Genomic DNA, 70,096 nt, shown 5'->3' with positions numbered 1-70,096 from the left:
ACATTGTCGGCAAAGTTTACAGCTTTCAGTAATTCTTTTCACCGCGGAGGAGGTTCCGGGTGCAGCCCACAGCCGTTGAATTCTCGGTGCAAGTGCTTCAGGTCCTCCATGGCATTTTTCATGGAACCACCGAACAAGAGGTAGGAAATACCTTTTTGGGAGTAGGGGCTTGTTGTCCAACAGCCGTCGCCCACCTCGTCGTTCCGCTCCAAGTCGTCTCCAAAATTCCATTTCTTCCTCTGAAAGAGACTCGTACATCTCTTCTGCCTGTAAAGAACAAGAAGAAAACTTCTTCTGTCAAATTTCTCTGCTACACGCAAAGCTGCCGTAATAAGGTGAATTTGTTTGGCTGCAGCTTCCGCACCTTGATCAGCCAAGCTATTTCCTCGTGACAGTGCACCTCGGCAGTTCCTGTGAGCTTTTGTATGAATTACTGCTATTTGTGCAGGTAAGCTTCCTCTGGAGGAAGTGAACTTAAACTAAACAAGACAGTTTTTAGAGCTATAAGCATATGCATGGATTCCAGTAAAAATATTCTACAAAACTGAACAGTTGCAAGAAAGCGACTCAGATAATAATAATAATAATAATAAAAAAAATAGCAAAAACCTGCAGCGAGCGTTTGCCACGGTTCTTATGAAGGAGTGCAAATTTTCCTTCCGCCCCCCGTGTGAAAGATCACATCCGATCTACAGATCCAGACAGCACCTTACTAAAAACATATTTAAGCCTGGTCTTTATGACCACTTTATGTTCTTTTTTACTTTACGAGAACAAAGTGATCTGATAGAAGATAACGCTTTCTAAAGCTTTTTCTGTGCTGTTACTCTAGAGGCAGGCTCTAAATATCAATTCCTGTATCGAGGTAGCTGACATTTTGAGATATCATACATTTGTGCACATATACCTCTGCATTGCTAATTCTCAGCAGCCAGATGCCCTACTACTGCCTTTTAATTTCTTCTTTTCTCAACACCTGAGGCCCCCTGAAGAGTCTAGAGATCTCAAATAGAGATTTCCTGACTGGGGCTCCCTTTTGGGCCAACAGAGAGAGATGAAAGAGCAACTGAAATAGTTAGCGGAATTTTTAACAGAAGCTCGTGAGAAGTTTGTGATTTCTATCTAAACTGACAGTGAATTTGAGTCAGGTACCATTCACTCACTGCGGTGGTGGTCCAGCTCCGAGCTGCTTCAATGAAGAATCAGCAAACCTAGAGACCCGGGGACTCTTGTCAATTTTCTTTAATGGAATTTGGCACCCCAGATGGGACTCTAGGACACCGCTCCTCGCCCCGTACGTCCCGAGGCGAATGTTTTCCTTATGGCGCAGCTACCTGTCTGTCCTTGGAAACCGCTTCTGTGCAAAAAAAACAGGAATAAAACAACAAAAACGGAATAAAAATCCAGTTGAAACACCAGTTTCCACCATGTTTCATTCATTACGTTTCTACTGGCATCTAGGTGCTCAGCAGTTAACTCTACTGACCCCACAGGTAACTCAAAATCTAGTCGTGCTTCTAAAAGGCTATTGCCAACTCGCCCATAAAATCAGCGGGAGCAAACAGAAGACAAACGCTTGACCCTAAAGAACGTAGCGGGCAGCCCTTCATTTATCCGGGGTGAAAGTTCCTTCTCTGAGCGGAAAGGAAAACGTTCGTGACTACCGAGGCACCGCTTCGGGAACGAGGCGTGCTCTGTTAACCGCAGCTTTTCACCAGCTTTTCTGCGCTGGCGGCGAGTTTGCCTTTTCTCTGGCTTTGACGTGGAGTACCTGGAGGGTCCTTGACCTCGCTAACATCTCTCCCCGCTCCCCCGGCCCCGTACGTGCCATCACTCGAGCAGCGAGCGGAACCGACCGTGCAGGATTTTCTTCACGTGACGCAGAAGGCGACCCTGGGGGAAAAAAAAAGGCGGCAGAAAATGAACCCGTTTGTCACACCCAGCCAACGGCGAAGCAACGGGGGAGGATTCTGCCAGATGGGCCATGCAGGGCCAGGCCACACGCCCCGGGAGCTCCCACCGGACGGGTTCTCTCCCCTTTGCCAGGTACCGGGGAGCCGCTGCCGCCGCGTGCTGCCGCCTCGCCCGCGGCCCCTCGCAGCGGGGCTGCCCCGGCACAGCCAGGGACCCCCGCCTCGCTTCTGCCCTCGGGAAGGGGACCGCAAGAGACCCTCCGCGCAGATGGAGGCGCAGATTCGGTCCCCGAGGGAAGAGGCCGGGCTCCCCGCCGGCAGGAGGGCAACTCACCTCCCCGCTGCTCGCTCCAGATGGCGGACGCCCCCCCGTCTCGTTCTGGCTCCCGCTCCCTCCGGTTCCGGCTAATCCAAGCTCCGGCTCCGCACTGAAGCCCCGCTTCGCTTCGGCTCCTTCTCCTTCAGCCCGGCTGCGGCAAGGTCCGAAAGCAATCGCTGTCACATCGGCACTTTTCCTATAAAACCTCATAGCTGTACGTCATATAAATATGGATTAGTTTGCATTATGGTTTAGTTAATATCCGTTCTAAAGTGGCGCACAAAGAAGAGCGAGACTCAAAGAGGGCGCACAGGGTCTGAAAAGCACCCTGGCCCCCGGAGACCACCTCGGACGTTCAGCTCGGCCGGCCCGCTGCGTGCCGGCCTCCCGAACTTAGGGCTCCGACGGGACCGGACCCCCACCTCCGGGCAACGTCCACGCACCCTGCCCACCCGCCGCTTTCCCACGCGGCCCCTGATGCCCTCCCGCACAAACGGCCCATCTGCCTTCTGCGTTTGGCCCCCGAACCAGCTCACGGAGCGCCCGCTGCGGAGCCCAAAAACACAGCTGCCGAGCCTGCTCTCGAGCCCCAAAAACGCAGCGCTCGGCCTCTGCTGCCGACCCCAAAACCACACCACCGAGTCCCCTCTGTCAGCTCCCGAAAAACGCACCGCTCACGTCTGCTTCTGAGCCCCCCAAAGCGGCCGCAGGAGCCTGTCCTGGAGCCCCAGGAACACAACACCTGGCCTCCGTTATTGGGGCCCCCAAGCAGCTCACCCCGCCTGCTTTCTGACCCCCCCTGCAGCCCCCACGTGCGACGCCGAGGGCTGGGGGGGGCTGCAGCCACCCCGCAGCCCTGCGCCCCCAGGGACCCACGGGCAGTTTTGGGGAGCGCTCGGGAACCGCGCAGGGCCCGCCCCGTGCCCCTGCGGGGCGGCACCACCGCAGCCCGGCCGGCGCTTTATTAGCGCTCTCGCAGGCTTTACTGCTCCGCCATCTCCTGCACCGCCGCGCCCGCCCCCCGAACCCCCCGAGGCCCAAAAGCCCCCGCGGGGAGCCGGGCCCAGCCGCCCCGGGAGCGCAGACCCGCCCGCCCCCATGGACCCCCCCGGCGGCAGCAGCCGGGGCCCTTTCCCCCCACCACCACCCCGTGCGGGCACCGGGACCCGCCCGGCGCCGCCGGAGCCCCCCCGCGCCGCCGCCGCTGCCCGACCCGCGCCGGCAGCGGCAGAGCCTGCCCGGCCCCAACACCGGGCAGCTGAGAGCCGGACGGGGCTGCCCCTGCTCCCCCCCGCCCGGACACGGGCTCGGCCCCAAAACCCCCCCGGCGAGCCCGGTACAGCGTTGGGCCCGGGGCCGCTTCTGCCCCCCCCTGCCCCCCCCCCCGCCCCCCAGCCCCAGGAGCGCAGAGCTCGGACCCGCCCGCGAGAGCCCCGACCGGGGGATCCCCCCTCCGAGACCCGCCGTGCCCACGGCCCCTCACCTGCCCTGGCGCGGCGCCGACCGGAAGGAACCTCACGACCGCCCGCCCCCTCGCGCTGCTCTTGTGTGCCGGCGCCGCGCCGGGAGCCGCCGCCGCCGCCGCCGTGCCGCGCCGGGAGCCGCCGCCCGCGAAGGGTCACGGCCCCGCCCACATCGGGCCCTGCACCGCCCTCTCCTGGCCACGCCCCGCCGTCTCCCGGCTCCGGCCCTGCCCCCGCAGGGACCCGGGCCCGCCCCCTCAGGGGAACCCCCCCGAGCGCCCAGCGGGCAGGAGACCCCCCTGCACCCGCCGAAGGGGCTCGCTCGCCTCGCGGGTGCTCCTGGCCGTCCCCCGCCGCCGGGAATGGCCCCCGCAGCCCGCCGTGCTGCGGCAGCCGCGGCCCCGCTGCGCACCCGTGCGGTGCCGGCGCTGACGTTCCGCGCTGTGTGCGCCGAGCGCCGCCGGTACCGCGCGCGCGGGGCGACGGTTCCTTACCGGGAGGCGGCAGCGAGCGCGGCGGCATCGCCCCGCAGGGGCCGGGACCGCAGCACCGCATCGCCGTTACCGGCGGACGGCCGCAGCGCGGACGGCGGCACCCCGACCTGCAGTACGGCACTTCGCTCGCCAGAGGGCAGCAGTGACGCACGCGCCCGCCCGCCGCGCGCTGTGGCCAGCGGGTCCCCCCCGCACTCGCCCCCCCGGCCCACGCACCGGGCTCTCCGCACGCTGACTTGCACCGACTCGGCCCGGGGAGCCCGCGCCCGAAGCCCGCAGGCGGCCGTGCGCGCCTCCCGCAGCCCCACGGCGCCCCCGCACGTTCCCCGGACCGGAGCGGCCTCGTGCTCCATCCCTGTGTGTCACTGTCGTTTGTGGCTGCTCCCGCTCAGGCCTCCATGTGCGCACACGCAGCCCGAACACCTCCCAGCCCTCAGCAGCCTCAGTCGCTCAGAGCACATAGGCTTCTCCCCTCTCACAACTCACCCGCCCTCTCCCTTCCTGCTGTTACACCCCCTTGGCCCTTTCTTTACATTCCTTCTTGAAACAACGTGACTGAAATCAACAAAACGGGTCAAGCAGCTGCTCTTCAAGTTGGTGGCTCTGAGAGGGTTATCTTACAAATGAATCAAACGACTAAGGTCACTGGACAATTCTAGTTCTAGAGCACTTTTCCAAAGCTTTACCTGCGGTTCCCCACTAGGTTACGTGGTAACAAGCTTGTCTCTACAAACTCGGTCACACAGAGGCACTATGCCAGGCAAGGCACCCCAGAGACCCAGACAGAGACACAGAGCCCCTGCCCTGGCTGCTCCCAGAGCTGTGCCGGCAGAGCCATCAGCCCCATGGCGTGGGGTCACGCTCAGCACGGTGAGTAGCCAGGAGAGGCTTTACAGCTCACCGTACAGACTGAGCAACGTTACTGCCTAAGGATACGGGACCTGCTATGCAGGATGCAAGAGTGGGACTGGAGACCCAGGGTCGAGCTACAGGGCGGACTGAGTGTCTAAACCCAGCTATGGGAGGGACTCACCTTCTACCTATGCTATAGAATTCCCACTAACGGGCCCTCATCCTGATCAGCCAGACAGGGGAACAGGATGAGGCCACCAGTGCTATTTGCATTTTTACGAGTGCTGAACGTTGCTGCCCATGTTGGTCTGTGTGGCTGGCATATACACATTGCATTTGCGTGTTTGTGTGTGCCTGGGAACACATGCCAGACCCGCTACCAGCTGGACCCAGGGGCATGGAGCTGAAGCGCTTCAGCAGCTCCCTGACACCTGGCACAGGGAATTAACTAGGTGTTTGTGACTCCCTCCAGAAGGTTTGCCATTGCACCCCACCCCATGGCCTGGGGTAGAAAGGACTGCCAGGCCTTTAACCAGGAAAGACATTTGTGCTGCTCGCCACAGTCCTGGAGCCACAAAAGGCACTGACCTCACTGGGATGATAATGTTGCCCAGAGACTTTTTGCCCAATGTTGTGCTGGTGAAAGCAGGCAAGTGGAAACTTATGTGTGGTGTTTCCAAGCTAAATGAGCAGAGGAAATGTGAGGTGGTTGTGCTGGCTGAACCTCTTAAATGTGTGCATGTGGGTGTTTGCTGCAGTCCTAAGATGTCGGCATTGCTGGGAATCACAAATGGAGGCCTGGTCCCTGAGGGGCAGGTATGTGAACACAGTTAAGTTTCCACATCTGCAGATAAGCACTTGCTATTTCTGAACGGTCTTTGTCCATAGGGGGGTCCCTTACCCCGTTAGGGATAGCTGACCGTGCTTTGCTTTAACGCACTGCTCTGGGGCATAAGGGCAACCCTCGTGTTAAAGTGCTGAACACAACTTTGGTGGCTGCAACTGCCATAAATTAGTTATATCTTGTACCTTGCTCTTTTCAGTGTCTCTCAGTGTTTAGAAGAACAGTATCAGGAACAAAAGTAGAGCAGACACTTCATCTACCACCAACAGACAGCTCTTCTACAGCATCTTAAATGAGAGATACATTTATGCAGAAAATTTGTTAAAAATGTGCCTTCTTCCACCACTGAAGCCTAACTTATGCATGTGTGAGGGAGAGGTGTCTTTCCTACATATATATTTACCTTTTACCTTTTTTACTTTACAGTGAAGATCCTTTCTGACACTGTTTATTCCCCGTTCCTTCAAGTCACTGAGTTCTTTTACCACAAAGTGATAAGCCAGTGTGACAACTTAATCGGGTAGCTTTTCTCTGCTCGTTTTCTTTTCTTTATTGGTGTTGCTCTGGCTCCCTGAAGATCTTAAAAAACTATGCATTGAGTATTTTCAAAACAGGAACTATCACCCTATAGCTTGCTAGTTTCCCCTAGCATCACTGCTGCTGTCTGTTAGGAAAATGACTGATTTTACTGGCTGCTTCTACTAACCCCCTTGTATTTCACACGCAAATACATAAACCCCAGACCTGAGTGGAACAGAAACCCCTTCCACCAAAGCACTGCATTAATCACTAGCTTTCTTCTCCTGCAGTCACTCAGCCCACCAGTTCTGGGCAGCTAGACCACAGTCTTTTATGTGACCACCTTCTAGTAGGTGATGTGAACTTTCAGCCTGCTTTCACTATAACCACCTTACTGTTATGGTGATGCAGGGGCTAAGCAGAATACTAGTGTCTGCACATTGCTGGCTCTGTGCAGAACACAGCTGACCTGCTTATAAGAAGCAGGGTTGCCTTAATACCCTAACTTAGCCCTACAAAGACTCTTTTCCTCTTCTTTCATCTACCTTTGTTCCCACAGGCCTTCATTATGAAGGTTTCTATCGATTGCTGTTGACATATACTTGAATTCAAATATTTGTGCTATTCATAGTGAAATGCTCATTCAGCTAAATGCTTGGCTGTGTCAGGGCTCTCTTGATCAAACTGAATAAAAGACTGGACCTGGTATTCTGCATACCCCCAGGTCATACAAAGGAATTCACCAGTGCGGGGACCACATGCAGTATGCAGCGTAGATCACGTCCAGGGCTCCAGCAGACAGAAGGAAAGATTCTGCCAGCGCAGGACTTGATCTGACTTTAGAAGCCTTTAAGGGCACCGTCTAAGTGGAAGTCAGACAGAGGCAGATAAGTGTATCCAAGTACGATGATTCTTGTGATCAGAGAGTGAAGTACAGCCTGTACACACACATTACTCATTCATTCTGAATGTTTGATTTTTGTCCTCTTTCCCCTGAGGACTGTAGAGAAATTTGGTGTTGTATTGAACTCCCATTACCCACCTTAGTGATGGGATATCTCAGTGATAGGATCCCCGCTGCCCTACACTTCAGTGTCCCCACAGCTCCTGGCTCCCTTCGCACAGGGTGCAGCCAGCCCTCTGCACTCCCTGGCACCTTAGTCTAGAGGATGGGGAGGATGGGGAAGACAGGGGACCAGGTTGCAGAGAGCAGCTAGGCCTACGTGCTCCCACAGGCAGAACTGCCCATTGTCCCATCAGACAGAGTGTCCAGCTTCACCAGAGCCGGTGGTATTTCTTGTTTCCTTACGCTATGTGACAGAGACCTTTCACCTCTTCTCAAATGCTTTGCTGTGCCTGAGTGATGCATTACCCTAGAGCCTGCTGATACTGTACTTTGACCTTTTTTCTGGCCAGAGTAATGCAGAAACAGATCCTGCCTGCTCTCCTTTCTGCCCTATGGTTGCACGTGTCTCTTGATTCTCCTTGTGCTGTTCTTCCAGTAACAGGGCTTTGTAACTTACCCTCCTGGCTTCTTCAGCCTCCCCTTTAGGTGCCACTTTTCCCACTGTAGAAGCCACCTTTTGATGCTGTGAAGCGTTTCTTCTGGGCACGATTCCCTGACAGCTCCGGCAGTCTCATTAGAGCAAAAGAGGGCACTCTCGCACCGCGGTCTCATCTGCATGGGCTGCGTGAGCTTAACATAGACTCTCTGGAGTGTAAGATCTCTGACCAGTAAAGGTTCACCAGCAGGTAGTTAACTCTCTCGTTTGCAACTGACTGCCTGTTTTAAGAATCCTTCTTGATAAATGACAGGCTCCTCAGGTGCGTGTCCTTCCGTAAAGTTGCTTTAAACTGTCTCCTACTCACAGTGAGACTAGCGTTTCCATCAACGGCTAAGACACACTCAGCCTGTCTCATCCTTCTCTGCTGCTCTTTCTGCTTCCTCCTGCCCAGCAGTGCCAGTAGATGGATGGGGGACACAGTGCAATGAACTCCAACCGGGAACTTAAAATTAACCTGTCAACGAAGGGGGGAGTGCGGAGTACTATTTTTAACCTAACTCATTGTCTGGTCGCACAATCAGTTTAATGCCACAAAGGTGGGAGCAAATGGCAGAGGTTACATCTGTGTGTCCTACGGTGTCTTCAGGCTGTGGAAAATAAGGCTTGAGGTCAGCACTCAAACTAAGCCCAGTTTTTCACTGAGCCACTATCTGTACCCACTCAGTTTTACCCCTGGGTTCACCACATACAACTTGCTCCTTTGGTGAACAGGCTCCCTTAGCTGCTCTCCACATCTGATACGCCCCAGAGCAGAAGGAGCAGAAGCTGAGCTCTTCAGGTGACTCCTGTGATTGTGGTATCCTGCAGCAAGGACACTCACCCTGGAGAGAGGACTCCTGGTTCCTTGTCTGTATTCCTAGTACTATGTTATTTTATTAAATAATCATACAAGCATAAAATAGAGGGACAGTTCTTGGAGCAGAGACCACACGCAGCTCTAGCTCCCAGCCCAAGGGTCTTATCTGCTCTCTCTGACTCTTTTTCTGCATAACGCCGTATTTCAGGGGGAAAGAAGTGGATACCAAGAACCATTCCGTCCCCTTTCTCCTAGAAAGACATAGCATGATGATTTGAAATGTGCATACTTCCTGGGTATGAGGAGAGAATTGGACTGGCTATCTTGCTTCTGGAGCATACGCTTCAGCCCCTGGGCTAACAGGGACCTGGGGGAGATTGCTGTTGGATGTTAGGAGAAGCCCAGGTTTGACAGCATACGTTACACTGAGAAAACTCCCTGTACTGGGGCCTTCACGTGGCATAGAGAAACACTTGGTGTCTGGATAATGATTGGACTTAAGCTCACTCTTCATAAGCCTCCCACACTGTTCTTAGCTGACACAGAACAGAAGCAGGACCTTATGGCATGTTCTCGCTGCAAAATAAGCCAAAGCCGGGGAGCTAGCTCAGCTTTTGGACCCCAGTCGCTCACACGGCATAACTGCTAGCACGGTGCTAGCACAGTTTTTGGCCCCTGCTCAGCAGCGATTGATGAGAGGGCTTTGGTGTACCACAGAGCAACAGCACACGCTGGCGATCATTGACAATGGACAGGACAGATGAGACTGTATCAGAAGGGGATCCCTGAACCCTTTGCAGGTTTTATGCTTCAAACCACATTATACACCCTAACACCACACTGCGCAGCAGGCAATGCACTCTCCTCAAGCTTACAGCGCTTGCTCTGCCTCAGGCACCCTGAACTGGAAAAGCACACATGCAAAAAAAACCCCCATGTCTTCTCTGTCTTAGGGACAGATGGTCCTCCCATGAAACCCAGCAGAAACCCAGAGTTAGGAGTCAGAGAAGGCTCCGGGGACACCTCATAGCAGCCTTCCAGTACCTGAAGGGGGCCTACAGGAAAGCTGGAGAGGGGCTTTTTACAAGGACAAGTAGTGACAGGATGAGAGGGAATGGTTTTAAACTGAGAGAGGGTAGGTTTAGATGAGATATTAGGAAGAAATTCTTTACTGTGAGGGTGGTGAGACACTGGAACAGGTTGCCCAGAGAAGTTGTGGCTGCCCCCTCCCTGGCAGTGTTCAAGGCCAGGTTGGATGGGGCTGGGAGCAACCTGGTCTGGTGGAAGGTGTCCCTGCCTGTGTCAGGGGGGTTGGAACTAGATGATCTTTAAGGTCCCTTCCAACCCAAACCATTCTATGATTCTATGATAATGGGGACATGTCCAGTCTGCTGCATGGACTCTTGGCAGAAATCAGCTCCTGGCACAGTTTCACTTGGAGTACAGAGGCAGCCGATGCACCATCTGAAACAAAAGCCCAAACAAGCTGGTCCCAAAGTGTTGCAAAGGGTGGCAGCAGAAGGTTTTTTTGCATGGCAGTGCAGGGGTCACACCTGTCACTTCCCTTCTGTCTTTCCTCAGCCACCAACAGCCATCCCAGCCACGTCCTCACTCCATGCAAGGTGAGACATGAATATAGGGAAAGGTAGCCTGTGAAAGGTAACCTGCATACTCTTATAATAAATTTATATTATATAATATAACTGTATTATTTAAATAATATAATTAAATAATCATATAATTATTGTATAATATATTGTATAAGTAACATAATATGCCATAAATATGTACCTATAATATAATCTGTAATCCATTATAATAAACTTATAATTTATGTTATATATAAAACGTTATCAGATCAAGTTATCAAATCATATTTAATGCTTGCATTGAAAATATAATAATTTCCTTATAATTACATAAGGAAAACGTCATTACGGAGGTGGGTGAACACTGGAACAGGGGTCCAAAGAGGTTGTGAGATCTCCACCCTTGGAGATGCTCAAAAGTTAAAGGCACTGGACAACTGGACAAGGCTGCGAGCAAGCTGATGTGACTGTGCCTGCTTTCAGCAGAGGGTTGCACTAGAGCCCTCCAGAGGTCCTGTCCTCATGTACTGGCTCTGGTTTTTGACCACTGGTAGCACTGCAGCCACACAGTAAACTATAATATGCATGTGCCAAGCAGACCAGAGGTTGCTTAAGTCTTCTGACACACATTTCTCCAACGCAACTCAAGATATTTTGTTACAAGAGTTGTAAATGAAAGGAGGGAGAAGAGAGGGAATTTAAGATCAAAGATCAGATGTTAAATCCTGCCTGCTCTGCTGCTGGTATCAAAACAGTTTGTAACTGTGCATTCCCCACTAACAGCAGACATACTTTGTGCCACTGTGCTCTGCAAGCAAATCACCACTGTGGCCAAACACGGCTACGGCGGTTTCTGTTTGACAACGTTTAGAACTCAGTAGTTCTTGCAAACAAAAGGCCTTATCGTACTGGCCGTACATAGGCAAGTCTCCAGCTAGACTTCGCATGACTGTGAAGTGCAGGATGAGACCCTATGTTAGCAGTACTAACCAAGCAATGAGGTCAGGGCAGGATAATGGGGAAAACCGAACTCTGCTGCAACTAAATGCCATGTTGATAAACGCAACTTCACCGTGTTTTATAAACAAAATTAAACTTAATTTGCTTCACAGTAGCTAAGGTGCCGTTAATTCAAAACCCACAGAATAACTCACTGGACACAGTTAATAGTCAGCAGACCACATAGGCCAGGCTTTGAAAGCATTTAATATTCACTGAAGTGCTGCTTGTATCCAATTATAACTCACTACTTGCCATCTTAATAATTTAAATCTGTCCACTCTTTAGAGAGGAAAAAAAAAGCGCTAATCAAAGACATGAATGCACCTTTTGCTTTTGACAGCATTAAATTAAAACTAAATGGTAGATCTTGAATGAGTTACTCTGCAAGAATAAAGGCATTAATGAGGTAATTTCATTATAGAGGCTCATCCAAGCCTATGTGAAAACAAGGGAAGTAAATGGAGAGGAAAGCCGCTGAGGAAATTAGGGTTCCTTCCACACTAATTAATGTTTTGGGGCATTTAGTACAGGCACCAAATTAACTGCTCCAAAGAACTCAATTGAAAAAAAAATACATTGTTGCCCTGCCATGTAATTAGAAGACAGTACAAGCAGAACACTTAATGAGTATAAAGCCAGCCTTTAACTTATTCTGCCCAGCTTCTGAAAACATGCCATTGTGGAGGCCTAAGTTTAAGGAAGCACTAGGCGTACAATATAGGATTGTTTAGGTCCTTCTGTTCGGTGAGCTGTAAACAGGTAGCCCTGAATGAGAGGCTCTGAGACTCCTGGGAGGCCCGACTTCCCAGAAAAAAAAAAAAAAAAAAAAAAAAAAAAGAAGTCTTAAATGCATCCAGAGAGAAGAAAAAAAAGGTGAATAGGCCCGGCACAGCCAGCCCAGTGAATGCTCACCGCTGTCTTAAGCGATTACATGATGTTGTGCCACCCCCTCTCATTGAGTTATCTTTACACTGCTTTTGTCTCCTCTAATTGGAGCTGATGAGGTGCTAATTGGTTGCTTTTTTAAAAAAGCACTACTTAAGCACTGGCAAACAGAGTAAGACAGCGTGAGTGGAGTTAATGAGGGCTTAGCAAAAAAAAAAAAAAACACCTACCAAAAAAAACCCCCCACAGAAACCACCCAACCTCAAAAACCCAAACCCAAACCCAACGTAAAACAAGCCCCATACGACCGTGTACACAAACGCACGTATAGGCTCGCCTCCCTGCCGGCACAGAGCGCGAAGGGCAACGGCCGAGTCCGGGAGAGCGTCGGTGAGCACCCGAGTGCTGTGGGGGAAGGCCCGCCGCTCCGGCGGCGCCCCGGCACGCACCGGTACCCGGCGGCATCGCGTACGGGCCCCGTGCGGTGCCACACCACGGGCTGCCCGGCCCCGCAGGACCCTGCCCGGGACCCTGCCCCTGCCCCGCAGGATCCTGCCCCGCAGGAGCTTGCCCCTGCCCCCGCCCCAGCGCCCGGGCACGCCGGCGGAGCGGGGTACCGCTGCTCGCCCACCGCGGCCGGCACCGCCGGCACCGCCAACCCGCCCCCCGTGGCTGGGCGCTGCCGTGGCGGATCGCTTGCCCGGCAGCGGCAGGCGCGGAGGGTGGCGGTGGGCGCCCCGCCCGGGGGGCAGAGCCTGCGCGGGCGGACGCGGGCCCCTGCGGACCGCAGCACCGCACGGCGCCCCGACAGGAGCTGCTGGTGGCACCGCGCCCTCGGCCCGCAGGAGAGACGGCACGGAGCGCTTCCCTGGCTGGCCCCTCTGCCGCGTCTGCAATTAGCGCTGAAACCAGTAACGAGGCCTGTTGTCACTGGATTCCTGTCACTTCTCTCGCCATAACATACAGCCCTGATTTACCCTGTCACCCCCCTTGCCATAACATACAGCCCTGATCTACCCTGTCACCTCCCTCACCATAACATACAGCCCTGATTTAAGTAGAAGCAGTAACAGGCATTGGGGGACGCTTCTGAATGACCTTGTTTTCAATAAATGGGCTTGTGTTAAAAAATAAATCTGTAAGGCGTTATCTTTAAAAATCTTTAAACGCTTAGTCCTTGGTAATTTTGTGTTTTGAACATAATATAGTTACTTGAGTATGTAATTAATAACTTCAACAATATTGTCAATAAGAACTCAGATACGGAAATACCCTGAATATTTTGAACCCCATAAAGAAAAGAAAAAGATTTTTTTTTTAAAATGCTTTGCATGGTTTTACCTTTTTTTTTTTTGTGGTCAGCTTTATGCAAGGTATTGTGATTAGAGTATATAGTGTTAAACCTGTTGCTACTACAACTGGATCCAGAAGTTCTAGTTTTGCCATACCCATATGCACTTCCTGAAAAAGGCTTTGAGCAGCATTAGGTACTCTGCATTTTACACGTATTCCGTAGGTGGGTTGGTATTGCCTCCTGCATTTCTAGACCAATTCTGAACTTCCTCGCTACTGAAAGCATTCTGAGTCCTAAAGGAGAGTACAAAAAGTATCTGGTCTGTTGCTGATGTTGCCTGGCAATACACAAAAATACTGATGCAAGCTTTTTGAAAATGACACTGCAAATGACTATGTTAAACACAGTTTTCTGCTGTTTCTGATTTTGTTTATATATAGTCTACACAGACATGAGGGCACAGAATGCTTTTTCAGTAGCCGAAAGGCTGCGTGTTTTACAAGTGATACCTTTGGGGCTCCGGGGAGAGGTTGCCCAATGATGACAAGTTTGTCCTCTCTGTCGAAGGCTCAGTACCACCAGGCAATTCTCTAAATCCTTCAAAACTCCTTTGCTGAGCAGTTTCGTACTGGACAAAAAGAGGAAAGTGCAGTTGAAACTATAATGCACCTTCTATTAAGTCAACTCATGATCTGTTCATGCTGAAGAGAAATAAACAGTCAGGGCTCCCCCTTTCCTCACTTCTTTTTTTTTTCTTTTTTTGCCTGTGTATAACTGCAGTTAGAAAAACCCATTAGTTTGCAAACAGCCAGTTACTTGGGTATGTGTTTATGCTTGTTAATTTGTACTCCTATTCACGTTCTAAAAGGGATTCTTTTCACTCTAACGAAGGGTCACTTGCTTTTCTTTGGTTGTCATGAAAAGGAGGGATTTCTTGCTGGCTGGTAGAAAGAAACTTCCTAGTGAACAAAGTTACAATTAATTCCTCTAAACATGCGTTCCTAGAACCGTCCATCTATAAAATAGGCAACAAAGCAGAGCTCCTTGCTTTAAGAAGTCCCAAAAGATGCAGAGCTGGAATAAAAAGCTTGTATCCCTTAATGCTAATTGAGCAAAATTTTTTTTTTCTTTTGCGATTCATGCACTTGAAAATCTTCATGTGTTTTCCAAGGCAGGTATGATTGTACCCGCAGAGATCTGCGCTCTCGTCACTGCTGCCTGCTGTGTTCTCACAGAATGCTTGCAGGAGGTAGTCCCTCGGGTTTCCTTTGTCTCCCATGGGATTACTAGCTTCTGGTTTACCACAAGCTGGTGTGACATGAGTTGTGAAACTGCGTGCTGAGCATGGCAAGATGTAATCCTTAAACATGTTCTGCCCTCTTTCCACTTCCTCCTCCAGTTTACTTTTTGCCTTGCTGGTGTTGGGAAAGATGCTTCCCAGGCCCCCTCCCTTCCTAATGAGCATGGCCAATTGTGCACCAATTTAAATAGGAATGACCTTCATTTTCTGAAGGTGAAGGTGATCCTATTCTTAAGGAACAAAGAGGCAAGACGGCTGGGGTCCTTCCCCATCTCCTAGTGTTCCCAGTCCTGCTGAGCGGTGGCTTCATTGCTCTGGCTGCTGCTTCACCAGCTGCAGCCTGGGGGCACACGCAGAGGATGGATGCACCCCTACCACACCAAAGGAGCAGGAAAGGTAGGGACCACTTACCTGAGCCTGTGGGATGGCATATCTCATCAGCTGCTGCTAGTGAGGGGACTAAAGATGCCTTAAACCACCTCCTCGTGGGGGTAGGTTTGGATCTGGAAACCTTATCTTTTCCTGGAGAAGCGGCGAGTACCTTAGTGGTCGCAAAGTGCATGGAATAGATATCATGTGGCAAAGGCAAAACCACACTTGTAATTAGTGGTGCACCTGCTAGGGCAGAAGCATCTTTTGATTCCTGCTGGGAATTGTTCCTGAATGCATTTTCAGGCCATCTCATCTGTAACCCTGAGCCAGCAGCTCCTACCATCAGCAGACAATAAATCTCTCATCTTTGACCTCGGAGGGAATTTGGCAGCTATCCCTGCATGAGAGGTAGCAGATGGCAGCGTACGCTCAGTGCAGTGGCACAGCACCTTGTCTGGTAAGTGGGAAGCATCAAAGCTGCTTGCCCACCACTGCTGCCATTGATAATGTCCCCAGGGAAAGCAAGCAGCAGAGGAGAGTCAAGTAAGCGAAACCCGCCTGCCACACCCTGTCCTCCTTCCTGCTGCGTGGTCCCATAGAGTCTGAAAATGGCTCTTCCTCGATATCGATCACTCTGGAAATGTTAGTTCAGTGCAAATTCCCTCGGGCTAATGTTTAATAGGCAAATCCTCTCAAAAGGAAGTAAAGCCTGTTTACGAACTTCATGTGAAGGAAAAGGCACAAGGGGTGACAGCAAAGGACTCTAACGTATGCCACACAATCTCTGGAAGTGAAAAATTGCTCTTTCCAAAGGAAATACCTTAAAAGTATCACAGAAGGCTCCGAAAATACACAAAGGTTGGAAAGAAACTTTCCTAGGGAAGGGCGGGCAGGTTTTCACTCCTGTCCTCTCAAACCCCTCCTGTGTAGGTTGCCCAGGACAGAGGCTGTCGGTGAGTGAGCCCCACAAGCTGCGTGCGGTGTGCCGGGGCCCGAGACACTGCAGGCACAGCGAGCGGTTGGAAAAGCTGCAGGACTGATGGTGATACGGTGAGCTGGACTCACTGGCTTTAAAGGAAGGCAAATGAATTGGGTTGCTTGAAATTGATGATGGCAAAAGAAACAGCGCGCTGTCAGTAAAGCGCACAAAGCAGAAGACACGTGATTTTTTCAGGCTCCACATTCTGTTTGTACTTGTTGGCTATGCCTGCTGGGGCTGTACCTCACATACGCCCTGCCTCCTTTTCTAGAGCTAAAGTACAGCATCAGGCAGGAGCTGCTGCTAGAGCCTACTCCTTCAGTTTGTGGTGACTGGAAACTAATGGGCGTACTAGTAATGAAGAATACACTTGAGCTCGGGGATCTGGTTCTCGGGGATACTGCCTGCACCACTAGTCACAAGCGTGGCACTCTAGGAAAAGCAAGCAGTATTTCAGAGAAAAGCGAGAAGTGGCTCCTGTGATGCAAGATCAGTTATCTTCACTAAGATGATCCTAGCTAAAACAGAGAATAAAAGTGCAATTTGGGAAATGCACACGACCTCTTTTTCTTTTTAATGCTGAAAGAACTAAGAAATCTCTCCATCCTTTAGGTAATACTGGATGCCAAAAATATGAACTGTGTGAATCCCCACTGAAATAGTTGCCATGTAAGCTGAAACAGGCTTTGTAGCTTTCAGTGTGACTGAAGAAAGACGAGAGAGACACAGCCCAGGTCAGTGGGAACCAGCAGCCAGTGGAAAGTGTGGGCTTTGAATGTAGTCGGGACAAACACAGCCTCAGCCCAAGCGGGCTCGGCTGAGCAGGCATAGGGCGTGCAAGTGTGGCTGGCCAAGGACAGCTGGGAATGGCTCTGGAATCCTCTCACGAGGACTGATGTGGCGGCCCAGAGCAGTAAAGGGGGAGGCCGGGGCAGCCGGTGTTGGGAGCCCTGACATCTTAGGTCCTTGGACCGGGCCAGTCGGTTGACCAGGATGGTGTGAGTGTGTCTCTGTGTGCGGGTGTCTGTTTTCCCCTGAATTCTGCACATTTCTTCCTTCTATTTCAGACAGCTATTCTCAATAAAACTACATTGAATGGGGCTTTTATCTGACTAGTTATTCCTTCGGGTACCAAAACCACTGAGAACTCCTTCCTGCTCACATATAGAAATAAAAGGGGAAAAGTGTGCAGTGCACATGCTTGCATTGAAAATGATCTGGACGGTTCACCATCCACCACCTGATGCTTTAGGGATCATTCCTTATATTGCCCTCCACAGCAAGACTGGCAGTTGTATTGCACTAGAGAAGCAAAGTAGTATCTGAAAGCATGCCCATCTGCTGAGGGAAGGCCTATTGTCAGGAGGCAGATAAATATGCCGGAGAAAGCAAACAAGAAAAAGAAGGGAGGTGAGGTAAAACAAATGAGAGAACAGAAGTGTAGCAGGGGCAAGGCTCAAAGTCTGGGGTAGACATCTGACAAGTGAAAGGGATTTGTCACATAGACAGAAGAGAGGTAGCAGCAAGAAGACTGGGTGGCTCAAGCTGTGCCGTGCTGAGGATCACCTGCGCAGTTCCCCCAGAGGCTGCAGTCAAGCCAAAGTTCAAAGCCAGGGATGCTTCCATGTTTTCCATGGTTCACTTCCAGGTCATTTGATTGAAAAGATTCTAAATTTGACAACTTCTAATGTTCAAAGAGGTTCAGATGTTTTCAAATCCGTTCAGCTCATCCCTGCTTGAGATAAACATGACTGGGTCAATTGTTCATTTTAATAAAATTCAGCTGAAAAGTGGCCATTCAGAGCCACAGAAAGGTGTGTTAGGAGGAGGTCTCTCACTAAATAGGAAAGTGAGGATGTTCAATTATTAAAATGCTTGTTAAAATCAGTGAAGAGCTGGCTGAACGTTGTCACTTTGCAGCCCTAGAGCTGAGTAAAGCATAAAAGGAGGTTAAGTACGAGACAGAGGATGAATCATAGAGTCACAGAATTATAGAATATCTCAAGTTGGAAGGGGCCCATGAGGATCATTGTATCCAACTCCCTGCTCCTCGCAGGACTACCTAAAACTAAACCATATGACTAAGAGCGTTGTCCAGACACTCAACGAACTCTGACAGGCTTGGTGCTGTGACCACTTCCCTGGATAGCCTGTTCCAGTGACTAATAGGCCTGTAATTACCAGGGTCTTCCTTCTTTCCCTTCTTGAAATTGGGACAACATTTGCCAGCTTCCAGTCAACTGGGACCTCTCCAGACTCCCAAGACCATTGAAAAACAATGGAGAGAGGTCCTGCGATGACATCAGCCAGCTCTTTCAGTACCCTGGGATGAATCCCATGAGCTGCTGTGCCACTCTGCTCGCCCCTTGGGGATCAAAAAGAATTCTTCCACAGTGAGATACTCCCACCAATTTCCAGTGGACATTTATGCAAACTAAAACTATCAAAATAGTAATTGCTACCTTGGGGCTTCTACAGGCCAAATTTAGATTAAGTCGTTTGATTTTCCAAACATGTTAAGCTCTCAGCAGTTCATGTATTCACGTATTTGTGGATTTAGCCACTCAACTTCTGCATCCTTTTGAAATCTAGCCTCTTATACTAAGTGGGCTGTAAAAGGACTGACGCCTTTTATTAATTGATGACTACGCATTATTTCTAAGATTTAGTCTTGATCTGGGAATAATAATTAGCAAATCATGTCTCCTGAAAAAAAATTACCTGTGATGGCATCCATGAATTGGTGGCTGAGAAGGATGTGCCTTGCCTTTATCTCATATTCATGTCATTTGGTTAACTAACCTGCTATTTATTTTGGGAACTGGAGCAAATATGAACATGAGGCCATCTGCACAGTGAACAGCATTTACTTCCTTTACTATGGAATGCCAGCATCGGCAGTATTTCCGTAAGAAAACTGAAAAAAAGAAGAAGGCTGGAATCATTTAAGAAGTTAAGAGCTTGCTGAATAATAACCAATACCTACATGGAAGCTACAAAGCCTCACGATAACCTGTCTGTGCACTTCCCACCACTTTATTTGCGGAGTGTCTTAATTAATCCCCGGGTTCATTTGTTTCCCTTGGCAAAATTTTGGCTGGTACATCTGCCAGATCAAATGCTGATTTGAATCAGGTTAAGCTAAATGCTTTCTTTACATCTAAATTTTCCAGTGGTGTTGGGATTCTGAGATAGCCTAAATACACTAACATGACTTAGAGAAGATAGGTACCAAAATTACTTTCCAGCCCAAACTCTGTTAAGTCAGGCAGGTTATTTTTATTTGTTCCATACCAAGATGATAAATTCATACCGGAGAACCTCCAAGCGATTTTTGGCACAGCTGATAGCTTTACTTGGGCTTGCTCAGCAGTCAGCTGCAATAGAGTAACGCGCGCCACAAAAACGTGCGGGAGGCAATTCACAGCCAAGAGGTATGGTATGCCACGGAATATTTCTGCAACAAAACAGCCTCGTGGTACTGTTTGAATCACGATATTCTATTCTAGAAACTTTGGTGTTAGCCCAGGCTGGGGGGAACCACAGACCTAGCATGACTGTTGGGTTTTCCAAGCTCCGGATGAACTTTTTGTTTATTTACTTAAGACTTTTACAGTTACTTTTGATTCTTTGCAATCAAAATAACCAGAAAAAATGATGTTCTTTGTCCCTATCCATACAGCATTTTCACATGCAGACTTCCAACGCTGCTCAAGTCCTTTAACTGTAGTGGTAAAACACTTGAGGAATTAAATACTAGTGTGACTTTTTTAGCCTGGAAGTGTGAAATATGAAGAATAAAGCAGAGCAATGGCTACCATGGGAAGCAGGTGGGAAGGAAAGAAGAAATTCTGGGAGATGATCTGTCCTGCCCAGCACCAGGCAGACACAGCAGCACAGAACCTGCTCCTAAAGAAGCTTGTGCAGAGATGCTATGGCCTTGTCGGCACTCTGTCCAGGTACTCAGCAGTTGGAACAAATACAAAATATCCACTGATATTTTCATAAGTTCTCCTTGCCACTGTTTAAACCCATTACTTATTCAAGGCCACTACATTTTTTTCCAGCTACCTGTGGACACAGAAGGTAAATTCCCTTCTGTTTTTTTGTTGTTGTTGTTTTTTTTTTGGAGGGGGTTTAACATTCTTCATCTAACCTCTGCCAAGGTAAGAAGTCTGCCTTTCCTGACAGGCTGTGTTTTCCAGCTCTCTCCTCATGCCAGTGCTCTCCTTTGGTCACACTTTTCTGTGAACAACAGTGTACATAACACTCGTTGCACACTCGTTTGGGCCAGCTGCCGCCTCAGACTGTCCCCACCAGCTGTCTTCACGGGTTGTCAGCTCACCTTCAGCACAGTCTTATTTTTATTGAAGGTTCTACAGCGCATGTTTGAGAGAGCAGAGTGTCTAAATTCCCCCAGTGCGAGCAGAGGTGGTCTAATGCAAAATGGCCAAGGCTGCACATAAGAGAAACAGAGATAAGGTGGCATCAAAAATTGTCCTAATTTATATATCCGTGATGGATACGCATTTCCAAAAGCACGGCACAGAGTTAGAGGCACCTGTATTCCGGACGCCAGAATGCCCGGTCTGTTACAGGATACCGTATGACACTACGTCATCTGATCACAGCAGAAAGTAGAGAATGCTCGTTTGTTTGAAAGGAAGCTTTGAAAAACGCCTGTGCAATTCTTCCTCTCGCAGATCACAAGGGATAGCTATGGTACAAGTGAACTGAGAAAGCATTTAATATCTAATGGGTCATTCCTGCTCTCTGCACTCTATAATATTTCTGTTAATGCTGCTTTATAGCACAATACTCTGATTCCCAAATGTTTCTCACATTATGCAATGCCTGCATATTAACAGAAAATGTTAACTTATTTGCTGGTTAAAAAGCCTCTTCCACTGGAAATTTTGTATATTTTTATAGGAATAAAAGCTGGTGAGAAAAGGAATTTCTGAAATTAGGGGGATTAATTTTAAATTAGACAGGAATCTGAAAATTTCTCTGCAATTAAAAAGAAAAACATTGCTTTGTTTTCATAAGGTTAAAAATACTGAATTTCTATAATGCTCCTTTGGTTAATAAATGACATTAAAATCCTATACGTATAGATAATATGGTATCAAAATGAAACATATAAAAGTCAAAATGCCCTATTACGAAATGTTACAGTGCTACGATAAAAGATGTTTTGCCATCTAGTCAAATAAGTCAGAATATTCTTCCCATCATCCAAACTGTAGCTGAAATAAACTACATTAAAAAAATACTCAATTTTGACATTACAACATTTTTTCCACAGAAATCCTGTTTTGAAATGCTTTGATTACCTCCAGCTGAAAACATTTTGCTCCCCCTAAGTCTGCTGCTGTGTTTGTACACAGGGTCATTGCTCCCTTGGCTTAGCTATCTTCAGAGGCAGATTAGTCATAAGTATTGAAAACAAATTAAAAATTTACATCCAGCTCTGCAAGCTGCACAGGCTTACAGGTAGTCAGACATCTCAGGGATAAATTCAAGTCCCTGAAAAATCAGGTATGACTTCTGGATAAGCCCATGAGAGCTGCACCTCCTTTGATGAGCTCTGAAAGTCGTTATTGTAGACCCCCACTTTGGAGGTGTGCATCTGGGAGTTTTTAAACATAGTAGGAAGAAAAGCAAAGAAGTTCTTCCTAGTGCCAGCAATATGTCATCATGGAGTTACGGAAGCACAAGCTTTATTTGTCCAAGCCTGCCGATTATCGGGAAGAGAGGATGGAGACTGAGCGTACGCACTGTAAAGCGTCAACATTAAGGTTATGAGATTTGCAGCAAAAAAACCCCAAGTAAGATTCCATTTTAAAAATATTAACATGTTTTAATAAATCAGCTTATGTTTGCCACGTATAAGCTGCTTGGACATTTTAGCTGTGTCCATGATGTTTGTGTGTTTGCCCTGTCAAATCTTCCAAGAGATTAGTTCCCAGAGCCTACAGCGCTAAGAGAGGGTGTGTTACATCCCGGGCCCTTGGAAGCCCGGTGTCTTGCTTTGCAGTGTGCTAAATCCGTCAGGCTGATTTCATTCTGACTGTTACACAGGTAGTAACCGCCATCAGGACCAGCCTCGGGAAGACGTGAACGTCCAGCACAGAGTGCATGTGTTAGCGACCGCAGCTTATGCAAACATTGACAGCTTCACACTGAGAAGCCGTGAAATCCATGAATGATGACTAACGTAATTTTAGCTTAAAAAAAAATGAGGTTTGTCAAGCGTCATTGTTTTGGACTTCTCGTGACCTCACTTAGCAGAATGGACCCGCTGCCTGTAACCTTTGTCTCCAGTATTTTCGGTGATAACTAGCTTTGTAGGCGTTTGTTTTCTATCATCAAATCATTAAATGGCAATGCAATTGTTAGTTTCATTTCCCCAGTTCTAATACATTTTGCAGCCAGCAACCATTCCCAGTTCATTAACTGACTGACCTCAGCATTAACACCCCCTCTGCTAGCGTTGCCTTGGAAACAAAGCTTCCTGTGCGTAATCCAAGCTTATCTAGCTCTTTATCCTACATGTGACCCTTAATTACTTGCTAAATTAGAATGGTTTTCTGAAAATCACAAGAGGAGGTTAATATGTTCTTCCAGAGCTGGTCAAGCTAAGATGACACTAAATTCACAGGGAATTCAAATTACATGATCCCTGAAGGCGTCTCTTTCAGAAGGAAGATGAACTTTCCCAATGGGAGGCAGTGTGCCATGATAATGCTCCTGTCACTCACTTTCCTTGCCCTGCTTGTCCAGCAACAGCTTAATCCAGTATGAACAATGCAGCAAGTAAATATCAGGTTGATTAATTATGGTGCAAGATTCAGTAACCACTTGTCTTCTGTAATTAACATTGTAATTGAAATTAAGTAATTCACTTCATATACAGATTTCTGCACTAGGAGGAGGAACAAGGGAGAAACCTCAAGGCTGTGACAGGGAAATTAAGAAACTAATAACGGGTCAAAATATTAATTGTCTCTTTAAAATTGTGGTACATTTTAAGAAATGTCTCTTCAGTCAACAAGAAAAATTACTTTGTTACTTCCAGATGTCTTGGAGTAGAGATGAAATGGGGTTGGTTTGTCAAAATATTGCTTACAATTTCTGAAAATACACCTTTCCTTCACTGATTTGATAAATGGAAATCGTAAGAAAAGGTGATGCTCTGTAGGATGCCCAGTGGTTTTCCTCTCCATCGTTTCCAGTGGCACATTACTTAAAGGAGAGTGAGTCTCTTGCTTACGTGAGCGGCTTTATAAAGCTGTGCTAAGACTAAAATGCTACTGCGTGGTCTCAGAAAAAAACAAACCCCAAACCCCTTGTGTCCCAGCTGGAGGACACAGGCCAGGCTGAAGCATCTCCCGGCAGAGCCAAAAATGGGACCAGTGCAATTTACCTCTCCTCACTCCCTGCGTCTGGCCCAGCCCTCAGTGCCTCTGCCTCCATCCAAGCTAGACTGAACCACACAATCTTGGCTGTAGAGCTGCTCTGAGGGTGACTTTCCCAGGGGAGGCACTCTGGTGTTACACACACGGTTGACAGGCCATATATCTATCTTGACAGACCACCACTGGGTCGTTCAAAAGCAGCACTTAACAAGTTCCTCACATGTCCTCCAACCTTTACCCACATAGCATGGGGTAAATTTTGCATTGGTTTTATACTGTTACCTAAATCCATAATCGCTCTCTTTATTACCTTACGTGTGGGGCACTGTCATACTTCTGGAAATAAATAGTCTACAGATATGTCAGTACTTTATCTCTCACCTCTCAATGTGCCCTGGGAAATGCTCTGGACCTCAGTCTGCGCTGAAGATGCAGTACTGTTTACTTTGATGCTTTTAAGGTAGTTTGTGTTAAGCTTGCAACCTGTCTAGGAAATCTCATCGGTCCTGCAAGCAAGACCCCAGTGGAGAAGGATGCTTAATCGCCACCTGATGATAATAGAAACGTGCCCTTGGGACAAATGCAGCCTGTGCCTATCTTTGTGGTTCCTCTTCACGCTGCGTAATTGGTAACTGCACTGATGGTGGCAAATATTTTCTCAAATAAATAGAGAAAGCTGTCAGTCCCTGCTAATCCAAGCAGGTTTCAGGTCAGCAAGCCATTTTCTGTTCTCTCTTTGCTGAATCACCATTTCCCTGCTACTGTATTCAAATTCAAACGTAATTTTCAGGACAGAATTCAAGAAAGTTCTTACAAATAGGAAACATTTTTTGTTTCCTATAGTGAGCTCATGTAGTCAAAACAACTTGAAGGGACAGTTCCCTGTCTCAGCTGCTAATTTCTGTAATTTGTGAGTCTCTGGGTGTTTTCCTGTGTGTCACAGTGGATCGTTGGGCAGCTTTCCATGACTGGAAAGCAGACTTTTAAAGGAGTGAGTTTCCATTTTCAAATGAGGTTTTAAAAATGCTCCACACACAACTGCTAATGCAGCCTAGTAACCATGATAAAATCTTTGGATGCCATCCAGATTCTTGAAAGCCACATAGGATTTCATGTGAGCATACACATAAATATGCATACACTCTTTCTCCCTCCCTTCATACATTTCATCTTCACTGAAAAATACACCTTATTATCAGGACTGGTGAGCCCTACGACATTGGGGGGTAGGAGGGGGCTTTCCAAGCATTTTGAGTATTTTTTCCAACAGTTTAGATTTTCATAAGAATGTAGAAAGCATTTTAAGACATCAAGACCAGATATCCACTCTTCCCTTACTTCAGTCTCTACATTCAAGGTATGGGGAATTACAGGGATGGAAAACAGGATTACTGAGGTTCAGTTACCTGCCCCCTCCCTTCCAGACCCCTATAACACTAAGGACAATGAAATGAGCTTCCCTCTTCACCGCCGAGGATCGCGAGGTGCAAGTGACGGGGAGTGATCCACTTGACTTTGGGATCCTTCGAAGCGTTGCCAGCCAGCTCCAGCACCTCGGCGCTGAGGTACTCGAGGATGGCGCCGTTGTAGAGGGCAGCAGTGGCACCCACTCGCCCATGGCTGGTGGTCCACGTCTTCAAGTGTCTGTGGATCCAGCCCACCGGGAAACCTTCCCCTGGGGCCCTGATAGCTCTGTCCTCTGACTTTACCAGTTTCCTGGGCTATGGCTACTGTCAGTAGCTTATTATCTTTAAGCTTCTCTTGACTCTATTTTTCTTCTTCCACCTTTTCTCTGGTGTTATATACTTTCCAGGCATTTTCTAACATTTTATCCAACGAGCGAGCATCTGCCCTCTCTAACTTTTGTAATTTCCGTTTTGTGTCTGCACTAGGTTGTGCCATAAAAATGTGGATCAACAAGATAGCATCCACCTCATTTTCTGGATTCAAATCAGTATATTTTTTTGCAGCCTCCGTTAGTCTTTCAAGGAAAGAAGAGGGATCCTTGTTCTTTCCTTAAATGACCTGATATAATTTAGACCAATTCTTTGACTTTCGAGTAGCATTCCGGACACCATGCAAAACCAGTCGTTGGTATTCAGTTAATAATAATCTTTGAGCAGGAACGCTGGGGTCCCAACTAGGGCTACTGGGAGGAGAGTGTTCATCTATCCGTCCTGCTTGCGCGGTTTGAACACGCACTCATTCCGCCTCCTCTCTAGGCTTGGCCAAAATAAGTCATCTTTCCTCATAAAACACTAAGTTATTTAAGATAGTCTACAGATCTTTCCAACCTGGATCATGATTTTCAACTATAGTTTCCATAACCTTTGCTACCCATTCAGGATCCTCCCTATATACACCTGCCATCTCCTTCCAGGACTTTAAATCCGATACAGCACCTTTACCCAAGCTGGTCCCTCTGGTCCTGCCGCTTGCCTGAGAGGGGACTGTATGTCCTGAGCATTTCTCTGCCTAGTCCTACCTGCCACTGGACTGAAATCTTCCTCCTCATTGGAACTATCCAAATCACTATTCCTTTGCTCTCTTTGCTCTCTTCCAAAGGGTACACTTTGGAGAAGGGTCAGTTCAGAAATGTGGGCCTGATCTTCACACTCACTGCAGGAACCTCATGACAACCATAAGAAATGAGACCAAAAAAAAAAAACTAGAAGGGTGCTGAAAAGACAGTGAGAAATGGAGATCATGGTGTTTGGTGGCCAGAGAGAGGCATAAAAAGCTTGTCAAGACCACAGTCTATTATTTTCAAGCATTACCATAGCCACTGATGGAGAGCAGTTGAAACATGTGCATGTTTTCTTTGCAAGGTCTTCAAATACTTGTACCTCCAAATTAAAAATTCCCTATTGGAAAGCTGGTACATGATTAAAGCCTGGCTGTTGCAGTGTCTGTGGCTGCCTGGAAGTGAACTGAGGGCTCGTCTAATGGATAAAATAAATTCTTTTTGTGTTTGAACAAATACAGATAATGCTGACAAGTGCTTTCCTTACCATGGGTCTAGACTGCAGCAAGCAGGAAACTCTGCAGAAAGAGAAATAGGTGATGTTGCTGAAGGATGGCGAGACAAGGAGGGGAGGGCAATCACCTACCAAGCCATTCGATGCAAGATTAATCTTAAATGAAGGTATGTGTGATAGAGATGTCTGCGTCAGACCTCGTTTGCTCTACCACTGGTATGAGGAAACCAGTACTTCTATAGTAGTTTGTTCAATGTCTTTTAGGCATCCACTTAAGATGAGCTAACCCTTGCCCTTTTTAGTACTCACTTCTCTGTCCTAGCTGTACAAGGAGCCTAGGATGGTCATAGCAGAGGTACACGCTATCCTGCAGGTGTAGCTGTCTAAGAAGTGAGGTGAGATTAATCTACTGTGTAACCATAGACAAGCCACTTACTACCTACTTTAGGTTACAACCACACTCCAAAACTGTGACACGTGATGGGGTCATGTCCTCAGCTAACGGTTACACTGGCCCACCTTCCCACATAGGTGCAATTTTAACCTGCAAAAACCTCTTTTACTAAGTTTATGCTGTTGAAGAAGATGGCTTACATGCATTGGTAAGAGTCCTTTGTGCTGCTATAAATTGTGCATAGCATTGTGCATTCTATAGAAGAATCGGGAGTGCAATACCTTTGCAGATTTGGTAGGATGATAAACAGCTCCACGTTAACAGAACATTACACTAACAGCAATGTATACTTGTAGAACTAGCCTGCTGAGAGACATCTCTGGCAGAGATTATATTTTCTGAGATAGAAGTTATCTGAGTGGGACCACAGTGATCTTGACAGTAGGCTTTGCAACCAACATGGGCTTTAATGAAGACTGTTGATGCAGTTTGCACTGCTGGGGGGCTTCCCAGAATAGCTACGTGATTACACACGTGTTCACATGTATGGGTCAAACCTCCTTGGCACCAAGAGAGTTTAACAGTGCAAGGGCCACAAAGGGAAGAGGTGAAGAAAACTGGTCATTCGCTGTCTTTTTAAATCAAATATTTTGACGTTTGATATCCCTAGACTTTCTGCCATTTAGCCAATGTATGTTTAAAATACATATTTATACATGTGCAAGTTTGCATGTGTGCATATACATATGCACATACAGCTTGATTACTTAATTTTCTTCTTCAACTGAGGGAAACAAGTAGCTGAACTGAGAGAGTTACTGCAGTGCAGAGGAGCCATTGAGTACAGAGGGATTATGCAAACTAAGTGGAGTTTTCCTTTTTGACAGTATGGTAATTAAGAAATAACCATATGGTGATCTGGAAAATCCTGCTCCTTGACTATGGACTGCTGTCAAGTACTCTGGAGTTTTGCATGCTTTGTGGCAATTATGAAACAACTATGAAGTATTATATAAAACAAAGGGGCACAATCAGTCAAATGACAGACGAGTTGATATAGCAAGAATGATATATGCAAAAGTAGCTGCATAATGTTCTATTTTACCTTCTAATAAACTGAGACAATTTAATATAACGTCATGAAGTTACACAGTACAGTGTCTGTCCTCTTAAATCATGTATTGCTTCTATGCTAGTGCCTCTAAGTGGCAGAATTTCAGACGTGCTTATGTGTGTGAGTGAGTGCGTAAGAGGGAGATTTGTTTCAAGGCTAGTGCTTTTGGTTTTCTAGTCCCTTTCAGTGTGGTTCAGTTATTTTATTGGCATGACAAGTTCCAAGATTACTGCCAAATGTATGAAGTAGACAGGATAGGGCTTCATGCTGTTCTGTTTGGATCTCTGACGCATACACCATTTCTCCTCCTGAAGTAATTGCAGCATACTGTATTGTCCCAGTGTTCTAGAATTTTACCTGAAAAATTACTTTCTAGATCTTTAAAGAACAGAAAAACAGCTGACTTTCCTGTGTTTAGTTAGCTGCCAAGAACAGACTCCCAATTCCCTTAACATCTCCCACAGATGTACTCTAAAAAAACAAATTACTTCTTATTTAGAAATATTTTAGAATATAGTTGGATGGAAGACATTACACAAAACAAAACATCAAGTACTTCTTTCTCCATATTCATAAGTATTAACTTATCAAGAATACTCAAGATACTTATATAAATTCTTCTAAAATTTACCTCAGAAATATTTTGCTTGCATGTCTCATCCAATCAATATATTTTCTTAATCATTCGTGTAACTGAGAATGTACCTTTCCCAGTGAATATGTAAGGTTTTACTTTCATCCATGCTGAAGCAGATGTGTGTCGTTTTAAAAAAAGAACTTAATCTCTCGTGAATGACTCCAAGATCATCCTCTCCTTTAGCAGGCTCTGAACCTACTTACTGACTCTTGAATTGCTCATACTCACAGATTAGGTAAGAGGAAAAGAAGGAACGTCAGAAACAAAGGGATATGAAAAAGGCAGAACAAAACACAAGGGTGGAAAGAAACTGAAAAAAACCCACTCCAGATAATGGTTTTCTTCTGGAATGAGGCTGTAAGACGGAGCGATAGATGGCATTTAAGAATGAAAAAGGAAGTTTAACTGTTGGTTCAGTCATCGATTTATCAGGGGGCTAACCTCTGGTCAGGGGATTTAACTCTGGCCAGGTATACTGCTGCTCCAGTGAAACAAAGCCGACACCTGCCTCTGCTCTGCGATGCTGCACACCGACAAACACCCGTATTTCTCACCTTTACACCTGACCCTCTCTGAGGCAGTGTCTGGACCGCTAACCAACCTTCACCACCGCCAGCTCGCGTCATCGAGGGCGCGAGTGTCACCGGAGGTTTGCTGCGCTCCCCTCCACGGAAGTCGCTTGGTCTCACACATTGTGAGAAACGGTATTTTTTCTGCAGGATTTCCGACTATTCTAAACATGGAGAGACAGACCCTGTGTAAGCGGGGTCTGCGCTAAGGACGACACTGAGGAGAAGCACACGTTGTTTACCCTTCAGACACTCTGCAGGCCGTTAACCGCACGCAGCCGCGCACCAGGCCAAGAGCGCTCCCGCACCGCTCAGGCCGCCGCGGCCCCGCCGAGCCTGGCGGGCACCCCTGAGGGGACGGGGCACGGCCGCGGCAGCGCCGCTCCCCCGGCGCCTCACACGCTCCCGGGGCGGCTCGCAACGGCGAGCAGCGCGGCCCCCGCCCGGCCGCTGAGTCTCGGGCTCGCCGGGGCCGCTCCGTTCCCACGAAAGAGCGATCCAGCCAGCAGAGCAGACACCTTCCCACCCCACCCGCGGCCTCCCTCCCACCGCCCCTCAGCACCGCCGGGGCCGCCCCGCGCCCGGCCCCGCCCCGCGCCCGGCCAATCGCGCGGCGCCCTGTTGGCCGTGCCCGGCGTCCCGCAGCACGGCCCAAGATGGCGGCGCGCGCGCAGCGGGGCGGCTTGGCGGCGGCCCTGCTGGCCGGGACCCTGCTCGCCCTCGGCCGCCTGCCGCTCGCCCTCGGGCAGGCGGCGGCGGAGGGCTCGGCGCCGGCTCCGCCGCACCGCCGCTTCGAGTACAAGTACAGCTTCAAGGGGCCGCACCTGGTGCAGGCGGACGGGACGGTGCCGTTCTGGGTGCACACGGGCAGTAAGTGCCGGGCGGGGGGGGAGTGGGGCCGGGCCGCGCCGCGCCACGTTACGCTCCTACCGTGCGGGCAGCCGTGGCCGCCCCCGCGGGGGCGCGTGGTCCTCCTGGTGCGGGAGGGAGCCTCGCTGCGGGGCACGGCGAGGACGGCCGGGACCGGCAGCCGCCACGGCGTGGGGTGAGAGCGGCGGGCGCTCCCGTGGGCTGCAGCCGCCGCAGGGGAGAGGAGCCGGGCTCGCCGCCCCCGTCCCCGGCCTCCCCGGCAGGACCCAGGCGCGGGCAGGACGGGGCTCCGCGCGGCGCAGCGCTGAGGTGTCGCTGCGGGGGGGCGCGGGCCGGCCCGCGGCTGCGTGGCGCTCCCGGGACGCGCCGCCGGCGCTTCCGCGTGGCTACGAATCCTGTGTGATTTCCCCCCCACTTGTAAAACGTGTCGATATTTACCGTGCCTGAGCTTCTATCTCTCTATAGTTTCTCTGCAGTAACTTCTGCTGTGTTTTTATTTTTCGGCAGGCTTTAGTTTATATTGATTAATTAATGAGTGTTAGTTTTTGACTCTTATTTGTCAGGATGCTACAAGTGACATGAGGGAAGCGGTCTATAGACGAGCTTTTTTAAGCAGATATTCACAAAAATAAATGGTATTTAATACAAGTGAATGAATCTCTCTGAATTTATGCCTATTACTCTCTTAAACTATTAAACAGGAAATTAGAACATCTGTTTTTAAAAAGCAGAACAGAAGCCTGTGATTTGTGAAAAGCTTTGTGGGATGCAGCAGAAAGCTAAACCTGATTTTTTTTTTTTTTAATTAATTTGTGTCTTAACAACAAGACCAATGTTCTATTTAAATTGTGTGTTGTGGTCCCAAATGGAAGGTGATTAAGTCTTCTGTAAAGCAGTAGTAGTCACATTGTTGCAAGTAAAGGTGGGGGGGTTTGGGTGTTTTTTTTTTTACCCACATCAAGTGGTTGGTTGCTCCACTAAAAAGTTATTTTGAAAACTGTTCTCTAGTTGGGGAGACCAGAAAATGTTGTGAGTTTAGAAGATTTGTTAATTGTCTAGTTAAGCACTTGCAATGCTTTCATATGTTCAGTCGGTTCCTTTCCTTTCTAGATGCCATACCAAGCGCAGATCAGATTCGTATAACAACGTCTTTGAAAAGCCAAAGAGGATCAGTGTGGACAAAAAGCAAGTCAATATTTGAATACTGGGAAGTCGAAGTGACCTTTCGAGTTACAGGAAGAGGCCGCATTGGAGCCGATGGATTGGTATTAAGGATTTGATCTAACTGAAAAAAAATAGATGTGCTTTACAAAGTGAATCTTGACTTACGCCTCTTGCTTGCTTTCTAATAGGCGATCTGGTTTACAGAAGAGCAAGGCTTGGAAGGTCCTGTTTTTGGGGCAGCTGATCAATGGAACGGTGTTGGAATTTTCTTTGATTCCTTTGACAATGATGGAAAGGTTAGTTGGAAGCAAACTCTTCTAGCAAAGTTTGTAAATAAATTTTCTGCCCGTTTTGTACATATAACTTTGTGGAAAAAAAATAGCGTGTTATTCTCCTGCTCTCCCTGGCTTCACTTCGAAGGGATAAATTAAAATAGTCAAGTTTCCTTTATAGAATTTTTACTAGACTTTTTTTGCACTTTTTTTTTTAGGCTTGAAAGTTGAAGCATAACACATAATGAATCTCCACTGAACATTGGTTCATGTGTTAGGTTTGGAGGGAGAATACCATGTACATATGTACAAGCTGAAATTTGGAATGTCCACGCGCAATTTGAAATGTTGATATATCTGAGGAGGTGTGCTTTGGAAGAGGCATATTGCACCAAAATATGACACTGTGGAAACACAAGGTTCTATGTCTGTCTTCAGAGATGCTCTTTTTCTTGGAACAAATCTGCCTTGAGTAGTTCAGCAGCAAAAATTCTCTAGCAGTTGGGGGTGACAGTTGCTGTTTTGAATTTCCAGTTTTCCAGTCCAGAATGATCCTGGGAAACTTTTAACAATACATAGTAGGTCTGCTTTGCTTTTTTTGCTTTGCCTGCACTACTTTGGCTTGCTTTTAGATATATTTTTGTAGGTGTACAAGTTTTTTTCCTGCAGATGGCTTTTGATATACAGCAAACTTCATCATATGTATAAGTTGAAAGACTGAAGGTGACGTTTATGTTTCTGATCTTCAAAGACAAGACATAGAATCAAGAGTATCGTTCAACTTATTAAGAATTTTTAAATCCTTTTTCTATCCTTTATTTCTGACTTCTGGTATGAATATGGACACTGGCATAGTTTAGCTGGCTGAAGATGCCATCTAACAAAAATTGCATGTGGACAACACTGTTTTGCCAGAACTTCGATAGCACTGGGACTCTGGTCATGACAAGTTTAGTCAGTGAGGTGTGAAACCCTTTTTTAGAAGGTGATGATGTGTCGCTTCTAGTCAAAACGAAAGTCTTCGTCATGCCTGTATGGGTCTGATGTGTCTTAAATACTGGAGTTTGTAAGACTTTTTTTAATGACCAGTATGGAGAAACTATTCTTGTTGCTGTTTCAGTGTGTTCACTGGAAGATGTTTGGTACTGTAACTGGTCCTCAGCATAATATCCTACCACCCAGAAGTAGACTTCATCTAGTACTGCCAACTGAAACCACCCTGCTTATGATGCTGATTTAAAAACTGCAAAGCCTTTTTTCTCTTCCTTCTAAGGCTGTAGGTTATACTAGAATTGAATTTTTATTTCTCTGTAGAAGTAGTGACAAGAGCTTTTTGAAAAGAGAAATACAATGTCTAGTGGGACAGTATATTCCTCTATGTCATGGTTTAACCCCGGTAGGCAGCCAAGCACCACATAGCTGCTTGCTCACTCCCCCCTGATGGAGTGGGGGAGAAAATCGGACGGGTAACAGTGAGAAAACTTGTGGGTTGAGAGAAGCACAGCTTAACAGGTAAAGCAAAAGCTATGTGCTCAAGCAAAGCAAAACAAGGAATTCATTCACTACGTCCCATCGGCAGGCAGGTGTTCAGCCGTCTCCAGGACAGCAGGGCTCCATCACGCGTAACGATGACGTGGGAAGACAAACGCCATCACTCTGAACGTCCTTGCCTTCCTCCTTCTTCCCCCAGCTCTTATGGCTGAGCGTGATGCCATATGATCTGGGATATCCTTTGGCCAGTTGGGGTCAACTGTCCTGCCTGTGTACCCTCACAACCTCTTGTGCACCCCCAGCCTACTCGCTGGTGGGGGCTGCGAGAGGCAGAAGAGGCCTGGAGGCTGTGTAAGCAGTAACATCAATGTGTTGTTAACACTGTTTTCATCATAAATCCAAAAGATAGTCCCATACAATGTACTATGAAGAAATTTAACTCTATCCCAGTCAAAACCAGTACACTTTAGGACACAATGAATTGAAATGTTGAAGGGAGATTAACTCTGAAATCTTGTGCTCTTCTAAAAACTGGAGTTCACTTCATAAACTCTTGGAGGCAACCAGAATAGCACTATAAATCTGCTCTGCCATTTATTGCAGAAAGGCTATTAGTGATGTTACTTATATTTCACTTCAAATTAAACTGTTCTGTTTGTTTGCTATTTCTTTTTCTAGAAAAACAATCCTGGAGTGGTTGTTGTAGGCAACAATGGAAAACTTCTGTATGACCATCAGAAGTAAGTTTTATTTTCAGTGTTAACGGTGAATGTTTGCTTTTGAATGATGAAATGTTGCATGAAACTCTTTGAGAAACCTTATGTATGTTTCTTTCACATGAAACTTTGTTGTTTTCTTTACATTTGTGTTTTTCTATTTGTTAAAACACTGTTTGGCAGTAACAGCACAGAAATTGGCAACTGATGGATATTTAAATGGCATATGTCCTTTGGGATGGGTGAATTCAGATAAGTAGAGGTACAGGCCTTTTACCTCTTCAGTGCTTATGGGTATCTTCCACACACAGCTAATAACTGACAAAAGTGACTAACTGAAAGCTAATTGCCTGTTACTAAAATTAATTGGTTTAATTTTGATTTTTGATTGTTTATTGTCAACAGCACAATTGACGTCTTTTTGGATTCTCTGAGAAGAAAGTGTCTAGCTTAGTTGATGCAGTCTGGGCTATAGCTTATTTCCATCTCGGTTCACAGGTGTGGGAATACATCTTAGAGGCAAACAGATTCCCCCATTACTGCATTCTGTCTATATTGTGTCCTGCGTAAAGCATCTAGTAGTGGTGATCCCAGACTTCGAAAAAGCTCAGTGCAGTTGTGGGACAGCTTTTGAAAAACTTGCATATTGAAAAACTATCATGATGTTGCTTAGTGATACACTGATGCTTTTTTGTCTTAGCTGATAAATCATAAGATATAGTTTTATGCAAGTTGTCTTCTTGCATAGTGATGGTTCCACGCAAGCATTGGCATCCTGTCAGAGGGACTTTCGTAACAAGCCCTATCCTGTTCGAGTAAAGATAACATACTACCAAAAGACATTGATTGTAAGTACTCTGAAATAACATAATTACTCATGTTTCTCAGCTTTTTAAGTGTGAGATTGTTGCAACTATTTGAAAACCCAAAGACCCCTATGTTAATTCCAATATTCTTGAAAATGTTGAGCTCAGTAGCACAAGTTGGAAAGAGGTCCAGTATGTTCAAATGTTAGACGAGTTCTTTCCGCTGCATTAGTGCACCTCTAGTTTCCTGAGCTGACTCAGCAGGTATGGCTGATTTTTCTGATGTTACTTAGGAGTCAGTCGTGCTAATGTACTCATATGTGCTTGGATCCTTCCGTTGCTGTCGACTTGCTTGTAGAGGTGTCCTAAAGCCAGCATCTGTTCCTCAACTTCCAAGTGGTTGAGCTGCTCCTTAACTTGAATGGTATTTCTCAAGCTGATCTGAGAGCTGCAGAGGGTTTTGTAGCTGACTGTAAGAGGTTCTTGAAATGTGACTAAAAAACTAAAGGTTGCTCTTTGACAGTAGGTGTAATTTGCTGCTTGAGGCTTCCCACCTGCAAGAAACAGTAGGGCTTTGAAGATTAAAGAAGATAGAAAACCACTGGTATAAGAGAGTCTTCAAGACTTCTTAAATAATATGCAGATGACTCTGAATTCCTTCTAGATAAGGAGGGAAAAATACTAATGTTGTGCTGGATTGCGACAGCTGTGAAGTGTGTGTTTCTTGGCTTCTGATTTCATCTGAAAAGGTGCTGTTCGTAGGTATTAGCCATAAAACACACAGCTGTCATTTTGTAGTAGAAGTTTCTCTAAAAGTAAACATGAATGCACCTAGAAGAGGGTGGACCTTGTACTGTGTTGTAATGGTAAAAGCTATCTGTTGCTCTTGAATGAACATTAAATTTCAGACTCCAAGGCTGCTCTCTTTTTGAATGCGCCTGATCCCTGATGCCTTATCTAGGAACTCCTCTGGCCCAAATGTTGCTGCTAACCTTGGCAGTTCTGCAAATACATTCGTGGAGGAGGAGAGAATCTCTCTAAGCTTAGAATCAACCTAAGAACAGTAAGGGATGACTCTTCCAGATCAAACAAAAAAGTTGTGTTGCCCAGTATTGGGATGTATACTTTTGATATACTGGCCTTTAGTGATCCCCGAGTCAGGGATTTCTTGAACCAGAGTTGATATTATTACACCATGATCACTTTTAGAATAGAATAGAATAATTCCATTTGGAAGGGACCTACAACGGTCATCTAGTCCAACTGCCTGACCCCTTCAGGGCTGGCCAAAAGTTAAAACCTATTATTAAGGGCATTGTCCAAAGCCCTCTCAAACACTGACAGGCATGGGGCATCGACCACCGCCCCAGGAAGCCTGTGCCAGGGTTTGGCCACCCTCTCAGTAAAGAAATGCTTCCTCATGTCCAGGCTGAGCCTCCCCTGGGGCAGCTTTGAGCCATTCCCAGGCGTCCTGTCCCTGGATCCCCGGGAGAAGAGCTCAGCACCTCCCTCTCCACGTCCCCTCCTCAGGAAGCTGCAGAGAGCCCTGAGGTCGCCCCTCAGCCTCCTCTTCTCCAAACTAGACAAACCCAGCATCCTCTAACTGAGGTTAGACTAACAGGTCCATACAGTTTCTTTTTCCTCTTGAGTTCCAAGAGGATCCCCTGTTCAGCCAAACTGATAGTCTGCTTCACTTGCTTGACTTTCAGCACAATGGGATTGCCTGCTCCTGTGCAAGGTTCTTCTTCTTCAAAAAAAAGGGTGGTTCGTAAAACCTGACCAACACTCATGGACCTCTAAGCCCTCAAAAGCACTTTCTCAGGGGACACTGCTAACTAGCTTCCTGGGTAGCTTAAAGTTTGCTCTCTTGAAACCCAGGGTAGGAATTCTGCTGACCTCTTTTTTCATTACACCAAAAATTTTTAAATCTACCATTTTGTGATCACTGTGTCCAAGACAGCCGCCTACCATCACACCTGCCATGAGTCCTCCTCTAGTCAGAAACAGCAAGTCTAGGAGGGCATCTGTCCTAGTTGTCTCACTGAGTACTTGTGATGAGAAATTATCTTCCACAAACTTAAGGAATTTCCCAGACCTGCTTGTCACAGCAGTATGATATTCCCAGTTATGTCTGGAAAGTTGAAATCTCCCATAAAGAGAAGGATTACGGATCCAGAGATTTCTCCTCATTGCCTATAGAATAACTCATCAGTGCTGTCATCCTGGCTGGGTGATCAATAGTGGATGCCCACAACGACATCTGCTTTGTTTTCCATCCCCCTAATCCTCACCCAGAGGCTCTCAACCACATACATCATCGCTGACTGCAAGGGCTGTACGGTCAAACCTCTCCCTGACGTACAGTGCGACACCTCCACCTCGCCTGAACAGCCTGTCGCCCTCCTTCCCAGCGCTCCAGCTGCGGGACTCGTTTCACCAACTCTCACGAATAGCACTGACATCGTAGCTCTGTGACAGACCAATGCTTCCCGTTTGTCCTATTTGTTTCTTACACTGCCTGTGTTGGTGTACAAGCATTTCAGATGTGCTCCTAAACCCTCAATGCTCCCTGGAGCAGCGCAAATGCTGCCGTTAGCACGCTCAGGTGGTGCCGTGCCATCCCTTGGCTTACCTTCACCTCTCCTGATGGTATCTTTTCCCCTGTGTGTTCCTTTCCACACACTAATTTGTCTTGCTGCTGCTTATAACGGAAATGAATACATTTTTATTAGTGTCTGAATTCTGTGCGTGTGTCATCTTCGGTGACGAATAGAAAATGTTGAATTTTGTTCATGCTGAACATTGAATCAGACCTTTTTTTCCTTTTTAAAATAGAAAGCTTAAGCATTTTCTTCATAAAAACTGCCTTTCAGAAAATAAAGTTTTTGGGTTCTAGTATCAGCTGCTGAATTAGCCAATAAGTTGTATTTGTGACCTTTACTGCGAACTGACAAAGTAATTAACACAAATAGATTTATGTGTTAAAAATTGTAAGTGTTTATCCTTTTAGGTATTAATTAACAATGGCTTCACTCCGGATAAAGAAGACTATGAATTTTGTGCGAAAGTGGAAGATATGGTGTTGCCATCACAAGGATATTTTGGAATATCTGCAGCAACAGGGGGACTTGCAGGTAGCAAATGTTAAAAATTGTGACAATGGTGTGGGGACTTGCAGGGCTTGCAAGAGTTGGTTTTTTTTTACTGCTAGTGTTGATCCATTCTACCAGTTTTTGACCATGTTGGTGTAATTGCTCCTCTCCCATTCCCAAATTACTGGTATGCTTAGGCCTCTTCCTGGCTAAAGCAGGACTTTCAGTTTGTCCCGACAAAGACGTTGTGCAGTCTCATTCCCCACTGCATAAACTCTTGGGAGGACTTTGGGAGGATGCTGTTGCCTGAAGGTCCTTTGCAAGGGCGAGATTGACTTGGGAGGTACCAGGATTTGTAACGTGTAGCAGTAGCAATTAACAGTGTTTTTTTTGTTTTGTTTGTTGAATACAGATGATCACGATGTCCTGTCTTTTCTGACCTTCCAGTTGACTGAGCCTGGGAAGGAAGTAGTAAGCATCTTTATGCATAATTAGTAAAATATGTTACTGTACATGTTTTATATGTAGCACCGGATTATGGCATTTCCTCTGAAGTCATACTTGGCATCCCTGTTTCAGGATTTTGGCATGTAACTGTGCTGTCATCTGTTTTAGAAAACTGAGACTAATACTGTAATGTTTTGGTAATATTTTAGTTAACATTTTCAAGACCAGAATTCTTGAAGCAACACTGAACCAACAAAAATCCTGATGCTAAATCAAAACATGCAGAGAAAACAAAATAAAAAGTACACTTTGTTTGGAAAGCAGACAAATAATCTGTTCTTGCTTTCAATTTCCCATACCTCTAGAACACCTCTGTACTGCTAAAGAGCATCTATCCTCGCAAAACCTGATTTCTTTTTAATTGCAGAAAGTACGCATGTGTCAGGAAAAAGCTGTGGGTCTCCATAGGAATGTCTGGTTTCTCACTTCAACTTAGTATGTTAATGTGCTCCACTAATTGTGTTATGTCGTCAAATCTGAAATCTGAACAGCCGTGCTGGAGAGTAAGTTATGTAGGAGTGGTGGAAAACATGAAAAAAATCTCTTCTCTCTCCCCCCCCGCCCCCCCACCTTTGATAATGTTTTAAAGCCAACACCAGATGCAGAAATTCCTCAAAAAGATAAAGAGAAGTATCAAGAAGAGTTTGAACACTTTCAGCAAGAATTGGATAAAAAGAAAGAAGAATTTCAAAAGGAACATCCTGATGTGCAAGGACAGCCAGGCAAGTTATTTGAGCGATTTTTCAGTTGTCAAGGAAAATGTTTGCTTTCTGGGATATTCAGAACTAGGGCCTGATACTGATCTTACTATGCTCCTACTAATGTTATTTACTTTATTTAAGAATCTTTGGTCTTTTGTTTGTAAAGTGTTTTCTGAAATATAAAGTCCCTTTTGTCATGTCTGGATTGAGAACAAAACAAATGTATGGAAACATGATGGGAACGATGAGAATCTGTATGGAACGGTAGAAGGGAGAGAAAGTCGTGCATCCCTCTGTGAAGTGATGGTTAAGGAAGCATGGCCTTTTTGGTTACTTGAAAATGTACTCGAAAGGTCATCCGTTTGGTCTGTTTCTGCACGTTCATAACAAACACTTTTTTTCCGTCTTGTTTTATGGGTGGATATTAAAGATGGGCTAGTGGATACACTGGAACATGTGCTTACTTGGAAAAGCTTTTTAATGCTTGCCTAATATTGGACATGTGTTGAGTTATGTCGATTTCAGCATCACAGCATTAGCTGGCATTCACTGTTGGTGTTCAGGTTGGCTAATAACCAAATGTCCAGCTTGATGTCCTTAAAAACTGCAGCCTTTATTTTAAATTTTAAGCTATTGATAAGAAATCTAAGTTTGGCTGGGTATGGCAGAATTGCGCTTTCCACTATTGATACCATGCATCTGCAGCTCTCAGAAGTATTGGTTTAAAGATATTTCACACTGAACAGCATTTTTCCACTGATTTCAAATTATATTTAATTTAGGAAAATTATAATAATGCCTCTTGCCCACTTTTTTGAGTGTTTAGCCAAAGTGCTTTGACTTTGATTTTTCTGCTATGGAACATGGTGGGGTTTTTTTTTAAATTTTTTTTTTTTAGAGCTGGGCAAAAAACAATCTGCTTATTTGAAAATATAATGGAAGCCATTCTGTTTCTTGCTTTTGTGTATTGAATTAGCTGTACTTGAATGCACACGTATCAGGAATGTACTTCAGGCACCTAGACCTGAAGTTGTCATCTTTTTTTTGCACAGTGATAAGTTATGACTGTTCTAGAAGTCCTACACCTTTTTATCTTCATCTGTGTTTCTGAAATATTGTCCAGCCTTCCATTGATAAGTAGTAATAATCTTTTTGCCACAGAGTCTTTTGGACTTTCTGATGTTGAACCTGCGGAGGAACTCACTCAAAATGTGCGGTCACTTCTTTGTTTCAGGCTACTTTTTAAAGCTTGCTTTTTCTAAAAAGTAGCTGTTGCTTAATACCTGCAAATCTCTTCTGCAGGATGGTTGGTAATACAATGCTAGCTTACGCCTCCTAGTAGTAACAGCATCTTCTTCCCATTTTATGTTGCCCATCACCCAAGTATTGCCATAGGAACTCTAAGATGGAGTCTGGGTTTGAATGTGTGGTTGTCTCTGGTCAGTTGTTCTGATCCCATTGGGGTATCCTTTGCCATGGCAGTGGTGATAAATAAACACCAAATGTATCAAATTATGGGGAAAAAAAAGTATATCCATGTGGAAACTTTAAGGGTGCAAGAAAAATGATACAATGCAACTTACGAGGAATGTGTGTATGTAAGAACTACCTGTGCTTTTTTCTTGTCAGCGGATGACCTTTTTGAAACTGTAAGCGATCGTGAACTGAGGCAAATCTTTGAAGGGCAGAATCGAATTCATCTTGAAATCAAACAGCTTAATAGGCAATTGGACATGATTCTGGATGAGCAGAGGAGATACGTTTCTGCAGTCACAGATGAGATTGCTAAAAGAGGAGCTGGTTTTCCAGGTCAACAAGGACAGGTACATTAAAAAAAAAATGCACTGTGATCGATAGCTCAGCCTAATTTCAGCAGCATGATTGATTTGCTTTTTCCAAGATATGTTGATCTTTTTCTCTCCCCTGCCATCCCTGCCAGGCCTCCCAGCAAGAGATTGAGACAGTTGTGAAAACTCAAGAAGAGGTCATTAGACAAGTTAATGAAATGAGGTAAATGCTTTCTAAATATTAAGGCTGTGTCTTAAATTTTATATTATTTTCCTCCCTTTAAATCCTATTTATTGTTTCAGTAGGAGGATATTGACAAACTTGAAATTTCTTGGTCTCTGTTCCTTAGTGATGATTCTCTGCATACATTTAATTTCTGTAATAAAGTAAGGTCACGTCCCTAGGGTGGCTAAGCCACCTAATTTGCTTCTTTTTTTTTTTATAATGAGATTCTACTTCAACAGGTAAGTCCAGTCCCTCAAAAAACAATGAATTTCTGCTAATGAGAGAACCTGCTACCTCATGGAAATCCGTTGCTCTGATTTGGAGTATTGATAACAACATGAGCATAAATGCCTTCAATTTATAGTTAGTGAACCTAAAAAAAAGGTGTTGGAGTATGTTGTTCATGTACTCGGTCTACTCCTGATACGGTGATTATATGAGTTTATTATAATAAATATTATTAATAAAATCTATAATATTCTATTTAGATAATATTACATGAGATATATTTGAGGTTTTGTTTGGGGTAAACAACATGTAAAGGCATATAAGTAATTCTGACAAGTATTTATGTACAAATGAAAATGTGCATGTAATAAGAGTTGTTGAGATTTATTGCTTATTTTTCTAATTATTCTCTTTTTTTTTTTTAAAGTAGTTCACTTCTCTCTTCAATATAGACATATATTTTGTCTTTGGGTTTTTTCCCCAATTTTGCTGTGACTGCCTAAAGCTCATATATTGATTATTGCTCCATGATGGTCTTTTAGTGTTACTGATCTGTAGATCACAAAAAGTATTTACAGTTTTAAATCAAGTCTCTCAGAATTCCAGTGTGTACAAGCCTTGGAGAGGCCTCTTTTTGTTTGTTATCCTTTTTTTTTCCCCCCCCCCCCTTTCCATTTCCATTGTAGATTAACGTTTTTTATCAGCAAGAGTAGGGCTGGGCCTTGAGAGAGCATTGCTTCTTGATAGCAGTTGAAACAAGGGCCACATCTGGAAAATATTTAATATCTCCTCTTGGCCTGAACTTTGAAAAATAAGGGGACAAAAAGTGCGTTTTCCACAGTCGTGTACCTGTGAAGGAGTAACCCTCCATCAGTACAGCCAGGGGACAGCTGGAAAGCAGTTTTGCAGAAAAGAAGTTGGGAATCCTGGTGGACAAGAAGTCGGATGCTGGACAGCAATGCACCCTCACAGGCAAGACCACCAGCAGCATCCCAGCTGTGTTAGGCAGAGCATTGCCAGTGGGTTGAGGGAGATGATTCTCCCTCTCTATTCAGCACTGGTGACACCACATCTGGAGTCCTGTGTCCAGTCCTGGGCACCCCAGTGCAAGAGAGACATGGACATACTGGAGGGAGTCAAGTGAAGGATCATGAAAATGATGAAACGGTTGGAGCATTTGTTGTACAAGGAGTGGTGAGGGAGCTGGGATTGTATAGCCTGGAGGACAGGCTTGGGGTATCTTGTCAGTGGGTATAAATACCTGATTTTAGAGGTGGTGAGGGCGATAGAGACAGACTCTTCTCACCGGTACCCCAGTGAGAGAATGAAAGGCGACGGGCACAAACTGAAATACGGGAAATTCTGCGTAGACTCAAGAAAAGAAGCTTGTGAGGGTAGTTGAACACTAGAATAGTTTGGTTGCCCAGGAAGGTTTTGCAGTCTCCATCCTTGGAGATACTGGAAACCCAACTGTGACTAAAAATTCCTTGGTTTGTTAGGTGCTAAGACATATTGTCATACAGCACTTATGGGGAGAAAAAAAAAAATACTGTCACTTACATTGCGTAGTGAAGACAGAAACGTGTTGGGTTTTTTTCATATGTCAACGTATTGTGTAGGCCATCTTAGTAATCTTGTCCCCATTTCTTGTAGGTTAGAGGAAAAAGGGGTGTATGTTTGGGTTGTTCTTTTGTCAGAGGACTTTGTGCCAGTGAACTTCCTCGGGAAACTTCTGTGTCTACAGGGACGCTTGCAAGTTCCCAAGTGATTAATAATTCTGCTTTTTAAGATGTAGTTTTTAAAATCGATTGAGAGGTATGCTGTACCTTTTCAAACTACGTTACCAAATGAAGTAAAAATCTTATCTTGAAGGTGCTATACTGCTAAAACGGGTTTGGGAAAATTCCGATGTTTGTTAAGGATGTCTGTGTACTGCTTCTAAGATGTTTTATAGTTACTGTCTCTAGCAGGAATGGCTTTAAGTTGGTTTAACCCTTCATTTATAGTAGTTAAAACATTCCTTACCTTGGGCTTAAAAAAAAAAAGGAGGAAAACCAATTCCTACAGTTGTGGGTTTTTTCCTGTATTAGTTCAAGGGCGGCTCTTGTGATTATCTAAGTAGGTCAGTTTTTTGTAGAAGGAAGATTAGAGTGCTTCCATTTTTGCACTTGTTCTTCCACGAAAGCTTGTATGTTAATATTCTTGACAAATCTTTATACCTTGCAAGCAAATCAGATTTTTCTTGTTACAATTGGCAGTCTGCCCATTTAGTGACTACTTATTAGGTATGAGTTTGCGTAACATCATCTTAATATTTTTCTTGGATTAAAGAAATGTTTTATTTATAGATAGAAATGAACAGCCCGCTGTTGCATTGCTGGTCATCCCGGAGGAAAAGGACTTACTGTCTAAGTAATTTTCTTGGCAAGATTTGTGGATTTCTTAATCATCTGATTAAGAAGAATCTTGCATGTTCATACAGTAGAAACTATCAGCATGGTATTGTTCATGCGAAAGTAAATGTAAATTAAATTTGATACAGACCATGTCTATTTAGATAAGTTATTTTGCATTTAACAAACAGTGGATCAGTTTGGGGGAAGGTGGGTGTGCAGATTTCTGTTAATTACATGGGCATGATAGTATTAGGAGGGAGAGGAACAAAATGAGCATCGCACTTGTGTTCTAGCACTGAAAATAGTGGGGCAAGATAAACAATGTGATGGATGTGGATAGACAGAATTAGTATCAGCACTTATTAGCCAGTGGTCATGATGGTGGTTGCATGAGTTTGCATGGGTTATTTAAGAAAAAAGCCTTCCAGTGAAAAACTTAATTCTGAAATAGGTTATTGTAACACTAATTCAAAGTACAGGTAAATATTAATCGATTTACTTTGGATAATCTATACAATGACAGTACAAAAATAGAAAATAATTTCTGGATAACATATATGCTAATTTAAGTTAGGACAGATGAATGTTTTTTTTTTTCATTCGTTTTTTGTGTATAAGTTCCAAACCAGAAATGTAGAATGAGAGAAGGTGAGAGCTGCTTTGATTAGTTTTGTTTGCGGTGGCTTACAGAAGCAAACAGCTGGTTTTTGGTAACTCCTTTTGATAACTTTGCAATACTAAAAAGAGCCGAGTGAGGTAAGCATTGAGAGTTTTCCAAAAATCAATGGCTAACTCCGTCTGGCCTAGAGTGCTGTACGTCATCTGGAACAACCACAGATGGGACTGTGGAGAGTGGTTGATCTTCTGATGTGTGCTGGAAGTGGGATTGAGCTTTTACAAAGATGATGGGAAAGGGTGAACTCTTGGATCTTTTTGTTACTGAAAGTGAAAAGAATTTTTTTTGGTTATGTGGGAAGTATGCAGAATACCGGTAGTCTAGTATGGTAAGTTGATTTTTGTGTTAAAGTGATACTTTTAAGAAAAACTGATAGTCTTCAGTGTAAAGAAAAGTATATTGTTAATCCAGCATTCAGTAGGGGCCGTAATTACTAAATGCCTCTCTGTTAAAGTGGTGTATCTGCACCTTGTTGTAGTTGTGTAGATGAACTTAGTGTGTGGCCTTGACTTAGTATGTAGCTGCTTCAAGTAGGTTAAATGTGCTGCATAGTTCAAAAGCTGCTGTAACACTACTACAGCACATCTGTGCTTGCAGTTTCTACTTCTGGAGGGTTGCCATAGTGCTTTGGAATAGATGGATGGGGCTTTGGGCAACCTGATCTCGTGAAAGATGTCCCTGCCCATGACAGGGGGGTTGGCCCAGATGATCTTTAAAGGTCCCTTCCAACCCCAGCCGTTCTATGGTACTATGATAAATTGCTGAGAGTTAGGACTGCACCTTGAAGGCATCGAAGTAAGCTCTCATCTGAGCAAAATGCAAAGTTTTAAGTAAATTAAAAAGAAATCCAAAGACACATATTTTGATTGTTTATAATGAAGAGATTAACATTCACATGATAAATATTTCAGCTGTAGAATAATCCTCTTTGCAACTGAAGAGAGACAGCATGGTAGGGGAAATTATATAAACATATTGATTAGAGATTAAGTATTTTTCTCTCATTGACTAGTTTACCTCAAACAAAATTAGTTATGGAACCTCAACTTTTTACAGATTTAATTTGATTTGTTGTTGAAGCAAAATGAATTCACATGAAGACAATATTCAGTATTATGACAATGCGTATGGGAAATGAGTTTCTCGTAGAAATGATAATCATGAAACAAGGATGCATCTAAATCTTTTCTTATCCCTAAAGCCTCTTCTTTATTTTTATTTCTTACATGACTGCTTTTATTTATTTATTTTTCAAACGGCTTTTGGTTTTCTTCAAAGATTGCGTTAAACTCTGCTTATCCTAAAGCCTTGGCAAGAGCCTCAGATAAAACACTTATTTTAGACTTTGTCAGTCAGGCAAAGCAGATGTCTAGCGATAGAATATTTGCCAGATCTTGTTTTCAGCGTGATTTTGGGAGATGGTGCACTGTACAAATTGAAGCTGTCTGCGGAATTAAATATTTAAAAAAAAAATCTTAGTTTGATTAAGAAATTATTTCTCGATAGGTATTCTTGGAAGCTAGAAAAAGTGTTTCTGCCTTTTGGGGCAACTGTGTATTTCAAACTAATTTTAATGGACTAAAAGGTGTCCAGAGTAACTGCTGTTTGTAGAAAAGCTGTTCTGTGCTGAAAGATGTTTTGTTGTTTGTCTTGTTTCAGAAATTCCATGGCTGATACTCTGAGGGTGATCAGTGGAGCTCAACATCCTGGCTCTGCTGCAGGAGTCTATGAAACAACTCAGCACTTCAATGACATCAAAGAACACCTTCATGTAGTAAAGAGGGACATTGAGCATTTAGTACAACGAAATACGGTAATTTATGTGCTGGTAGTGTAAAGCATGACTGTAATACTTCTTTATTTGGCTGTTAGCAAAAAGCTAGGGTGAGCCAGCATGCAATTTACAGAGCAATTAATTCTTCATTAAGCTGCTTCGCTAAAACTGCACTGCCTTGACCTAGCTGCATGATCTGTGTATTGATGAGAAGTTTTGCACAAAGAGCGTGATTTTTAGTCTCATTTCCTGTGGAAACAAGGTCAAACAATTAGGTTCTCTGGGTGCTTTTTTGTGTTTGTCCCCCTACTTAACAGCTTTATACAGAGGAGATTCTCTATTGCTTCTGCACAGAAGGGAGAGCTTTAGTCAGGGGAAACTCGGGCAGGCTCCGTTCAAGGTCTCTTAAGAGTGAAAGATGACTGTGTTCACATTCAGGAGCACCTTAGTCTAGGTAGCAATTAAGATGAATTAGCTTATGATCCCGTAGAAGGTTCTTGATTTCTGGGTTAATTTACCAAAGATTTATTCTTTCCCCTATAACCCACAAATTAGCATCAATCAGTTTTTCTGAGATACATAAAGGTGAAAGGGGAAAGCAAGATGGGGAGTAAGATGATGATTTTTCAGAGTAGTGTCATTTCTGTCTATATTCTGCTTGCGTTCCAATTTTCAGATTATGTTGCAAAGACATTGTTTCTTACATATAACAGTCTTTTGATGGCATGTCTTGCTTGCTGCTTTCTCAAATACTGTTTTTCTTGGTTTTTAGCCATCTAGTGAGAAATCCAAGTGTCCGGACGTGCCACCGTTTCCATCGTGCTTATCTACAATGCACTTCTTCATATTTGTAGCAGTGCAGACAGTGTTATTCATTGGTTATATCATGTATAGGTAAGTATGTTTTTGTTTAAAGACAACAGGGCAGATGATTTTAGAACTTGTGACTGGAAATGCAGTTGCAACGGTACCATGATGTTAATCTTCTTTAAAACAAGCAGTCATTCAGATTGGAAGAGACCCTTGGGGGAGGTCTCTAGTTCAGCCTTCTGCTCAAAGCAGGGTCGACACTGAATTGAGACCAGGTCACTTAGTCTTTAGACTGGTCGGGTCTTAAAAACCTTCAAGAATGGAAAATTTACCACTGTTACAAACCCCACTGGAAATGTTTAATTATCATAATGAAGTTTGTTTCATGGTATATCTGGTGGGAACCTGCCCTGTTTCAATTTGACTGTTGTGTCTCCTCCTTATAATGTGCATCTCTGTGAAGAAGCTGTCCCTGTCTCCTCAGTAGCATCTTATGGGTATTAGAAAGCTGCCGTTAGACCCCTTGAAGGCTTCTTTTGTCCGGGATAAACAAGCCCAGTTCCCTCCCTCTCTTCTCTTGAGGCATGTGCTTCAGCTCTTGACTACCATCCTTGTGGTCCTCTGCTGGACTTACTGAAGTTTATTAATATCTTAACAAAATCTGATGTGATTTTATTTTTTTTTGCTATGTGTACCTCCAGGCTACCTATCCCACCTTACAAATCCCTCAGTGAACTTACCCCTTCATCCCTCTCCTACATACGATACTGATAGTGTATGGACATCTTTTTTTTTCTTTTTCTCCTAAACTAATTGTGATGTTTTTTCTGTTCTCTTCCTCCTCCTTGTAATGTCATAATGTTCAAATTAAATTTGCGTTGATGGGAAGGAAAAGCTATTGAGAGTAAGGACTGACTTGCTCAGTAGTCTGCCCTCCTGCTTCTCACACACACTAATCAGGATAAGGAGTAGGGACCAAAATAGCTGCATTGCCCTTCAAAGAGAAAATGCTGTTTGCTACCTCTATGGAGGGATAACTAGTATTAATATAAGACCAATGCTGCTGATAGCACGAACTTTTATTGTGTGTCTGCTTCTCTACAAAGTGGAGAGAGTTCATTTCTTATGTATGTTATGTTTTCAGGAGTTGGACTCGATGATCCTTGTGGGTCCCTTCCAACTCAGGACATTCTATGATTCTATGATTATGCCATCGACTGTAAAGATGCCTTCCAAGGCAAATGAGGAGCTGGTCCCCTCCAGTTCTTTTTGATGCCTTTGTATTTCTAGCATCTGTGCGTGGCTGATCCACAGTATCTGTATCCACTAAGAAAATAAATATGTTCTGTGCCAGAGGGAAAAGGAAATCCCATTTCAAGTAGATTCTGTCACTGCTTAGTTGCATGTGTTTCCTTTTCTATGATGATCTTTAGGCCAATCAGATACTGAGAAGCTTTAGAAAATTTTAGTTAAAGTATTTTAAAAATCAGTTCAGATGTTCTTTCACAGTTTCTAGCTTCTGGCCAGAATGTTTTGTTTCCTTCTGTGTCTGATGCAAAATTGGAACTAGTGATGCTACCAGTGTCTTTGTAAATAGAAAAATTATATCCTGTTTTTGTGACATGACTTATATTTGATTTCCCTAAGCCTCTGTTGACAAGGAATGGAATATTTTAATCCCCAAATAGATGAAATATTTATTTATTTAAAGCAGTTAGCTAGTTTTATACTGTAAGTACTTAATGAATTCTCTTCTGCTTTTTCCTTCAGGAGTCAACAAGAAGCAGCAGCCAAAAAGTTCTTTTGATGACCTGTTCCTTTTGTGTGTACATAACAGCAGTATGTATGCACAGAAAATTATACATGAGGGAAATTTTAGTGTTTGATATACTTCAATATTGTAAATTATTGAATTTTGTTAAACAAAATGAGTTCTCATTTAAACTGTTAATGCTAAAGTTAAAAACAGACTGGGGAGCAGCGGAGCAAATGCTAGACAGGGGAAGGCTGTGGACCCTATCTAGGTCTATGTTTTCAGCTAACTTTCTCATAAATACTGGAAGGCAAGTGCCATATTCCTCTTCTTTTGTTAAGATTCCAGAGGAAGGAACTGAAACACGCAGGTTTGGTTCTTTTCATCATGAGAATTGCAGACGGATGATTTGTGCAGAAAGCTTGCCACTAAGTGTCCTGACATATCAGTTTAAAAAAACAAAACCAACCAATCAAAAAAAAACCCAACCAAAAAAAAAAACCCAACAAACCCCAAACAACTGTTCTTCTCTATTTTTTTGAGGGGGTAAAAATTTGTTATAAACATTTCACTTCTTTACCACTTGGATTTAACAGTTTAATAACTATTTAGTTAATTCTAACTCTTCATGAAATATAGATTTAAACACTTTTTAATATGTGGACACAAAGACAGGCCTTTAACAGTCTGACTGTTGATACCTGCTATAGAAAACAATACAGAACAAGCAAATAAAAGCCTATCTCCTTATTTTGGGTTTGGGTTTTAGGCAGTGAGAGAAAACATGGTAAAGTAGTTTCTTCAAGTATATTGTGGGACTGATTTGGGTTTTGTAGTTTCAAGTATGTCTGTAATTTTGTTTGGAGATTTGTGGAACTTCTTCAGCAAGGATATCATAGCTTTATACCTCTTCAAATTTGATTTTATTAAGGATATGTTTGGTGTATGAATATGTCTTTTATAAACCTGTCTTCTGTGTTTCATGTGTCAAATACAGACGCTTTGATTTAAATCTTGACATGGCAAGTATTCTAAACTACAGGTATTGAGTGTTAACCCATTTCTTCACAAGCTGTTGCTTCAGACATGTTTGTTAATCCAGCAGCTATTGTAGAACCAGTATTGTGTGTCAATTCCTGCTTTAATATCAAAAGCATAAGACTGAACATGTGGTTTTGATACTGCTTACCAGCTGAACATTTGCTTCAGGAAAGGAACAAAGCGGATAGCCCAAAGTAGGAAAGTTAAATGAATTAATTTTGCCTTGTTTACATATCTGTGGTAACTTTGTCCTTGAGTTGTTTGTGTGTAGAGTTAGAATAAGGGGGTTTGGTTTTTTAAAATTCTATAAAATACACAAATGCATCAGGATATTTCACTTTTAATTATTAATCCCTTTGTCTGAATGTGCAAAAATTATCTGGAATTTAGCATACTACTACTGCATTCCTACAATTACTCCCTTGGAGTGCAACACATGCTGCCAAATTCGCTGTGATGAAGAACACTTCAGTATTGTGCCTGTCAGTTTGGAGAAATGATAAATCTATGCAATATATTTTATTACTTTAAAATACAGTGTCCAAAAAGTGGACATCTCTGCTATACCAATAAAGTGATACTACCTACACACCTATTTCCATAGCTACAGTGTGTAGTATAATGTAAGTGGTATAGCTTCATAGATTAATTTCTAAATTTGAGAAGATTTTGCTGTACAAATTGGAGAAACTACTGCCTCAAGCTAATCTTGCTGGATAAATAGGGTAAATCAATTAAAAAACTTTTCAGATAAGCCAGAATAACACATAGGAGTTTATCCATTCAGTTCTTTCAACACCAGCAAATATTTACAGGTGCCTTGAGTCTAAGCTATTACAACCCTGACTCTTCTAAGCAGACTTAATATATTTTCTTAAATTGTTCTGAAAATGTACAGTGTTGTTCCTTTCAGTTGCAAGCCTTCCTGCATCAGTGCAACACCTAACCAGAACTCCCCCTCTCACAGCAGGCTTTGCAAGGCCCTTTCCACAGCAAGGCTAGCAATTGTGTTTTGATAAGTAGGTGCATATATCTGGCATAATGAGGAACAGCCCGAATGTATCAATTGGAGGAAGCCTGTACTTTTTGTTACTGTGAATTTATCCAACCACAACTTTGTTTTAAAGCTGGAGCAGCCCATACTTCCATGTCTTTTGTTAGAAAGAAGGCTGGGGATGGTGTCTAGGGGAAAACTTGAACCTACAGTTGTATCTTCAGTATGAGGCTCAGCTTGTGTGTTTATGCTGCTAATAGATCTGACGTACCTCCCGTGTGCAACTAGGAAACTTTTGTATTAGGGAGCAGAACGTCTAAAGCATAACATCCAGAAAGTGGTAACTTTGCTTCATGCTTCATTTCACAGTCATCTCTCCTTGGAACTTCCATAATTGCCTCATCACTCACTGGATCAAAGGAAAGCTCCCACTTGCCCAGCTCAAATTTTATCCTGTCTGTTCTTGAAGTGATAGCAACAAATTTGGACTTGTAAGAATATTTGCCAGTCGGTGTAGCCTCCTGTTTTGGCTGGCTCCTAGAAGTTTATTTCAACACTGATAGTGTGTTTGATTCTTATCAAGTAAGATTTCAGGACTAGGAGAAGAAGACACCTTGGAATCCAGTTTGACAATATGGGGGAAAACAAGTCTAATATTGTCTTTGAAGTGTGGATGATAAGTAGCAAATACTTGGCAGTGACAAGAGAATCTCATTGTACTGGTCAGGGTATATTAAATACATGGTCACACCTGAATCTTTCAAAAGTGAAATTCACAATATGGTTTGTAAATTACTTAACTTCCTGTTTGAAGAAAATGACATCAATGCATCAATTACTGTAACACCGAAGACTGTCTACTGTTTTTTTTTTTCATTCAAACAGCTGACATTTTCATGTTTGTTTCTGACTAATGTAAATTGACACTTGGAGTTCAGAGATAACCTTATTTGAATAAAGATGCATATTTTTAGTAAGCTTTTTTTCTTTTAATTTGGTACCTGTCCATGAAATCCAAGCCAAGTGTATTTGAAGCATTCTTTACCCTCTGTTCAGAGAGTTTGAATGCTTTGAGATCTGTTCTGGGGTCAGAGATGCCTGTGTTCTTTGGGTGTGGAACACAGGCTTTCTTCTTCTCTCCCAATTCCATCAGATAAAACAGGAACTGAGCCTTTCAGTTTTATTTCACTTAAGCTAGAGGGAAAGGACGTTGATTTAAAGCAAAGGAAGTGGCAACATGAGTACTTAATTAGCAGCTGTATGTGTGTTTTCATTAAGCCTGTGATCCCTGTAATCAACAAACAGCAGTAAGTGGTTTGTAACTTCAACATAGGCAGTAGTTAAAGCGCCTGCCAGGAGCAGGAATTATTCTGGAGGTACTGGTCCTTGTTGACACCCAAGGTAAGTGCTTAAATCTTGATGCATTAGATACTCTGTAAGCAGTTGGTTCCTTATCGCTCCGAGTGTTTACTCGTTACTTGTATACACAGATTTGTGATAAATATCTAAACGCACAATGAAGTGAGCAATTCACTAGCTATCTCTGTGGTGTCTTCCAGAGCTTTGTCACTAGTCCCTTGTGTTTCTCAGCAGTGTCCAGTGCCAACAGGGCCAATGACTTTTAAAACACTTTTGTTGTCTTTGATTTTGAATCTAACGTTGGAAAGCCTTTAGCTATGAGGAAGGTTCATGAGACCTCTCTCAAGACCTGGAGGGCACGATCTCTCAGGTTCCAGCAATCCCTTCCCAAGACATTTTTCAGCTTTCTTGCCTTCTCAGTCAGTTCTGTGAAAGCATCGCTTTTAGGCAGAAGGTAGTGTTAGCAACACTTCTATAGGGACCAAAGTCTACAGCCAAGACTTACACCCAAAGTTAGGGAAGCTTCTCTTCAGTAAAGACCAAGAGCACAAAGTGTACAGGTACAGTTCCCATACACTTAGAGAAGACTATGAGACCTAATACGGGAAAAATCAGCACTGCGTGTCGTGTTTGTGAAGTGCACAGCGCAGACACACTGGTGCTCCCTGTTCCAGGTAGGAGAATTTTAAATAAAGATGGGCCAACCACTAGAAGTGGGCTCAAGAGGCATTTGGCACTAAGCAGTGATGTGGGACAGCATTCTGTTATTTAATCAAGTGGCTGTCAAAGCACGGAGAAAATGCTGACAATCAGAAATTACATTTATCTGATCTTAAGCTTCTCTTGTAGCACGCTCTTCTGTGATGCCTACCGTCCTGTTACTGAACTTGTCCATTTTGGGATCAGTGCATAAACAGTGCCAATAGATTACTGTAACCCCTTCAATGGTTTTTGCAAGCTGCTGGAAATTTTGTGATCTGTATGTGGTTCATGCAGTATTTCTTGGCCCCTTTTGTGCCGTGTTCTTGTGTAAGATACAGCTTGGCTGTGGGGCTGAAGCACATTGAGAAGGTGATCTTCCGGCTTCTGATGTCCGTGTTGCTGGTTTCTGTTAGCTTTGTGTTGTAAGCAGTGGATGCGAAGGTCAGCAAGCCCAGAACTGTTATCCAGAGTTGTGATGCCCTCTTCCTCTAGCCGCCATCTATTTCTGGAGATGCCTGAATGACCAAGAGCCTTCTCCCTCACTTAGGATTTTCTGTCTCCTGCTCTTGAGATCCACTGTTTTCTGAGCAGTGTGGGGCAGCTCACTCACATGAGTCGGGCTGTAGATCAGGAACTAGGGACTGGTTTGATCAAACTCCTTTGAACAAACACAGCTTCTCTGAAATGCAGAATGATGGGGAATAAGGGACGCCGTCAGCCGTTCCGCCCTCTGAATGCCCCAGAGAGGCAGCAAACTGAACCGGGGAAGCCTTTGGGTGTAGCAGAAGGTCAGACTGACTTGGCCAGGCCCACTTTGAAGTAGCTCTGAGGCAGGAGCAGTGGTACCTTATGTATAGACTTAATGCTGGATTTTTTAGTTTTTAAGATTTGCCAGATAATATTTTAATTTTATGCATTCGACGTCAGACTAATGCATGCTCAAGCCTGGCATTCTCTGCCTAAATTGGGATTAGCTATGATCTCAGTTCTGTTAGCTATTTGGGCAAGTACAACAGAGTTTTCCTAATCAAGGGCAGAGTTAGATGTAAAAAGCTGATTCTTCCCACAAATTCTTGCAATTTATGCATAGTTCTGAAAGTGCACAGTGACTATAAAATCAATTTTTATTTAAGAAAAATGCTTTCTGGGTATTTGTAGTATATCAGAGTATTTTTGTTGTGATTTGGAATTCGTGCTTCTGAGTGATAATAATCCAGGATTACAGAATGTCCTGCTTTTTTTTTTTTTTAAATAGTAACAGGTCTGCTTTAATTAGAAAGGCTCTAATACAGATTAAGGGATTAGGCAAACTGGAACCCTGTCATCTCTCAGTGAAATTATGAGAGTGCTGGAGAACCATTTAGATAATCAAAATTACAGAATGTTTCATAAAGGCATGCGCAGTCAGTCGTAGTACTGTAAATGCTCAAAACCGAGAATCATGAACTTTTGAGACCTAGCAGATTATTTTCTTTCCCCAAACAGTCTGTGATCTCGGTAGCAGATCCTCCAGATCTTCCCCTTCATAGGCCTGGTGAGGCTAATGATGTGCATAAAAGTTTGACAGACGAGGACCTTCACACGCAATCCACAAACAGAAGATATCAAGGCTGTTTTGTGGCGTATAGAATCAGTCAGATTCATTTCTCCTTTACTGACAGTTAAGATTAAAACCACTGGGTATTTCGTGCAGCATCAGTCACAGTGGTGATCTAGATGGAAAGAGACTGGGGAAGGGTTGAAATAAACCCTAAGGAATGAAAAGTAGGAAGATGTGATTTGCTTTTTTTTGTTATTACTTTCTTGGAAAAAAAAGTAATGGTAGCAGTAATGTCCCATTCATCTGTGAGACAAACCAACCCTGTGAAAAGTGGATGAAGAAAAATCATTCAATGTACTTTCTGTTCAATGTGATAAAATACTAATGGATAAAAAGGGTTGAGTTTTTTGCTTAATGAAGAATTCCAGTTTTCAAATCTCATTTGGTTGTGTAAATCCAGGAGGGTTTTCTGCTCAGTAGCCCAAATTTTACGATTTTACTATGGCCATTTAGTCAACCAGGTTTTTAATTCAGATCTGTTGTGTTCTGTTAATTCAGATCTGTGTGTGGGAATGTTTTCATCTCTGTGAAAGTGAAAGTTTCAAGTCTGAAGAAGTGAAAATGCTGTTGCACACTATAATCGATTTGTGTGTGTGTGTGTGTACAATTAGCTTAAGGTATTAATAGAAAAAGTAGGTAGCTGCATCTAATGATTTTTTTGGAGTAATCTGAACCATCTGCCTCTAGATATTAAGGAGTTCACTCTTTAATCCAGATTATGGCTGACAAACTGGTTTTGGCATTCATGTTTCGCTAGCATTGTGCCCTTGAAGAGCTGATGTGGCTGTAGAAACTCTCTTGCTTACAGTTGTTGGGTCTGAAAACAGTTTTGGTCTGGTTTGGCTTGCTTGTAGCTGTTGCTTATAGCTCCTTTTTTCTGGAGAAGATGGCCTTTCTAATGAAAAGTATGTTGAGCAACCAGGTAAAGAATTTGGGACTTGGAGGTGGAGGGGAAGAAAGCAAAGAAGAAAACACTCCTTCTGACCCAGCAGCAGCTGCAGGAATGACCAGAGAGGAGTATGAGGAATATCAAAAGCAAATGGTTGAGGAGAAGTGAGTACCTGTTCCCTTATTATCAGTACGGGGGCTGATTCTCGGTAACTTTGTGCAGATAAAAACAATCCAAGAAAAAGCCAAACGTTCAGCTCTCTTCCCTTTTTTTAAAGCAGATAAATCTTTGCTAAAGAGACTTTCCAAAATAAAAGTTCGCCAACTGGAAATGATAAAATATTATGCTCCCCCTTTCCCCTTCCTCATCCTGCAGCGCTCTCCTACACTTCCCTGCTATCTCCACACCTTGATATGCTGGATTCATTCCTAGTTGATGTTACTTTATCTGTCAAGTTTTTCCATAGGTACAAAGCTGTTTGTAGTGCAGAGGTTAATTCTAAACTGTGTATGATTAGTTCTCCTAGAACTGCACGTGGAGTACACTTTCAATACATAATCTTTTCTTTGTCCACATTTATTATGGCAGACATGAGAAAGTAATGAGTGCTATGTTCAATGGATTATGTTTATCCAGAGAAAAGTTTTAAGGTAGTTATTTTTTGTAGTAGCATTTTCAGTTATTTTTTTCTAAAATCTACTAAATAAAGCAGAATTTTTCAACTGCTTAAATCTTGATTTTATTTGTCTGTAATTATAATCTTTACCACTTGCTGTGTTTAAATATCAAACCAGAAGTAAAATAAAGGGCTGAACATGTAGGAGTTCAAATCATGCATAATTATAAATAAAACAATTGCCTTTTAAATCTCAAATGCATCTGCTCCTCTAATGGTCAATTACATAATGGTTGTGTAAATCCTTCATGCAAGATGATTATAGGTGAAAGGTTAATGAGTGGTGGAATTTGAGGTATCCAAGTCTGTATTTAGCAGCAGCTATTTCTATCATAAAACCTTGAACAGGTATCATTTGCTTTGGAATAAAATACAGAATGTTTTGCTATGTGTTTTGTCAAGGGATATTTAAAAGAGAAATAACCACCTGCCAGCAGGATGATGCTTTATTGAGACTGAGAAGCAAAATGGGATTCCTGGGATAGGGAAAATGCTTGGAAAAAGAATTATTTCTGTAACGTTTTCAAGCGTGGCCTGTGTCCGTCCCATGCTGAGCTGTACTGAGGAATCGGTGCAGGAGCACGTCTGACAGTACAGCTTGGAACTGTAATAGGAACACTTGAAGTACTTCCAAAGAGAAAAAATCAGCTCAGGACAGTGTGCCCTGGTGTGGTTGTGTAAATGTGTGTCAGGAATCTTTGTCACGGGCAGAGCGTCTGTTTCGGGGCGCTCTGGATTTCACCCGCGCCCAGACACGGGAGGGTGGCAATCCAGAGCCTGGCTGGAGTCGCACTCAGGCAGTTTGGCCTTTGGCTTTGGGTTCTTCTCGGGTTTGGGGTTTGTTTTTGGTGATTAAACACGCAGAAATGCACCGATTGCTGTTTCTCGGGACAATGTGCGATGTGCAGGAGCAAACGGGTGGCTTGTGCTGTCCGTCTCCAGCACGGCCGCAGAGAACCTGCTTCCAGCATCACAAGGGTTTAAGGAAGAGGGGACCACCGGTTTGTGCTGTGCATCGCAGGCTCTTGACTGTCATGCAACTATTCTTATGCCTGTTTCCTGTTCTTAAAAAGCTTCATGTTCCAGGGAATAATTAGATCCTCCAGAACAAAAGGTGTAAGATTAGGCCAGACACTGGAGCCCAGATTGGCTGAGTGAGCTTTGCCAGGTCTCCCTGTGATGCCAGGACAGGTGAAAAGCTCAGACCCACCTGAGCAGAAAGTCCCCTCCTGCCCCTCGGCCCCCCAGGACGCCTGGAGGGACGTGCAGTAATGCTGCGCACTGCCCTGCAGGAACGTACCCCGGTGCTGGCCTCGGCTGCTCTGGAGAGGAGGGGCAGCAGAAGAGGAAGGTCGAGAAAGACAGGGAAGACATGCCAGGAGGGCTCAAAAAAATCTTCCCACCAATGACTGGCTGAAAGAAGTTTAAGCTGGCTGCCAGTTAATGTGAACCTTTTTATTTTTTTTTTTTAGAAAGTGAGTGAGAGAGAGAAACCCAAAAACTCATTTGTGGAAGCGGAGGAAAAATAACATTTCATCTTGCAAGTAGCTTTTATGTGACAGAATACCTATACTGGAACAAAATCAATTTTGCCATGGAATTTCCATGGCAATGCTTCTGAAAAAAATAAAGGTGTTGGGGGGAAGGTGAATGTTATCAGATGTTACCAAAAATCTTTGAGGAGACACATTTTGCAAATAAATACATAAGTGATCTAACCAAAAATTGTGCTGAACAGTTGTTAAATCTAATGAAAGTATTTTATAAAATCACAGATAAAAGAAGTACTTTTCCACACAGGGAAGCTGTAGAATTCATTGCCGTAGGATGTCCTGAAACAGTAAATGGATGCAGAAAAGACGAGGAAAATTCACAGGTGACTGAGGCCATCCAGGGCTATTAAAGATGATGATGTAGAGCCAATGTCCAGCTCCAGCACCCTACAGCACTGATTTTTGGAAGCTGGGCAGTTTTGATGCAGGATGCTTATCCTCTTAAGTTCTTTCTCTGAGCATCCACTCCTGCCTACTGCTGGAGATGGGACTCAGGATAGGTAAGGTTCTGCTCTGGCCCAGAAGGACCATTCTGCCATCGTGTGTGTGGTGTTACGGTGTGAGAATGTCACGTTTGTGGAACAGGAGCATTGGCCGGCAGCCGCATCTCTGTAAGTGACCCAGGGGAATGAGCAAGGAATGAGCATAACTTTTCTGTTCTGCTTATGGGAACTGTTTGTTGTTACAGTGAGCAATAACAGCTAGTGCAGGTACACACTCCGGACGAGCAGCATTGGCTTATCCTTCTTTCTTTGAAGGACTCAAGAGAACTGTTCTGAGAACAAGCTGGGGGTACAGGAGTTCTGGCCTCTCAGTATCACTCTAGTGATATCGCTCCTCTTGTGCCTTTGGACAAGTTACACAGCTTTGGGAATAACTACTGCGTGTAGCTTTTTGCAGCCAAGCAATTGGTTCAGTGTAAGAGACCATATTTTATTAGTAGCTTGAAGAAACATTTTTTTCTGATTTCCAGGATGGAAAGAGATGCAGCATTTGTACAGAAAAAAGCAGAGCGAGCCTGTCTGAGGGTTCATCTGAGAGAAAAGTACAGACTCCCCAAGGTAAGCCTGTGCTTTGTGAGCTCATCTAGTTCAGTGGCCAAGTTTAAAACAGACTGACTGCCAACACGGAGTTCTAAAAATCGCAAATTGCCTCCATTGGTGGGATCCCCACTGCGGCTCAGTACGGAAATGGAGGAGGCTGGAGCATGGTTCCCCCAGTGACTGCTGCTTTTAGACCTTTTTTTCTCTGCTCAGTAGCTGAATCTAGCAGAAAGACTCTTGTAACCCCTCTCTGTACTCTCAGATCTGAAACAGGTGACCAGGCAAGATGAGTACCTGGTCTGATCGTGTCTCACAGTTAGTGTATGTTCTTAACTTAGCAACGTGCAACAGTTAAAAAAAAAGCTGTAAGCAAAGTCCCTGAAAACTCCTGTACAAGCTGTACGTTTGAGTTCTGCTAAACTTTTGAAGGCTCGCTCTTACTGTCTTCTTCCAAGAAATGCAAGCAAACTGGCCATTATTTTGCTTTAGTGCTCTTGACACTGTCAAATATTCTCAGGAAAAACAAAATACAGACAACAGAAGCTTCAAGCAACAGAGAAATCTGGAGCTTTGTTAAAAGCAAGCAGCAGCTGCAATAGCTTCTGGATCATGAGAGAAAGCATAGTCAGCATTTAGGTTGATAGTATTTTCCTGACATAAAAGCACATGGGTACAAACAAGGATAGCTCTCTACTGGATTTAAAGGGTTTTCCTAGGTTAGAGGGAAGACTTGCTCCTCTGTTTATTTTCTGATCGTTTTCCACGTTTTCAGGGATATAACTGCAGAACTCTTGTTTATCAGAGGTTTATCAACGTACAGACTTTAGCACTAAGCCTATACTAAATATCCACAGGTCTTGCCTATTAAAAAAAAAGTTAAACAAAGTTTTGAAACTTGGATATTCAGGAGGTGATTTCCTGCTGCAAGATGGTGATGCTTCTGTAATGAAGCAAGCTGGTATCTCTTCTAGGAGCGCGGGCTGGAATTGAAGGGAGCTGAGGGAGCGAGAGCCAGAGAAGGATTCTGCAAAAGAGTCAGGGAAGATTGGCCCATAGCAGAGACATTAAGTGAATTCTTTGCATTCATTTGAACTGCAGGATTGCTATGAAGGTCCCTGGGTAGGTTTCCCTATGACAGTCTCTCATGGGGGTGAACCAGGGGAGGTTTCTTAGCTCAGCGTTGTCGGAGGAGGTTGTTAAATGGTGTACAGTACACCAGGGCCAGCGGGTATTTACCCAAGAATTTGAAAGTATTTCAAACTTACTGAGGCATGTAGTCTGTCATTTAACCTCAGAGGATGGGAAATGTGAAGACATGTTCAAAAAAAGGCTCCAAGAGATATATGGGGAACAACAAAGCAGTAACTGACTTCTGTAAGGGAAATGAAGGAAAACTACTGAAGACAACTAGTAGATACATGGGCAAAAATGACATGATGAGAAGAAGAGAAATAAGACTTTTGTACCAGACAGCCCAGCCTTTCAAATCTATTTGCATGCTCTGAAGGGATGACTGATCATAAGGGCGAAAGCGGTTAGTTCTAGTTTTCAAAAAAAAAAAAAGATTGGACAAATTCCTTCCCCAAAAACTTGTTAAGGAAATCAGATTAGTAGGGTGTGAAGGAAGGTCCATTAGGCATTGAATATTATTTTCCATTCATTTTGAAGAAGTGGCTGAAGGCTTGTTTGTGCAAATTAGCATCGGGGCCTTTTCTACTGTGCATTTAGGGGGTCCCTAAAATTTGAGGTTCTGCTCTGGGCGACGGGATCGAAAGGGTTTGCGTCTGCCCGTGAATTCCTGGCACCAGGCTGTGGTGTGCGGGTGCAGCCCACTTGGGCTTTTTGGTTTTGTCTGGAGTGGGCTGTGCTGTTAGCCCCACCACAGAGAAGGTAACTCGGGGTCCTGCGCTTGGAACACAAAGTTGTTGTTAACGTTATTTTGTAAGCTCCTTCCATAGGCAGGAGAGAGGTAACATGGGTCAGAGTAGTCTGTGTAGGGGTTTGGATCGTGCATCTGCTCTGAACTGCCACTGCTGTGAAGATGTTAGTGTTTTTGAAGATTTCGTTTATATCCCACGAGGAAATATTTGGTGGTTCTTAGCAATTTGAGAGCTTGTTTATATTACTATCATGCACCTGCCAGCTCTGAGTCTTTACTTTTAAAAAAACCCCACCGCTTTGTAAAGGTGTTCTTTTCTGGAAACAAAAATTTCTAACAGTGACTGTAAAGAAAAAAAATTATAACTATTAAATAGTTGGAGCTTTTTGATGTCAAAATTTTGATGTGGTAAAATATCATGCTGATGTTTTTCTACAGAAACAGGTTTTTGTGTGTAAAATTTCTATCAAACCTAACTAGCAATATCAGACCTCCTCACACAAATGATTTGTTCTTGCCTCTTTGAACTGAGTGGGAAGGATTTAACCTAGCCAAAGGTATTAAAGATACCAAAGATATTTCGCATCCTTTCTTATCCTTGATCTGGAGAGATTTTGAGAAAATGAGTGGAAGTGTTGGTCAAGAGTTCTTAGCGGTTTGATTTCTGTGGCTTTGTGTTTGCTGTCCAAACTTACCTCATTGAAGTCTGTCTGTGTTTTAGTGGAACTTAGGTCAATGGCATTCAGTTCAAAAGTATTTCCTTCACATTAAGATGATCTACCCTGTTTTCTTGCACCTGATTTGCATTTTAGATGAACTAGAATATATTATGGTTGTGGAGGTGGGGTTTTGAGACTGGGACCAAGAGCCCAGAGCAACTCTTGACTTGAAGCAGAAATCCTAGGTTGACTTAAGATCAATGCAAGTTTCACTACGAAAGATGCTTCTGTAACATTCACTAGCAAGAGAGACCCTGAGGGCTGTTCAAGCAGTGTGATGACACTGCTCAAATTCATCAAGCCTTGGTCTGAAAATGACATTTATCAGGTTTCCTGTCCTAGCTCTCTGGAGTCTCACCCATGGATACCAAATTCAAGAGTTCACCAATAAATTGAGCTTTCCCAGCAGATTATATAAACCCATCACATATTCCCACTACCTTCAAGGACTGATCTTTGACTTTATAGCCTCCTCTTCACACATAATTTCTGCTGCCTTCTCCCACAGCACTGAACCTTTTCAGGCAGCTCCTCCAGTTATCACTTTCCCTTCTCCTCAAAGGAAATTAACGAATTAATAGAGGGACGTAACTTTTGTCTACATCCAGGTCTGTGGGGACGCTTACGTTGTTTGGCTGTCTGTGAGCAGTGGGCTTAATGGTTCTGCTTGTTCCCTTTCCTGTCGGGCGGGGGCTTTTGATGGTGCCTCTGGCCCGAGGTGAGCACAATCCCTCCAGCCTGACATGGGGAACCAGATATGAAGGGTTCCTTGTGGAGGATGCGATTTAAGAAGGTCTGCCAGTTGTCAGTGAAGGAGTTTTTGTACAGTTTCCTCAGCAGTCAACCAACTAAAAATTAACGAAGCCACCTACGCTCAGAAAGTGATTATATAATGTAAACACAAACTGTAAATCATGTAATTTTTGTACAGCGTTAGTTTGGTGCTGTTCCTAACCCTGAGCTGTCAAAGGCCCTCTAGTGCCATGTTCATAAAATTGCACCACTCTTAAAACATTTGCTTGAACCCTAAAGGCAAATTACAATTTGGATGAAAAGTGCGTCGACCTTGTGACTTAGATAAAATTATACCATCCGTATTTAACCAGGCGGGCAGGCCTCATTCATAACCTGGGATGAAAAAATGTATTTTTCTCTAACTTTGAAAATATGTTTTTTGCAACTGAAACCTTGCTGACTGACTTTCCAAGAAAGAGGAATGCTGTCTTTAAAAAGCCTGGCAGAATGTTTTGAGACAGGTACTGGGGGGGAAAAAGCAAGGGAGAAAATGCTGTGGAGAAACCTCAACTGAGCTACTTCGACTTGCCCTCCCAGTGTGTCAGCGTTGAACAAAGCTTTTGTAAGCAAATTTGAAGTGAATACAGTTCTATGTAACAACTCATTTCAGATCAACTCACTCTCTGTAAGGACATTTGGCTTTTGACATTATCTGAAGGCACAGCTTGTTGTCTTCAAAAGTGAAGGCATATGGCTACACCTGTAGCCTCTCGTTCAAATGACCCCATTAAATGGCAGCGTTACCTGCTCGTGAGTCTTTTGCAGGTGGTTACCACGGTCACACACTCGTACCTGAACATTGGTCTTGTTCGCTCCCTCGAGGTGTTGCTATTACGGCTGCAGGGTCCGCCATCGAAGCTCCCGTGTCTGTACAGCGTAGCCTGACATTTCCCGGTGTCACCAAACCAGACCGCGTGTCTCCTGCAGCTGCACAGGCCCTCTGCAGCGCATCCCGCTCGTCTGGGATGTGGCGAGGGCGCCGAGCTCGTCCAGCTCAGCAGCGCAGGCCGCCCCTCAGCACAGGCTGCCCCTCAGCGCAGGCCGCCCCTCAGCACAGGCCGCACCTCAGCGCAGGCCGCACCTCAGCACAGGCCGCCCCTCAGCGCAGGCCGCAGCGCAGGCCGCACCCCAGCACACAGGCCGTGTGTCACCTGCGCAGCATGAGCCCCACACAGGCACAGCGCCTGCATGAGCACAGGGTCTGCCCGGGTGTGTGGGGTCGGTGTTTGCTCCCGCAGCCAGTGTGTTAGGGAGCTGTTAGCGCTCGCTCACAGCTATAGCCGGCACCAAAGAGACTGGGGAAACACACCGCATCTTCAGATCCCCTCCAGACAGAACATCCCCTGGAAGAGAAAGGCGTAGGCCTGGAGCAGTGTCGTACACAGGCGTAGGAGGAGCAGGGGCAGGTTATCCACCGTGCTCCTCCGTATTCATCAGTTGCAATACACCATTTGTCCTGGGCTGTGGGTGCTCAGCGTAGTGACAGGAGAGAGGAAAACGTATCCTGAGAAAGATTAATTATGCAAAAAAATTAAGTACAAGATTTCAAGTTGTTGATTGGATTGTAGGCCTAAATCTCTGAGGACCAGCATTTCAATTAGCAGCTGAGTGGTAAAATGTCACCAGGCCTTGTGTTCCTTTTGGAGGCACACGCTGAGCCAGTACCGACCAGCCCCGCGAGGCCCCGGCTGTGCACTCCGAGGGCTGGTCTCGAGGCTTTGGGACACCCACGTCCCATCTCTGAACCAAGGGCCAGCAGCGCTGGGTGTCTCTGTGCCTCTGAGCGTCTCCCACCCTCAGGGCTGTTCTCCTTTCTGAGGGGCGGTCAGCCTCCGCAGTCACCCCAGCTGGCCTTGACAAGCGCGCTGCCGCCCCACAGCACCCCACGGCACACAGGGGTCATCTGCCGCGTCCCCAGCAGGGTCTGGGCTTTGGCACACACCCAATGCTCTTCGGGGCCCCATCTCAGTGACAACAGCGGGAGGCTGGCCGAGGCAGGACAGGAGCTCTGAGCCAGCAAAGGAGGTATTAAGCACATACTCAGCTTTGCTGGTCTGCGGCTGTTGCAAGTGAATTTTGCAGGATATGCTTTTCTGCATTTGTGTCTACCTTTACAGCATCTCTTGGTTGCAGGTCCACTCTCTTCTCATCAGCCCTTATGAAAACATACATTCTATCAGGAAGAAAATGAAATTACTACATGTACACTATATGTCCCTGAAAAAAATTCAGCTCTATGATACAACATTATGGCAGCAAAATGCTCTCAGACCTGTGATACTACATTAATTATTTTGAAACATGAAAGTCACTTCAGATAGCCTAATATGGGATAGAAACCCTGACTATTACCAGTATCACTGTAAATGAAAGCATGAAATTCAGGACTAAGCAGGGCCCCCTTTTCAGTGCAAAATCTAAAGCTCCATGATATCTGGGCCAGGTTTATAAGAGAAAGCAGTCCCTTAATGAACCTAATCCTATTAACAGAATTGTCAACTTAGGTTTGTCATCAGAAAGATGTGTTTAGCCATGAGACATTTGATCTATGGACAACTTTTTAATCTTCGGAGTATTCAATGTATAACCTCCACACAAAACATTTTAAAGAAATTATATAAATACATAAATAAATATTTTAATGAAAAAAACCACACCAAATTCTTTTATTCACTTACTGCCTTTTTCCTGAACTGGGACCCAGTAATCAATTAACTTCTGCAAGGTCTAAACACAGGGGCTTGAGGTGATGGTGCCTGTGATGCAGGAGGGGAACATCTGACCACAGACCTGTCCAAAGACCTCGTCCGCAGCACGGCAACCTCTCCCCATGGCCCCACTGCCCCTTTCACACCACTGATCTGTACATATATCCACCACGTCACCTCAAATGCCACTACTCGCTGGCAGAGTATTGCTGCACCAGTGCCGTTCTCCTGCCCAGGTGCTGGGGGTTATGTGGTGACACGTGAATTTCCAGCACCTCGGGAAGGGACTATGTCAGCCGCCCCAAGCAGGCGGATCCCTTCCCCTAGTCAGAGCGCTTCTGTGGTGCTCTACAAGACTCTCAGTGATGGAACAGCAGGATGTTTTTTGTTCACTGGTATTTAGAGGGAAGGAGTATTCAGATGCAATCAGGTGTCTTTTCAATAATAAGTGCTGCTAAAGACATTAAAGAGGAAAGCTTCTCGTCACAGAAGTAATGTAATCTCAAACAGCTCTTGCTCTGCCGTGCTGTGATGGGAATATTGCTGAGACTTGGTTTAATGAATAGCGCCGTTCCCGAATTAAAGGGTTTTTCGCTTGTACCATTACATACGCTGTAGCTGTGCCGCGGGGGATGCACATTGGCCAGGCAGAGAGAGAGCCTCGTCTTAGGAGAAGCTCTTCAGCACGTACAGGCTTTAGAGAAGTACCTAAAACCAAGTATTTGCTAAGCTTGAAGAATTCTTTTGCTGATCTAAATGTTTTCTTAATAGGCCAGAGTGAAACAGCTGTGGCTCCACTGCGGACAAATGGAGTCACCATGTGGGTGTCGGGAGGCAGCGGGATCAGGACTGCTCCGTGCCGGGGCGATGGGGGACCCCTCACCCAGAGGCACGGCCCCGCAGGCTCTGACCACCGCGGGCAGAGCTGGGGCTGGCAGCGGGGTCTGGGGCAGCCCAGGGATCGGCAGGGAAGGCAAAGCACGGTGCAGCCTGGAAAACCAGCCAACAAGCCAGGCTCAGCAGGGACCACCTTGGCACAGGAGGGCTGTGACGTATTTTAGGGCAGGCCTGGGGTCGGCATGAGCTGAAATGGGGTTTCTGGGCCCCAGGGGTGAGGGGGTTCTCATTGAAGCCGGCTTGGGCAATGACATGACAGTGCCTACAAGGCCCTGACAGCCGGGGTGTCAAGCAGCATCCACACACCTTCTCTGTGATCCCTGTGTAGGGCTGGCACAAGAGGGTGTTTGTGGGGCAGAAGGCTGGTGGTTCACGCCTGTGGATCCTCGTGAGGTAGCTGCAGCCCTTGGATGGCACGGGTCAGTACAGGGCTGCTGTACCGCCTACCAAAAACCCCCCTTGCAGGTCAAGGCAAGATGAGCTCTGATTTGTATGTAACTGGTGCGTTATAGGTGATGAATCACAGGGTCATGTCTGGATTCACCTGCCTAAGGTTCTCCAAGCCTAGGCATAGGTAAATTGTATGACAGGATAAGCTAGACATAAGGAAAGCAGTATGTCACACGGTGATGCTGGAAAACAGTTTGTCCATGAGCTTTGATCTCTCATTTACAATCAGACAGATGATTACACTGCTTGTTTGCTGCTTACACCTGTGTGTCACAATTGAATAAAGAACCCTGTGTTCTTTATTGCACCTGTATCAAAATGATCTGAGTCTTGACTACATCAGATGCATAATCAGGGTCAAAGAATATTACGAGGCACTAGGACTCTATCGCCTACGCTGCCGAGTTGTCAGAGCAGTGTCTGACCCAGTTTTGGCCTGGGCAGTCTCCCAGGCAGTTCCCAAGGCCAGCCTGGGAGTTAGGGCAGGCGTTCCCAGGACGGTTAGATGGGACCACCCTGTTTGGTTCCACAGCATCGCAGTGGGTTAGCCCAGGCCAGCTGGCCTTGGGGCAAGAGACCAGTGCCAGGCATATTTAAGATGTTGCTTCTGTGTTCTCAGAGATCCTAGAAGGGTGACTGAACACTTGCAGAGACCAGAGACTATGGAGACTAAAGTCACCAGGAGAGAGGCCACCCAGCCCAGTGCAGGTTTGCCAGGGTCCAGGGGGCTTCTGTATGGGTTCATTAGAGCCCATGGCCCTGGCTGTCCTGCCCACGAGGGCTGCCTGTTTCGGGTGCGCTCTGCAGTCCAAGCTGAGTGTATTCTGGTGCAGGGTAGTGCCTCTGTCACTGTCAGAGCCACCTCTGGCCTTGGGCAAGTAGCAGTCCCCACGTGTGTGGGTGCTGGGGCAGCAGGGATCTGCGCACCCCGCTCACGCTCTGATTGTGAGCTGCTGCCTGAAGCTAACGGGCACGATGCGTTTCCAACACCGCATTCCTGATCCTGACTTGCAGAAGTGAGTGCTTGGAGCTGCAGGCTCTCTGTGCACTTGGACACTTGCAGCATTAGCCTGACTTTAAGAACATCCTGTGGGAAAAACTTCTGGTTTCTCCTTGTCAGAAAACAAGCTTTAACTTATTTACACCAGACTTTAAAAAAACCCCAACAGGTAAAATCAGAAACTTAATCCTGTGTTTCCATTTCAAATCAAAGTAACAGAACCAGATCTGTCAAACTTTAGAAGAAAGAGAAGAGGCCATACACATGCTGCTTGCCTTGTTGTTGAGCGACCCTACCCTGCTGAAGCTCATGGTGGGTCTGTCCAAGGACAGGCTAAATGCCAGGTGGGCAGAGGCAGGTGACTTGGACAGAATTGTGCTGCTTTTGGCTACATCTGAATACATTCTTTCGTCAGAGAACACTTTGACCCCCCAAACTGTGTTGTGCATCACATCTCAGACCTGAGTAGGAGAAGGGGCTTTGGTTCAAGAACGTGCCAGACGATCGTTCACATCACCGCAGTGGCCTTGGTGTACGCTGTATGGGCATCTCCCCACATCATATACAGCAGCGTGCAGTGAAGATGTCTTAAATTATAAATAGTTCTAAAGAAAACATGTGTGTGATTGTCTGCTTACAGGGACTATTTCAGTAATTAAACCCATATCTTTTTTTATCATCATCTACTGCTACCTGGGGGAATTTCAAAAGGGCTAACTCCTCCGACAGCCAGCATTTGCTGATTAGAAGCTCAATATGTTTTTTCCTGCTACACAATCAATAAAGAATACTTCTGCCAATTGGGATATTGTTTCTAGCTCCACAGATCTGATAGGAGCAACCCTTACCCAAAGGGGTCGAGATGTCCTCACCCATTTTAGCCACATAGCAGTAACGATCATGATACACCTCTCCGTACTTTCATGAGAGATATGGGGAGAAGCAGGTTAAGGGGAAGTATGGCTATTGCAAACACAAAGCTGTGCAAATACACGTGACAGTAAATAGTGGCTATGCAGCCAAGCATCGCAGCCCGCCCAGCCTTGCTGAGGCCTGGAACCGCACAGATGTTGCTCACAGACGTCCTGCCGCTCATTCCTGCATGCATCTGTTCTCGCAAGCCCAAGCCCCCTCTCACTCCCCAAAACACCTCCTGCTGACAGCAGCGCTGCTCCTTCCTACCAGGCCTTGGCTGCTGTCATGCTTCATTTTGGAGATGTAACGAGGCATTAATGCTTATCTTTGATGTGTGAACTGTGTCAAAATACCCTGTTCTTCCGAGCTCTGGATCCATCAGAATCCACCACAAAATGTGAACAAAATCGCCATTGTTTGTAAAACTGACGCAGCCCCTGACAGAGCGTTTCAGTGGGCAGGCAGGAAGCAGCGTGGGTAGCCCTTACTGCATCTCGGCCCTTTAATTGCTTAACCAGCTCCTTCTCCTGTCCCCTTTCGCTTTCTCAGCCTCACACCCAGCCTCCAACCTCTCTTTTGTTGTCTGAGTCCTCCTGTTACCCCACTGACCGGCACTGCAGCTCTGCTCTGACCATGTGCCAGGCAGCCCCTGCTCGTCACCACAATGCAGAGATGCCAACCAGAGACCTACATATCGTTCAGACATGGCTTGAGGAAGATGGGGAACTTTTTTCCAGTAATTCTTTCCTAAGTTTAAAGCATCTTTCTTCAGGAAGGCTTCAGTTTAGTGCCGATACCTAAAAACACCCACCAACGAATGAACAGGGGAACGGCAGCCACCCAGCTTGTCTAAAGCTGTTGCTCCCTCGACCAGCCCACTCAGCAGCTGACTGCCCGGGCAGTGCATTGCAGCGTGTCTTTGGTGGGTACAAACGACTTGTAGTGGGTTTCCTGCAGCATCAGTGCATTACCACGGTTAACACGTACGGCAAAGGTTTCTGTAATGGCGAGTGATGCTGAGGGCTTTGGTTTTGGCACCGCTGAAACCCTTCAAAGAGATACACTTGGCATGGTCTGGAAAACCTTAGCGCTTGTGTGGGGGCTGATTGAGCCCCTGAATTCACAAGTTGCATCTAAAAACTTAGACTGAAAAATCTGTGCTTATGTTTGGGTTCTCCCTAAAACAAACACACAAACAAACAAAAAAGACTCATCGGTAGCTCCTGGGAGAGCAGGAACACTCTCACACCCTGGTTTTGTTTTCTGCTTTTTGTATCAGAGTGAACAGGACGAGAATCAAATACAGATGGCTGGAGATGACGTGAGTTTGCCAGAAGACCTTCAGAAGATGGTGGCAGAAGATCAGGAGGAGGAAGAGGACAAGGACTCTATCCTGGCACAACTGCAGAACATCCAGAATATGGACATGGATGCGATCAAAGAAAAGGCACAAGCCACCTTCACCGAGATGAAACAGGCTGCTGAGCAGAAATGTTCTGTGATGTAGAAGAGACACCACTACCCAGGGGCTGTGAATTCCGTCCTGTCTCACAGGACTGCAGAGCGAGGGCAGGCAGAGGAATGCACTTAGCTCTAGAGCATTACATGTAAATATAGAAAAGTGAGAGAGAGACTTTAAAACCCTGTGGGGGGGGTCAAAATTTAGGTGCTGGGACTGCTTAGTGCAAAGTTAGAGCTGATCCTCATTTTTTAATGTAACATTTTTCCCCATGTTAAAAAATGGCTTTAAAAAAGCTAATATTGGGGAAAAAATGTGCCTTTTTTCCATTTTTTCAAAGTGATCAAAATGCTCTTGAATGTGTTTTTTTTAGCAAAAACATGCTTCTGATGCATAACATACAGGTAACCGCTCATTTAATACTGCTTTCAGAAATAAATATGTATATTTCTAATAAACACATGTCTGTTTCAAACATTTTGAAACAAACCCAGTATTCCAGTGTTGACCTTTTCGCTTGGTAGCATGCTCAGCCAGCAACGCAGACCTCTCCAGGGAGCTTTAGTGTCACAGCCCCTCGGTCTTCGGGTGCAGTTCACACACCAGGTGACAGCAGCGTCCCTCTGCCTGGCTGCTGCGTGTGCCAGCTTCTGGGCTGGGGGTGCCAGCAAATGACTTATACAGGCTAAAATGGGCTCACCATGTTTATCGTGGGAGCTCTCTCCACACAAGGCTAAGCGCAAACCTGGCCCGCCGGGAAGGTTATGCCAGGGCAGGGCTCCCACACCCCGAGAGAGCGCACGGCTCTCACTGGTGCTGAGCCTGGCTGAGCCTGTGGGACCCGCAGGA

General features: G+C 45.0%; 3 protein-coding genes and 1 long non-coding RNA gene across 6 annotated transcripts in view; 3 read left to right on the top strand and 1 right to left on the bottom strand.

Annotated features, from left to right (window-relative positions):
- Positions 1-1,850, bottom strand: part of LOC137677200 (uncharacterized) — a 2,730-nt gene extending 880 nt beyond the window's left edge. The window contains exons 1-3 of one of the 2 annotated variants that reach the window (XR_011050239.1): positions 1,772-1,850; positions 1,153-1,357; positions 1-267 (exon numbers count right to left, since the gene is read on the bottom strand). The exon at positions 1-267 is cut by the window's left edge and continues 880 nt beyond it. This is a non-coding gene — a long non-coding RNA (uncharacterized lncRNA). The remainder of the gene's footprint in view (positions 268-1,152; positions 1,358-1,771) is intronic. The other variant, XR_011050238.1, reaches the window with a different exon arrangement.
- A 1,480-nt stretch (positions 1,851-3,330) lies between these two features.
- Positions 3,331-4,127, top strand: LOC137677150 (basic proline-rich protein-like). Its single transcript, XM_068424354.1, has 2 exons — positions 3,331-3,568; positions 3,628-4,127. Exons 1-2 carry the CDS (start codon positions 3,331-3,333, stop codon positions 4,125-4,127), a joined length of 738 nt encoding a protein of 245 aa, XP_068280455.1.
- A 25,828-nt stretch (positions 4,128-29,955) lies between these two features.
- Positions 29,956-51,580, top strand: LMAN1 (lectin, mannose binding 1). 2 transcript variants are annotated; one of them, XM_068424456.1, is made up of 14 exons: positions 29,956-30,169; positions 31,280-31,434; positions 31,522-31,629; positions 33,775-33,836; positions 34,561-34,660; positions 37,629-37,752; positions 38,123-38,181; positions 38,807-38,939; positions 40,548-40,741; positions 40,858-40,928; positions 45,891-46,044; positions 46,778-46,899; positions 48,586-48,654; positions 50,973-51,580. In XM_068424456.1, exons 1-13 carry the CDS (start codon positions 29,956-29,958, stop codon positions 48,620-48,622), a joined length of 1,533 nt encoding a protein of 510 aa, XP_068280557.1. In that variant the 3' UTR covers positions 48,623-48,654; positions 50,973-51,580. The 2 variants fall into 2 exon arrangements, with proteins under 2 accessions (XP_068280557.1, XP_068280556.1); XM_068424455.1 differs by having other exon boundaries at positions 48,586-51,580.
- Positions 51,581-54,989: 3,409 nt separating this feature from the next.
- On the top strand, positions 54,990-69,295 carry CPLX4 (complexin 4). The gene is made up of 3 exons (XM_068424442.1): positions 54,990-55,317; positions 58,356-58,443; positions 69,068-69,295. The coding sequence occupies exons 1-3, from the start codon at positions 55,151-55,153 to the stop codon at positions 69,293-69,295; spliced, it is 483 nt and encodes a 160-aa protein (XP_068280543.1). The 5' UTR covers positions 54,990-55,150.
- The last annotated feature ends 801 nt before the right edge of the window (positions 69,296-70,096 follow it).

The sequence above is a fragment of the Nyctibius grandis genome, assembly GCF_013368605.1.
Source record: "Nyctibius grandis isolate bNycGra1 chromosome W unlocalized genomic scaffold, bNycGra1.pri SUPER_W_unloc_2, whole genome shotgun sequence".
Lineage (NCBI taxonomy): Eukaryota > Metazoa > Chordata > Aves > Nyctibiiformes > Nyctibiidae > Nyctibius > Nyctibius grandis.
This window is presented reverse-complemented; position numbering and strand designations above follow the sequence as displayed.

Excerpts from the sequence above, each read along its gene's own strand:
- LOC137677150 (XM_068424354.1), top strand. The coding sequence starts at position 3,331 with ATGGACCCCCCCGGCGGCAGCAGCCGGGGCCCTTTCCCCCCACCACCA. Across the intron at positions 3,569-3,627 it reads AAACCCCCCCGGCGAGCCCG|CCCCAGGAGCGCAGAGCTCG; the intron begins GTACAGCGTTGG and ends CCCGCCCCCCAG.
- LMAN1 (XM_068424456.1), top strand. The coding sequence starts at position 29,956 with ATGGCGGCGCGCGCGCAGCGGGGCGGCTTGGCGGCGGCCCTGCTGGCC. Across the intron at positions 31,435-31,521 it reads GCATTGGAGCCGATGGATTG|GCGATCTGGTTTACAGAAGA; the intron begins GTATTAAGGATT and ends GCTTTCTAATAG. Across the intron at positions 38,940-40,547 it reads TGATGTGCAAGGACAGCCAG|CGGATGACCTTTTTGAAACT; the intron begins GCAAGTTATTTG and ends TTTTCTTGTCAG.
- CPLX4 (XM_068424442.1), top strand. The coding sequence starts at position 55,151 with ATGGCCTTTCTAATGAAAAGTATGTTGAGCAACCAGGTAAAGAATTTG. Across the intron at positions 55,318-58,355 it reads AAGCAAATGGTTGAGGAGAA|GATGGAAAGAGATGCAGCAT; the intron begins GTGAGTACCTGT and ends TCTGATTTCCAG. Across the intron at positions 58,444-69,067 it reads AAAAGTACAGACTCCCCAAG|AGTGAACAGGACGAGAATCA; the intron begins GTAAGCCTGTGC and ends TTTTTGTATCAG.